This window comes from Vitis riparia, chromosome 14 (genome assembly GCF_004353265.1).
Source record: "Vitis riparia cultivar Riparia Gloire de Montpellier isolate 1030 chromosome 14, EGFV_Vit.rip_1.0, whole genome shotgun sequence".
Taxonomy (NCBI): Eukaryota; Viridiplantae; Streptophyta; class Magnoliopsida; order Vitales; family Vitaceae; genus Vitis; species Vitis riparia.
Genome location: NC_048444.1, coordinates 13868638 through 13940726, shown reverse-complemented (window position 1 = coordinate 13940726; position 72089 = coordinate 13868638). Strand labels below are relative to the sequence as shown.

The following is a 72089-nucleotide window of genomic DNA, read 5'->3' as shown; positions in this document are numbered from 1 at the left end:
TTGGCGGGATCAACCGATACACCCTGCTCCGAAATAATGTGGCCCAAGTAATCCACCTGTAAAACACCGAATCGACATTTCGACTCTTTTGCAAACAAACTGTTAGTTGATAGGATTTGGAGAACAATTTGTAGATGTGCGAGATGGTCTTCCCATGATCTTGAATATATTAGAATGTCATCAAAGAAAACCAAAATAAATTTTCGGAGATAGGAACGGAAGAGATCATTCATGAGACTTTGGAAGGTTGCTGGTGCATTAGTGAGGCCAAATGGCATTACTATAAATTCGTAATGGCCTTCGTGTGTCCGGAATGCTGTTTTAGGAATGTCATCTTCGTGCACCCGTATCTGATGATACCCAGACCGTAAATCCAATTTAGAGTAGAATTTGGCTCCATGGAGTTCATCTAATAGCTCATCGATAATAGGAATTGGATATTTATCTTTAACTGTGATGTAGTTCAGAGCTCGATAGTCCACACAGAAACGCCAAGCACCATCTGTTTTTTTTTTACTAACAGAACTGGGGAAGAGAACGGACTGTTACTTGGCCGTATCAAACCAGATTGCAAAAGCTCTTTTACCATCTTCTCTATCTCAGTTTTCTGGTAATAAGGGTATCGATATGGCCTCACACTCACTGGTCCTGCGCTCGGCTGCAATGGGATCTGGTGGTCATGTGGCCGCCTTGGAGGCAAACTGGTGGGTGATTCAAATACATGGGAGAATTTTGCTAGTAGTTGGCCTATCTCAGGTGGGTAGGACTTTGGTTGGCTGCTGGCGGTGGTGGAAGGAATTATTTGGAAAAATAATCCAGTGCCTTGTAACCCATTGGATTCCTTGTCAGACAAAGCTTCGATGCTGGTTCGTCTCAATCCTTGGAAGGTCTGGGGGGTCCCTTCTACCTTGAAGTTCATGGTGAGCTGCTTGTAGTCCATCTCGATGGGTCCGAGAGTTTCGAGCCATTGTATTCCTAAGACCAATTGGCATGCCGCGACTGGAAGAATGTAGTAGTCGGCGGTGACGGAATATCCTTGAATGGTGAGGGTGAGACCGCGACATTGTCCAGTACATTCTATCTTCTCACGGTTAGCAACCATGACTTCGAATTTCTTATCCCGGATCACTGGTAACCCAAACCTTGAGACTATGGCATGATCAATGAAGTTGTGCGTACTACCACCATCTATTAGCACCATCACATTCTTGTTTTTCAGTTTGCCCAGAACCCGTATGGTTTGTGGGTGTTCAGTTCCTGCAATTGCATGAAAAGAAATTTCTGGTATAACTTCATGATGTTCTTGTTCCGGGTGAGCGCCTTCGACATCCTCAGTGTTCATATGAGGGAAATCCTCGATCATGAATAATTGAGGTCGTTCGCAACGATGGCCAGCAACGAACTTCTCGTCACAGTAATAACATAATCCCTTCTCTCGTCGTTCGCGTGCCTCTTGATTGGTGATTCGGCGGAATGTTGCTAGTTGAGCATTCGAACTCTGGTTCATACGCTGGGTTGGTGGAGGTCCTAGCACACCAGCTGTGGGGTTGGGTGAGGCCTTTGGTGTCAATGAGGCTGGTTGGAAACGAGTTTGCGGGTTTGGCTTCCTCTGCAGTTGGTTGCGTTCTTCAATCAGCCTAGCAACTCCTATTGTATCTGCCAAGGTTCGCGGTTGTTTAATTTTTACATCTATGCGAATTTCATCTCGAAGTCCTGCAATAAAACAACCGATGAGAAAATTTTCGGGCAGGCCATCAACTCGGTGGGAAAGCTTTTCAAAAGCTTCTTGATAAGCTGCTACTGATGTGGTTTGTTTAAGACGAGTCAGAGCTTCTGACGGGTCTTCGTAGTCGGTTGGACCAAATCGAAGTTGAACAGCCTTGGTGAACTCATCCCATGTGAGTGGTCCACGGAATTTCGTCAACCATCTGTGCCATTGCAGGGCGATGCCTTCTAAATGGAAGGAGGCCAGATGAACTTGTTGTTCTGGTGCAATGTTCTTGAAATCAAAGTACTGTTCTGCCTTGTAAATCCAACCAGTTGGGTCGTCACCGTTAAATTTTGGGAAGGACAACTTGAGGTGTTGATGAGGGTGGTCACTGATAATGTTAAAACGAGAAGTATGTGGGTGTGAGGAGTCATCATGTGGGCTACTGTTTTGGTTATGGGAGGCTCTAAGAGCTTGAAGCTCAGTTAACACTTCCTGTAAGACTGCATTCACCTGGTCGAAACTGGTATCGTGTCGTGCTAAGATTTCGTTAACATCGTTGCGGAATTCTGCATTCGTTTTGCTGCGAGTGTCCATGGTCGGACCTGGCTCTGATACCAATGATATGAAGGAATTTGGGGTTAAGGACAGAAAGGAATAAGACAAAGAGGGAACTGTTGGAGATAAAAGCTACCCCTTTTATTCAATTCATTCACGCTATATGTATAGCAACACATGGAAGAGAAAATAACAACAAACCTGAAAAAAAGGAAATGCTGCAGAATAGGCAACAGAATAGCACCCACTCTACTACCAAGACGTATTCAATAACTGACTCAACAATTAATGACTGAACAAGCAAATTAGACCAAGTCTTCCATCTTGCCACTAGGCCCACTATCACTTTCCATCTTGTTGCCACTACTGGCACGTGTATGCACATATCATTTGATACCAATGATATGAAGGAATTTGGGGTTAAGGACAGAAAGGAATAAGACAGAGAGGGAACTGTTGGAGATAAAAGCTACCCCTTTTATTCAATTCATTCACGCTATATGTATAGCAACACATGGAAGAGAAAATAACAACAAAGCTGAAAAAAAGGAAATGCTGCAGAATAGGCAACAGAATAGCACCCACTCTACTACCAAGACGTATTCAATAACTGACTCAACAATTAATGACTGAACAAGCAAATTAGACCAAGTCTTCCATCTTGCCACTAGGCCCACTATCACTTTCCATCTTGTTGCCACTACTGGCACGTGTATGCACATATCAATTTACTTCGCAACACCTACGAACCGTAATTCTTGGGTTAAAGGTCGGTCCTGCAATAAATTAAACTTTATGAGATCACTAATCAGAAAAAACTTTAAAAAAAAAAAAAAAAAAGGCTAAGTGTATCATATAAACCGCGTTTATAAGACCCAAAAAACATTTTTTTTCTCCATATAAAAAGCGCATGGGCGAGGCCCACATGGCAAATTTTGATCCTTGATTTAGATGGTGTTTGTTTTTTTTACTTAATTCTAAATAGAACCTTAGTACTTAATAGTGTTAAATATTAGGTTGTTTATTTTTGTAGTATTTTATTTCTATTAAGTATTAAAAAAAAATCAATCTGTTATTTTTCTAAATAGAAAAAACTACATATTTTGGTTTTTTCTATTTAGTAAAAAATTTATAATAAGTCATAAAAGAGTAAAAAAATAAATAACCTAAATTCTGAAAATAAATTGCTTTCAGTAAAAAGTCAAAAAAATAAACACCACCTTAGAAAAAGTAGACCATGAGGTGCCCCTAATTATTTTTTTTTCAAAAATAATGTCTTGGATTTTAACCCTTCCTCAAGAATACACGAAGAATTCCATTCTTACAACTAAATTATAAATGTCATTAATTTATTTTGGGAGAATTGTGTTTTGGGCCCAGTTGGGCCTAAAAATTAACAAATGGTCCATATATGTTACAGAATTAATAGAAAGGCTATGAGATATTGAGTGACCTATATACCCTTCTAATTTCCAAGTCAGATTGCTGTAAATTAAAAGGGAGAATTGTGTTAAATGTGAAATGCCATGTCACCTTCGCTTCTGTCAGTACTCTCGATGAAACCTCTGAACTGAGTGGAGCTTATCAATGGCGTCCCAAATGGCGATCCTCTCCAGAGCCCGTAAAACCCTCCTCAAAACCCTAAACCACCACAACAATCCCTTTAAAGCTTCCATTTCCACCTTCACATTCCTCTCCCAGGAAGCCCAACTCGCCGAGCCCAGCCTTCCCCCGCCATCTCCCACTCCACTTCCTCCCAACCCCGCCTCAGGGAGCCCGCTCTACAATTATTTTTTATGGATGGATCTTTACTTTATTTATATCAGGATGTTGTAAACAGGAAAGGAATCTATGCCTGATGATGAGTCATATGAATTGGTTGTTGGTATGCTGTTTTTGACAGACCAGATTGATGCTGCCTTGAGATATGTTGATTTGACTTTGAAATCTGGTTATATGTTATCAATGAGGGTTTTTGCTGAGTGTGTGAGAAGTTGTGTTAACAAAGGCAGGCTGGATGCTTTGGTGTCTATTATAGAGAGGTGCAAGGTACATGACTAATTAGAATTTTTTTCTAGATCATCTGTGTTAGGAGGAACACTTTCTAGTTATGTTTCTGTTTTTGACCTCGCTTCTCTGGAGTGTGTACCAGACAATGGATCAGAATAAAGCTCTTTCTCCCTCCTAGAACATGTGCATCTTCATTGCAGATATTGCAATGCAAGAGGATAATAGCAAGTTAGCTTTTTATGCCCTGGAATTCATGGCCAGATGGATTGCTCGGGGTGAGAATGCAAGGGGTCCTGTTCTACTCTCTGTGGATGAGGGGCTTGTTGTATCAGCACTTGGAACTGCTGGTAGGACTTACAGTTCTACTCTTCTAGATGCATCATGGGTGATCCTACGACGATCATTGCATCAAAAGAAGGCACCTCAACCAGAATCTTATCTTGCAAAAATATATGCCGATGCAGCATTGGGGAATTTGCAGAGAGCATTTAGCACTCTGCATGAGTTTGAAACCGCTTATAGGAACTCCCCCACAGAAGCAAAAGAGGATATATTCTCACCTTTTACATCTTTACATCCTTTGGTAATGGCAAGCTCCAAGAAGGCTTTTGAAACTTTGGACACAGTTTGTCTTCTTATCTGTAAAAGTTTCTGTTCTCACAATTCATTTACTATAGTTGGTTGATTTTCCATAAAGTGATACTGAAATCTGATTAGGGTGTAGTTTATTTTTACTTTTATTGTTTTTAGTCGTTTAGGTTCAATTTAGATCGCGAAAAGTAGCAGGGAAACTCAATTGGGAGAAAAAATGGAAAAGGAAGAAAAAAAAGCTTAAACTTCTCTAGCATACTTTTCCAATATTATTCTTCTTTTCTATAGAGAATAAAGAATTTAAGAATGTATAAGTTCTTAAATAATTTTCATTATATTTCAATTTTCATCAATTTTCTATGGAAAACCAGACTATTTTTTTTCCTTTCCCATAGCACTTTCCATGATCCAAACAAAGTCTTAATGAATCTGAAACTGGAATATAAAAAATATACACTTACCTTTATTTGTCAAAAAACAAACAGGCACACATATACATGAAACCCCTTCTCGTCCTTTATCATTTTTTTTTAGATAGGCAAAGAGGAAAATATTACCAATGCTTATGGTTTGTTGAGTAATAGATTTGAAATTATGCAAATCATGCATTATTGGATTTTATTTCTTTCCGTGGTTTAATTTTCTGTCTAGTCCACCATATTATTGACTTAGTGAGGAGCTCTCAATGGTAAAGATTCATGGAAGAGCATCAATCAGGGGTGGGATGAGTTCATGAGGTTCATTTCCTTCTCTTTGGGTGATTGGCGAAGAGTTAGGTTTTGTCATGATATATGGTGTGGGGAGTTGTTGCTACATGTCAGATTTCCTGAGTTGTTTTCCATTGCTGTGGACAGAGAGGTTTTGGTTAAGTTATCAGGGCTTTTTGAGAGGTGGGGCTTTTTGAAATTTGATGTTTGTGAGTGATGTCCAGGGCGTTAGGTTTGGCAAGGGATACTTTGGAAGCTATTAACATCTTTATTTCATACAGGAAGATGAGATATTTTGAGATGTAAGGCTGTAATAAGAGGGAATTTTCAGTGAAATCTTACCATGTGCTAATGACTGGAGAGGAAGGTGTTTTCCCCCTTTTCAGTCAGCCATGACATTGGGATGTGGTTAACCCGGCCATATGTACTCTTTAAGTTGTAGGTAGGTCGAATCCCTGCAATTGTACAACGCATTTACACCAACTATACAAGGCATGTACACCAACTGTACAAGGGTGTACAAGGGTGTGTATCTTAAGGGATTTCGAGTGATTTTTAAGAACTTGCTCATTTACTTTTTCCAATCGTGGGGGACATCCCTCACACTTATTGGTTGACAACATACTCATTGCATGCATTTTATTTGATATCTACCATGTTAATTCATTGTTTTATCTCCCCTACATTACTTATGCTTATGAGGGTTCATTTTTCCTCATTTCCCCTCATCCATGAGAATGGAAACATTGTTGCCCCACCCATATGCACTTGTTCGGTCGTCCCTTTGGTGGATTGCATAACTGTACAAGCCATTTACACTAACTGTACAATCCAAATGTGTTAACTATACAAGTGTGTACAACCCTACCTATATTGAAGGATTTCAACTTTTTTTGAAAAAAATCGTTGCTCATTTCCTTCTTCTTTTTACTAGGGGGACATCCATCACAGTCATTCCTCATTTCCCTCGTACACATTCAAATGCCTTGTGGTAGCACACTTATGTTGCATAGGAACCTAAATTGGGTTTCATTTTCCTCTTTTTCACTCAGCCATTTCTTTGGAATGTGGTTAACCCGCCCATATGCACTCTTTCAGTTGTATTTAAGTGGAATTGCTCCAATTGTACAAGGTCTTTACACCAAGTGTACAATGGCAATGTACTAAATGTACAAGGGTGTACAAGGGTGTGTATCTTAAGGTATTTCAAGTGATTTTAAAGCACTTAGTCATCAACATTTTCCACTCGTCGTGCACATTCCTCACACATATCGGTTGACAACACACTCCTTCCACGTATATTATTTTATTTGTACAATGTTAGTTCATTGTTTTAGCTCCCCCACATTACTTAGGCGTAGGAACCGAAATGAGGGTTAAGTTTTTCCTCCTTTTCCCTTATCCACGATAATGGAAACATTGTTGCCCCACCCATATGCACTTGTTCGGTCGTCCCTTTGGTGGATTACATAACTGTACAAGTCATTTACACTAAGTGTACAACCCAAAAGTGATAACTGTACAAGTGTGTACAACCCTACCTACATTGAACGATTTCAACATTTTTTTTTTTAAAAATTCGTTGATGGTGGTGTTTACTTATTGTTGGTAAGTGTTATGACAAACAATTTCTGTCTCCCTCTATTCACCTTGTTATCTTGGGTAACAACACATAATTTCAATAGGCCAGTTTGTTGCCTTTATGAAAAACTCTCATTTGATGTTGATGTGAGGACAAATATCTTTGAGGTATCTAATTCAACAGCTTCATGCAAAATCAGATAGTTAATTCACATTTTATGGCTTTAGAGGTTTATTTTCTCTTAATTTTCATCCTTCCAATATTCTTAAATTATGAGTATGTTGGCTTCTTTTGTTTGTAAGACGGATTTATGACTCTGCATCAATGGAAAATTATGTGCACAGTATGGAGTGACGGATAATAGGAGAACTTAAACGAGTACATGAGGGTGTCGAATTACACCTTTTCCTTTTCGTTTTTAGATGAAGCAAATAAATGATCTTTTATCCTTGAACTAATTGTTTTTCCCTTTATGTGTGCAGGTGGGTTGATTCTTGAAGTGGGAACTTTGTCATGATTAATACAAATACTTCAAAATAAGAGGCTTAACATCAGATGAAAGCTGAGAAGAGAAAAACAGAGAAGTCTAGATGATTAAGATAGTTTATTTTATAGGAAGCCAATCTATGTTAAGAGTTGGATAATAAGATACCAACCTTCTTTTAAGTTTTTACATTGTAACTATTTTCATCAAATAGTATCATATACGTTTTGGGACATGTAATTATGCATTTCATTCCAATTAAAATTCCAATGTATTGAACTTAAATTTTGGTTAATTCGCAGTTTATCAGCACATGTTTCTTGTTTTTAAATTTTGTTTTTCCTCCGTTTATATTGGTTGTTGGACAAATAATGGTTCATTCTCATTTCATGTCGTTCTCCAAGTTTGCTGAAGAATTTCTTTACTTGCTAATTTTATTAAGTCATTAAATACATTAATCATGTTTGTTAAGATATTTTCATAGCCCATATTTTTAATTATGAATATGTAATAAAGCAATTACTAATTAAAGAGTAATAAGATAACCGGTCGACCGGTCTATGCTAACCGGTCAACCAGTTTGTCCCTTTCTGACCGGATGTCGACCGGTCTATGGTAACCGGTCGACCGGATCCATCCCCGGTCGACCATCTACAGGTAGCTCATAATTAATTTAATTCCATTGTCAATTTAATTAATTTGATTATATTTTTCCTCTTTAAGCCTTCATTTGATTTTTCCTCTGATTAGGAAATATATCAAAACTTGTTTTTTGGAAGTCAGCAACTACTTCAACCACTAGTACACATTTATGAATTTAATCCAAGTATGCCAACTCACTAATAAAAGATTTCCAAAATATGCAAATTTGTTAATTTTTTTAATAGTTATTAATTCAAAAATTTTGAGAACTCACATTTCATGAGAGAATGAAATATTTTTTCTTATATTGGATGTTCTAAGAAAAGCAACTTGTTAAACAATGCAATGAAATGACTAATATTGGTAATGTGGGATTAGAATTTTTGGTTATGAGTCATCATCCTAGTTCTAACCAAGTGATCAATTCATTCCATTTTCTCAGGCTATGTTTTGTTTTAAAAGATTTGAGTAAAAAAGTTGAGGAAAGAAAATAAAAAGAGAGGAAAAGTAGAATTATTTTCTCCGTGTGATGTGGGTTCACATAATGAATTATTGTCCTCTAAAGAAAATGATTATCCCTCAGACTATGTTTGGTTCTGGAATAATATTAAGGATAAAAAGTTTAATTTATGTCATTCATTAAATTAAGTATATTTGGTAAAATAACTTAATACATAATTTAAAATCAAAACTAACTTCAACTAATAAATTATATTTTGGTAACCCTTTACTATTATATTTACGTGTCTTAAGTATTTTGAACATTCAAGTCTACTTCACTTACATTGCACATTTGGGTGCATGATAAATTGCATAAAAGGTCTAAGTCCTTCCAAGTTGATGAGTTGTTCATTGCTAAATCATTGACTTAGGTAATTTGCCTAAGGTTAAAGTTCAGTACCTCCTAATATGGATGAGATGACTTGGCCATCTTGTAAATATTACTAAACAACATATAATAAACTAAATAGCATAATATATATATATATATATTGAATCCAAATTAAAACGAAATAAAAAACATTTGCATGCAATATGACACTACTTTGAATATACGTATGCTAATACAAAATATATATGTCCCAGTTTTGCAACACAAACAAAATAACAATGTGGTCTCAATGCAATCAAGGTGCATGGGGTGGCGGTGGGAACACGGCGCGGAGGTACGCCATCAACTTCTCATGCTGACGCTCTTGGCGATCAAGCCTCTGTAGGATATACTCATGCGTAACCTGTTGTTGATCCATGCGCTCCTCAATACGAGTCCCAAGTGAGCTAATCTGCGCAGACAAATCCATCCAAGGCGCATGCTCAAGGGCGTCAGGAGCCTGGTCAGGTGATGTATGGGTGTAATGAGGCTCAGTACATGATGGATGACCAAATGGTCCCGCTGTGTAACCCGTCTCAGTCATCATGGGCTCTGAAATAGTCGGGTCAAAGTCGCCACCCTGAGACTGGCGTGGAGGGATATCAAACTCAGGCTCTCTATGGTCAAAATCAGTCTGAGGGTGTACCCCACCCTCCATCTCCCGAATCTCCTCCTCTTCGTCTACTGCAGGATGCACATCCCCCTCTGCCTGTGGCTATGGTACTGGTCGGTCTGCCCTCCTAATCCATGACCCATCTGGGGCCTTCTCCAACTTCATCCGCGCCATCGACTGCTCATCATATGTGTCATAACTGCTGGGCGCCTCGACCTCCTGCTCCTTGCTCAAATCCACCCCCGCATCCTTGAACACTCGTGTCATGAAGTGGCCGTATGGGAGAATGCGTTTGGGCCTCTCGTAGCATGCCATCATGTGCATCATCATGACATACCCGACGTCAATACGTCTCCTCGTCATAATCGAATCAATTAGGAATGCCTCCAGATAGGAAACCTCATCTCGATGACCGCCACGTGGTAGGAGGATGTACGCTATCATGTGGTGAAGGACTCGACAAGTCACTGTTAAGCTATGTGCCGATGGTTTGCCCAACCCCGGGGCATCTGCAAGGCCGCACATCCTCTGAATCGCCTCTCTCAGATCGAAACCCAGCACCGTCGGCCAGGCCTTGGCATCATATACTCGGAGTCCACCAGGAGGAATGTCCAAAATGCGGCAGATGCTTTCCGGGTCCAGATGGATCTGAACCCCTCTAACGGTCGAAGTGACCGGTCCTCCATGTCCATATGTCACTCGTGAATAGAATGCCCTGACTAATGTTGGAAAAATGGGCTCTGAAATAGTCACTAAGGGCATCCACCCCATGCGTGCAAAGAGGCTCTCAAACCCAAAATGCTGTAGATGGGCGAAATTAATATTTCTCCCTGCAACCACCTTCCTCTGGACGAAATGCTGCTTGTACCTCTGGTATTCGTCGACCGAAGTGAAAAGGCCGGTGTCGAACCTCGCCTTTCGGCGAGCCTCTGCCTGACCGTCCTGAGAAGCCTGAGCAGGGCGCTTGCCCTGTGCCTTCGAGGCACCCCTGTCTCTCCTAGGCGCCATGAAACACTACAATAGAAGGGAGCACTGTGCTACAGGAACAAAGGGCCACACCTATGTCAAAATAAGGCCAATGAAAGAGTCGTGGTGCGCGGGAAGAGAAGACAAACCGCCTGTGACGCGCGATGACGGAGGACCACTGCCAAACCTCACGCCCTAGGTCCGAAATGTGAACCCGCACCCCTTAAAACTCACTCCGAAGGCTTGCAACGGCTAGAAGGGCGTCGAAAGTGGGTGTGTGGAAGCTCAATCGGCGGATCCCTTCGACTGGCAGAGGATAACACTGAAGAAATTAACCGCGGGAGGGTTTTTTAAACGTCACCCTGGCCGACCGGATATGAACTTGTTGACTCAGTAACATGTTCCAGGGTGTTTTGCACTTTTTAATATAATGCATTCATTTTTTTTTTTAATTTCATTTCATTCGAAAAAAAAAACAAAAAAAAAAAACTACATTTAGGAAACCTGTTTAATTCCTTTGTGTTTGGATTTTTTTTGTTTAAATTTAAATAATTCTTAGTTTTATTTAAAAAATCAAAATGTAATATAATTATAGAAAATAATATTACTTAATTTGTATATACTTTTTTATAAAACAAAACAATATTAATAAACACTATCACTCTTTTGCATGTGTTAGAATTAATAAATTTTTTTAATTTAATAATATGTTTAGGTAATTTCTGATTGGGTATAAAAAGAAAAAGTCTAATAACTTAGATGGTGCTTTGAATGGAGAGAACCAAATATTTTAATTTTTTTATTAAGTTATAATTAACTTTTTCTATTCAACTAAAAAATAAATTGACATCACCTATATAATTAAAAAACAGTTTTCTTGTTTTGAAAGTAAAAATTTATTTTTAAAATAAACTTATTTAGTTGCCCTCTAATAGTTTTGATAAACAACTAAAACTCATTTTCAACTCTTTTTAGGAATAAAATGAAATTAGCTAAATTTGTTGATAAGTTTAGTAATTTATAAAATTAAAATTGACTCAATTAGCACAAATTCTTGCACAAAAATTGGTTTCCAATGACGGTATTTTTATTTTTTTTTATTTTTACATATAACTATATTTTCATAGATTTCTTACTAAACAAACAAATTCTAAGATTTTGTTTGGCAGTTCATTAAAAGAATATTTCTAATATAAAAAAAAGCGTTTTTGGAAGAAAAAAAATCAAGTAATTAATAAAATTTTAAAAACACTTTCAAAAAATTTAAAAAACGTTTATATCGATATTTAGAGAAACATTTGATAAATGATTTTGAAACACTTTCAAATGCACTATTAATAAGTTGGATTCATTAATGACTTTTATTATTTGTCTAAAATAATCTAGACTAAAAAATTAACTCGATTAACACCAAAATTGATTGAGAATGACTCTACTAATTTCTTCTTTGAATATAATGTTTTTCTAAATATTTTTAGTATTAAAAAACTAAAAAAATTTCTTAAAATCATTGTAAAACACACTTTCAATATATTGAATATATCAATGAATCTAAACATTTTTTTTAAATAATTTAAAACTCAAAAAACTAACCTAATAAACACTAAAAATCTATATATCAAAACTAGTTTTGAATTATTATTATCTCTCCTCCAAATATAAGTAAGTTTCTTTAAAAAAAAAAATTAGTTGGAAAACAAATCCCAAATGAAACAAGTCTTATTCATTGATCAATTTTCTTTTTCACTTTTTCAATCTAAAAATACCATAACACATTTTATTTTATATAAGACTACCAATATTTCAAAATTATATTTTTTATTTTTAGTTTAATACTAAGCAAAAAAATAAATAAATTTGTCACATTTGATATCCACCCATTATTTTTCATATCCTTCCCCGTTATTGGACATTTTAAGAACTTTATTTACTTATTACCATTTGATGTTAATAAGTAAATAAAGTTTGGCTCTTGGAAATTTTGAAGGAAAATGCAAAGAAAAGAAACTAGAGAGGAAAAAAAAGTGAAAGAAAATAGAAAATAGAAAATAGATTTAAAGTTAATAAATTATTTTTACGTGTATTTTCAAATTCATTTAACTTATTTGTCCTCTTTTATATAAAGATTAAATAATTTGAAAATCTGTAAGTTTATTTTTCATAATAAACCAAATACAAAAAAACCATTTTTTTCCCCTTTCTTTATTACTGTCCTGGAACCAAACATAGCATTAACTAACCAGCGTTATTCTCATGTAATCCCAATGAATAGAGATGGGGCCGTGAGGATCATGATCCCTTGAAGGATCTACCTATAACTAATTCTTTTTCTAGATACAGCTCAAATATTTTTCTAGTCTTATGTCATTTCATTGGATTCAACTGACAAAGATGCTCACATTTAATTAAAGGACTGTCAAGCCGTAGATGCTTTGGATGACTCACACAACCTATGTAATATACTTCTATGGAGCAAGGGTTCTGTTACTTCTGTACTATGGGGTTTAAGGCTTTTCTAAGCAGTAAGCATGACTATGTGATTAACTCATTGATGACATTGAGCTAGAAGAAAGTGTATTATAATAAAAGGAAATAGATTCCTTTAGTAGTGTCAGGCATTCTCCATAAACTTGTAGCAAGAAAAATCGAGAGAAGAAATGAATATGCTAAAGGATCATTCTAGTCTAACTCCTAAATGGCAAAATAGAACTTTATCAGAGAGATATGTTTCTCTTCTTGCAGAGTGAACAAAATTGTCTCATTTCTTAGTATCATGTGGAAAAATGGTAATAAGTAATATTTCAAGCTATTGAGAATTGCAAAACCTCCAAGAGACCCAACACACATTGAAATACCTCGCATTCAATGGCAAAGTTTCAAGCTATCAACAAGGCCCTTTTTCTTTTTTCTTTTTTTTTTTCTGAAATATTTTCAAATTGATTGTGATTTATTTGAGTTTAATGAGATTGGTAGGGACTACTTATTGCTTATTTAAAAATAAAAAAAAATCACTGTTTTAGATAAATCAATTTAAAGTTTAAGATAATTTTCAAAATAACAAACTATTTGATGTTATTTTGATAAAAAAAAAAGAAAGTGAAATGTTTTTAATGATTTCAAAATCAAAATCCTCCTCAACAGTTTAGTGGAACCGGTCGACCGTATATAGTCGACCGGTCGCAAGACGGATGTAGCGCCAAAATTCACCCTCTCTCATCCAGTAGCATGTTGAATACTCCAGGAACCGGTCGACCGAATGTGGTCGACCGGTCTATCTCCGGACGAGGGTGTCATTTTGCATTCTCTCTCATCCAGTACCATGTGTTCGGTCGGCTGAAATAATGGTTCGACCGGTTGATCCACGGATGAAGCAAAGTATCGACCGGTCATGGAATGTGCAAAACCGGTTGTTTTGCATGATCTCTCATCCAAAACCTGCACTCGACCAGTTGTTTTTTATTTGTCAAATATTGGTATGTTTTGTTAGAAGGGGAATGCAATTAAATGGTTAAAGCAAGGTCATTGGACGGTTCGTGGGGTCGCCATATATACACCTTCACTGTACTGAATAAATTGTGAACGCTATGTACGAGAGAGTTGATGCATAGGTTTTTTATAGTTTGTAATGGTGGTGCCTTTTATTAGATGTTTTGAGAGAGTGAGGGAAAATGCGACTTCATCAGAACCTTCATTAAATATATAAGCCATAATATTTGCAATACAATGTCAGGAGTTGGTTTTTCCTGTATAATGTACAATCATCTTTAAAAATCCTCGTCACATCCTATTGAAAAGTGTAACTCAAACTGCCATAAATCGATGCCGATGTGCATTATGTGATGAAAGCAATAATCTGCCCAGTAGCTTCAATCTATACTTCTTAATCTTGGCCTGCACTCATTCATGTTTAAAATACATATAAGGAAAGGTTAAATAAGTTGCCGATGCTATGCAATTTTTATATAAATGATGGCATAGCGAAAGCCTATATGTACATACCACATCGATGGATTTGGAGAGTCCCCCATTGGACCAATTGGCCATGAATTTCATAATAAAAACGCCGCAGTCATTGCTAACACAAAGAGTAATGTGTAAGAACTTAATATGCGTGACATGGGAAGTATAATATTTGGAAAATGCTATGAAATCAAATTAAACTTAATTGTGGTAAACACTAACTCATTTGGTTGGCATGGTACGTCTGGCATGACAAAACTGTACATGTTCAAGTCTACAGCAACCATTTCTTTCTTGTTGGCAACAAGCAATAGAACAACCTTGGCCTTAAACAAGCAAAGTAATTGACATTCAAACTTACAATATGATGTACAATGCAACAAATATCGGGGGAGTAGAAGGTACCTTACCAAATTTTGTTGTATTCCACTCATACAACTCCTTTTTCTTCCAGGCCGAGAATCCAAGAGCTGGATTCGTTTGTTATGCAAGTCATAGACATAAAGTGTCCAATGGATTTTGAAAAGGACCGGTAAGTAGACCTGCATGATTGATTCATGCCTAATTGGTGTTTCAGCTGATTCGTGTCCAACTGGTGCTCCTTGATTGAGGGATTAATCAACAAAATTTATAACCTATTACACCATATACTAGGGTAGCAAAGAAAAAGCTACTATAGCATAGTGGCTCTAGGATCGTTCACTGGGATGGGTTTTCACTTCACAAATGATATTAATTCAAAGCTGAATTGGTGCCTTTTCATTTCAAGGTTAGCTTTAAAAGAAAACATAATCTTTGGTGGAAAAGGTTGGTTTTAAGCTAACCAAAAATAGTAACTAATTTTACTTACAAAGAAAAGTGTTTCTTGGAGTTTCAGATCACTAGGCTCAGATTCCTCATACAAAAAGGAGAGTTCCGATCACTTGTTTCTTTTTCTCGCATTAGAGAATTAACATATAGTTCCTTCTCCAACCGGTGTTGTACAGATGCTTCCCATTAATGGGTTCAAACACTAAATCCCTCTCACTGATGCACCTTGCAATGGCTCATACCTCTCACCTAGCACTTGCCATTCAAGGTGATCTTTAACCTTGGATTACCCGTCAAAAGCTCGCAAGAGATAACTAATGGATGTCTCCTTGGAGTCCAAAAGCTTACCAAGTGTTGGCAATTCTAGAAAATCCTACCTTCAAGTCACCTCCCAGAGGCTCGCAAGGGGTAAACTAGTGCATCTCCATGGATGGAGATCACTTGCCTTACCAAGTGTTGGCCCAGGTGATTTAAAGGCGTTTTAAGTTAACTAAAAAGAAAAAAACCATTAACGGGTCACACTTTCTCTTCATTAAAAATTAAAACAACAAAACTTCCAATTTATGCATGAGGGAACTTACCCGGCTTTCTTCACTCCAAGAGACAAAGAGCCTAGCCTCTCATCCTCTGAGAAAAATCCTCAGAGTTTGATTGGCTAGCAAGAAAATGAAAATGAGAAAACAAGAATATATAAGAAAAACAGAGCAAGTGCTCTGTATTTTACTTCCTTGCAAATTTGTACAAAAGATGCGTCATAACCACCGTTCCCTTCAAGAACAAGCTCTCGAGAGATATATATAAAGAAAATTACAAAACAAAATATCTGAGGTTATTCACCCCTTTTCCAAACTTAATAACTAAGGAATCCTATAATTGGTGGGTTACAAGGAGAAAATGGGGATTTAGACAACAAAAATCTGAATAAAAATATCTCCAAGTGTCGGTTACAAATATCGGGAAGCACTAAGGACCATTTCGCAGGTGAAAACGAGGTCTGCGAGATTTCGCAGACGCACAAAAAGGGCTGCGAAATTTCTTCGCAGCAAACGGTTAATTTCGCACCGCTGCGAAGTGGTCTTCCAGCTTGTGGCTATCGGCTTCCAACTTGACGTGAAACTTCAGGGGAAATCCATAGCACTGTGCAAAAAGGCTGCGAAATCATTTCGCAACAAAAGGGTGATTTCGCAGCACTTTGCTGAATCCTTCCTTCAACTTGGAGCAGTTGTCTTCCAAAGGCTGTAACTTCCTCATTTCAGCTCCAAATCGTACACGATTTGAAGCATTGGATTGTTGACTTCCTATGCTTTCAAATGACATATAGCATGCATAAATTGGACTTTAGAAAGTGCTCCAAAAGTGGCTGACATGACTGTCATCAAGAATACTTCATGACATATTTCTCTTTGCTTCCCCTCCTTGCATTCCGGATTTGTTTATGGCAAAGGACTTCAAAGCTTTGGTTCTTCATGTTTCTGAGCTTCCCATTGCTTTGCCAAGGATTTCAAATAACTTTCCTCAATCTCGGATTGCTTTGGTGATCAAAAAGCTATGAAGGGTCCTTAACATGTTAATTGGGTTTAAAGACAATAACTACTACTCAAAAGTGTTGAAAAGGGTTAATTACAAGCTATAAAATAGCACTTTTTGAGTAGTAATCACTCCCCCCCAACCGACATATTGCTAGTCCCTTAGCAATGAAGGAGAGAAAAATAAAATAAAAGTACCATAATTTACAACATCATGCTGATCACTTCAAAAAATGTTTAAGTGGCATGACTGATCTAACTTTCACATGGAACAGTAAAGAAATAAAACTCAAACTTCAATAGAAGCTATCAAATAATTTGCCTAGTCACAATTCATAAAGAGTAGGCATTATGTAAATTTAAGCTTTAAAATCATTTCCACTTCCAAAGGACCAAACCTTACTCTTCCACAAAAATCTGTGTTATTTATTAGTTTCCGGATATAGTATGTCAAACTAATCTCTCCCCTCAACCTAGTTCTTTTCAAAGCTTAGCAAACTAATCAACCTCCAATAGGCTAAGAACGCATCTCTTTTCTTTCACAATTTTTTTTTTCTTGTAGGAGTGCAAAGCTTAAAGGCATTCTTTTCTAAATTGTCCATGTAACGAGGGTCCATCGATGACTCCCAACTAATTAAGGTTTAGGGCATCAAGCTTTAAGGATTTTTCAACCACTAACTCCTCGGATTTCATCCCGGACTTTTGAGAATGAATTTTAATACCCAAGCACCTACAGTATGTTAAACTCCACCTATCCACCCTTATAACGAGCATTGAGGTCGGTGACTCCCAACCAATTAAGGCTTAGGGCACCAGGCTTCAAAGATTTTCACCATATACCCCTCAGACCTTGCTCGGGTTTCAAGGCAAGTAAACATTTTTTCTTTTTTTCTTTTTTTTTTTTCAAAGGCTCATTGGCCTTTCATAAGGTGTCCCAACACTATTAAATGAGGTCAAAGGTACCAAGTCTAAAATTTTCCTAAGTCAAGAGGGAAATAGTTTTTCATCTTATAATCGGAACCTAGTGTGCACGGTGTGTGGATAGCTTAAAGTGGAAGAACTGAGGTTGAATTCAATAGATGTTTCAACAATTCATCAACTTTAGTAAGCATAATACAAACTCTAAGTCAAGTAAAAAGACAAAAATTCAATTTCTCCCTTTTCATTTTGAAAATTTTTCCTTAATAACCATGGAGAGTAGAATAAAAACTTAAAAAAAAATTAAACAAAAAGCAACTAAATTACCAAAATAACTTAGCATTAATAGCAATACTTACTTCCTCAACTCTCCCCCCAACCAAGTTGAACATTGTCCTCAATGTGACAAAAACAATTGAAAAAAAATAGGGAGGAAGTGGTACCTCCTTAGTGACATGAAGTCTGAGTCGTATAGGAGAAACCACATGTTTCAAAAAAAAACATAAGAGTTAGTGAGTAGAGGAAATAGAAAAATGCCACGTTTAAACAAAAATGATGTCTATGTATGATGTATCATCAGTAATACATCCAATATAAAACATCAAAACATGGAATTATCTATACTAATATGTAAATACAAAAAATGAAAAGATGATCAAGTAATGGTAGGGTCATATAGAGCTAATGCATCTGTGGTGGCCTTTTGAGTGGGTTGGATCAGGACTTCAACCTCTGCTTTGGTAGTCTCCTTAGGTGGCATAGTCTCCTCAGTTGGAGCTCTCAGCTGGAGCTATGGGCTCTGATGGTTTAAGAAGGTCAGATATGGAGTGAGAGGCTTCATGTGTGTGATCTCAGGGTGCGCGGGGCTTTCCTCTAGTCTTGGCCATGGCTGAAATGGAGAAAGGTGGTTGTTCATGAGTTCCAAAGGGTACTCAGCTGGTGTGTGGGGCTTTGTTGGCATTTTAGCAACTTCCCTTGGCTTTGCAAGGTGTTTTTGCAAACTTCCATCCATTTTGCAAGTCAATTTCACAATTTGAAGGCCATTTCGACGCTTGGAAGTGATTTCGCAGCCATTTTGAAGCTTGGAGGTGATTTCGCAGCCATTTCGCAGCTTGGAGATCATTTTATAACCATTTCGAAGCTCAAAAGTGATTTCGCAGCCCAAAAGTGCCCTGCGAAATGGAGCTTTGGCTGCGAAATTGGAAGTTTTTACGTTCGCAGCCATTTCGCAGCTTTGAAATATCCTGCGAAATTGGGAGTTTTTATGCTTCGCGGCCGTTTTGCAGCTGCGAAATAAGGGTCACTGTGCTGCAAAAATGGCACTCGTGTGCCAAAAGTTGGTTTTGCAGCTTCGAAATCCTCTGCGAAATGGAGCTTTCTCTGCGGAAATGGGATCTTTCATGCTTTGGTGGTTCGCAGCCGTTTTGCAGCTGCGAAATTGGGGTCACTGTACCGCGGAATGGCACTCGTGTGCCAAAAGTTGGCTTCGCAGCTGCGAAACACCCTTCCAAATGGCGTCTCGACTGTAAAATTCCTGCTCAGCTTTGCGCGCTCGTCTTCAAACGGCCATAACTTCTTGATTTCACCTCCAAATCACATACTATTTGAAGCGCTGGACTTCTGACTTCCCAAGCTTTGAAACGAGATATGGTATGCATAATTTGAGCTCCAAGAAGTGCTTCAAAAATGTGTCCAACAGTAGCGAAATGGAGGTGCGACATTTCCGCTCATGGTTTGCACAGTCATCTTCAAACAACCATAAATTTTCCGTTTCAAATCCAAATCGAGCACTATTTGAAGCTATGGACTCCTGACTTCCCAAGATTTCAAAAGATATATGGTATGCATGAAATGAACTTCAGAAAGTGATCAAAATGTGTCCAATAGTTTCCGAAATGGGGGTGCGGCTGTGACATGTCTGTTCATGGTGTGCGCGCTGAAGGATTTTAAGGTGTGGAGGTTTCGCAGCCATTTCGCAGCTGCGAAATGAGTATACAGGGCTTCCAAATGGCACTCGTGTGCCAAAAATCGGTTTCGCAGCTGCGAAACACCCCGCGAAATGGAGTTATTGCTGCGGAATTGGGATTTTTCACTCTTTAGAACTTCGCAGCCCACTTCGCAGCGGCGAAATGGGGGCTCCTGTGCTGCGAAGTGGCACTCGTGTGCCATTCTTGGATTCGCAGTTGCAAAAACTTTCGCAGAGGATTCAAAAGTGTTGCGAACTGATTTCGCAACAAATGGTCGTTTTCGCAGAGAATTCCTCTTTGGCTGCAAAATCTCGCAGAGCTTTTTTTCTCCCCTGTTTTTGCTCTGTTTTTGCTCCGATTTCTTCCCAATTTCTTCCTTTGCATTTTCTCCCACTTGAGATCATTCAAAAACCTATATTACATCACAACAAAGTAGAATTAAAGCATTAAAATCAAAATTAAAGCATTTAAATCTAAATTAAAACATTGAAATCAAAATTAAAACAAGTAAAAAATAAAACAAAAAGCTATGGACTAGCTAGTCTTTAAAAAGACTAAGTCCATCAAAAAATTTTGATCTTGACTCAGCTTACCCGGATCCCATATGAAGTTAGCATCCTTCACTTGAGACTTGGTTTGTATGATTTTTCCATACAAAGCTTGGAGAAAAGGTGGAGGCATGTGTTTCATCATTTCTTCCTTGATGACTATCCTCTGTGATTTTTCATCTATACTTAGATCATAGTCATCTTTCTCTATGCTTTTCCCTTTTCTCTTTCCTTTGATTTCCTCCCTCTTTTCTTTCTCTGTTTCACTCTTTACCTTATGCTCTAACTTGCATGTGGGCAGATCAACCTCTTTACCACTCAAAGTGATAACCGTTTTAACTTCCTTCACCATTGAAGATTCTCCCTTTTGAGCCTCCATTTCATGGATGCCCTTGGAATTTTGATAAGGTTCAGAAGGAAAGTTTTCTTTCTCTTGCACTGTGTTGAGGTTGGCAAACCTTGAGATTGAATCTTGGAGATTATCTATCTTTTGAGATAGATCATGTTGCACTTCATCCATCTTTTTGTTCAATGAACTCTCTACATTGTCAATTCTTTGACTGAGCTGAGCATTGATGGATTTTTGAGCTCCAACAAAGTCTCCAATGACCTTGCTAAGATTTACCATAGCTTGTTCAAGGTTCGAGGCTTGTTGTGGTGCTTGAGCAGGTTGCTGATACTGAGGTGGATGTGGTTTCCAAGAGAAATTTGGATGGTCCCTCCAATTGGAATTGTAGGTGTTGCAATCACCAAACATTTCCCTCTCCACTGGAATGGTAGGACACTCCTTCACCAAGTGCTCATAAGATAGACAAATGGCACAAGGCATAGCTTGCAATGGTGTCTGAGAGATGGCTTGCACTTCTTGCATGTTCCTCATTTCTAGCTCATCCAATCTCCTTTCCATAGCTGCAATCTCTGCCTTCATGTCCATGCCGTCATTCAAAATATACATCTCACCCTTAGCTTTAGGTTGAGACGTCATTCTTCCCATATCTCTAGCATTTGGTTCACCCCATTCTCTTGAAAATTCAGCCACATAACTCATGAAGTTCATGGCTTCCTCTGCTATGGTATTCAATATGGCATGCACAACTAGCAATTTGTGAATTAAAAACAGAGAAAACAAAAGAAAAACAATTCAAAGAAAAAAAAAATTAAGGTAAACTAAAAACTAAATAAAAGGTATACTAAAATATGAACAATAAGAAATAAAAAGAGTTAGTAAAAGGAAAAGAAAAGTCACCAAACTTGTGATGAAGATCACAAGTGTTCTCAAAAGATCATATCACTGCAAAGTGGCACCATCCCCGGCAACGGCGCCATTTGATTCATGCCTAATTGGTGTCTCAGCTGATTCGTGTCCAGCTGGTGCTCCTTAATTGAGGGAGTAATCAACAAAATTTATAACTTATTACACCATATACTAGGGTAGCAAAGACAAAGATACTATAGCATAGTGGCTCTAGGATCTTTCACTGGGATGGGTTTTCACTTCACAACTGATATTTCAAAGCTGAATTGGTGCCTTTTCAATTCAAGGTTAACTATAAAAGAAAACATAAACTTTGGTGGAAAAAGGATTGGTTTTAAGCTAACAAAAAATAGTAACTGATTTTACTTAGAAAAGAAAAGTGTTTCTTGGAGTTTCAGATCACTAGGCTCGGATTCCTCATAAAAAAAGGGAGTTCCGGTCACTTGTTTCTTTTCCTCGCATTAGAGAATTAACATATAGTTCCTTCTCCAACCGGTGTTGTACAGATGTTTCCCATTAATGGGTTCAAACACTAAATCTCTCTCACTGATGCACCTTGCAATGGCTCATACCTCTCACCTATCACTTGTCATTCAAGGTGATCTTTAACCTTGGATTACCCGTCAAAAGCTCGCAAGAGATAACTAATGGATGTCTCCTTGGAGTCCAAAAGCTTACCAAGTGTTGGCTATTCTAGAAAATCCTACTTTCAAGTCACCTCCCAGAGGCTCGCAATAGGTAAACTAGTGCATCTCCATGGACGGAGATCACTTGCCTTACCAAGTGTTGGCCCAGGTGATTTAAAGACGTTTTAAGTTAACTAAAAAGATAAAAACCATTAACGGGTCACACTTTCTCTTCATTAAAAACTAAAACAACAAAACTTCCAATTTATGCATGAGAAAACTTACCCGGATTTCTTCACTCCAAGAGACAAAGAGCCTAGCCTCTCATCCTCTGAGGAAAAATCCTTAGAGTTTGATTGGCTAGAAAGAAAAAGAACAAGAAAACAAAAATATGAAGAAGAAACAGAGCAAGTGCCCTGTTCGTCGATTACATATATGATATATCTATAATGGATCTCCTGGAAGAAGCTCCGTGAGAGTCTCTTTTTGTGTTTACAAGAGAGTTTATATAGGAAGGTAATTTACCCTTCCTTGGATACTTCCTAGCTAAAGAATTACATGAGTGGTTGAATACAAGGAGAAAATGGAAATTTAGACACAAAAATCTGAAGAAAAATATCTCAAAGTGTCGGTCACAAATATCGGGAAGCACTAAGGACCATTTCGCAGGTGAAAACGAGGTCTGCGAGATTTCGCAGACGCACAAAAAGGGCTACGAAATCACTTCGCAGCAAAAGGCTGGTTCCGCAGCGCTGCGAAGTTGGCTTTCATCTTGTGGTGTTTGGCTTCCATCGCGTCGTGAAACTTCAGGGGAAATCCATAGCACTGTGCAAAAAGGCTGCGAAATCATTTCGCAACAAAAGGGTGATTTCGCAGCACTTTGCTGAATCCTTCCTTCAGCTTGGAGCAGTTGTCTTCCAAAGGTTGTAACTTCCTCATTTCAGCTCCAAATCGTACACGGTTTGAAGCATTGGATTGTTGACTTCCTAAGCTTTCAAATGACATATAGTATGCATAAATTAGACTTCAGAAGGTGCTCCAAAAGTGGCTGACATGACTGTCATCAAGAATACTTCATGACAGATTTCTCTTTGCTTCCCCTCCTTGCATTCCGGATTTGTTTATGGCAAAGGACTTCAAAGCTTTGGTTCTTCATGTTTCTGAGCTTCCCATTGCTTTGCCAAGGATTTCAAATAACTCTCCTCAATCTCGGATTGCTTTGGTGATCAAAAAGCTATCAAAACACCAAAACTTAACACAATTTGATTAGAATTGATTGCAAGGGTCCTTAACATGTTAATTGGGTTAAAAGACAATAAATACTACTCAAAAGTGTTGAAAAGGGTTAATTACAAGCTATAAAATAGCACTTTTTGAGTAGTAATCAATGATGCCACATATAATGGATTAGAACATATAATGGGTCAAGGAGATCAGAAGTGAAAAACATAAAACATTGGAATGCAACTCTGACCTGAGTAACATTTTGATACGAACCATCAAAGGCATACATATATGGATCAAAACGCGCAAGAATTGCATCGTGCGTTAAATGTTTTGCGTTGGAACGCATCACCATTTCCTGTATATCAGATGAAAGTACTTAATGCATGGAAACATGTGCAAACGTGTGGACATGTTATCAGAACAAGGGAAATTCAGATGTAGTGGCCATTAAAAGCATTCATTACAGCTATGTAGGGGGAGAGAAATAGTTTTGTCCTTGATTCATCGTCGAATTGCAACATTCGGCAAAATGCATCCACGACCTAAAAGAAGAAATGATTAAAATGTAATCAATATTCAGATTGACTAATGAGAAGATGTTACATCACATTAAAATTAAAAATAATGCAAACTAGTGGACAAATTGAAATATTAACATCATTGCTAATCCAACAGTCTCCTTGGAAAGACGCGAGGTTGCCTCTGGTTAAACTTGTGTCATGCATTGAAACAAGCTCCTCGCTGCCAACAAAACCATATATGTTAGGGTAATACCATTTGTTGCATGTGGAAACACTTGAAATTGGAGTAGTATATGATATAACATGCCTTGAGTCCAAGTCCCCATCAAATACAGTTGCAACTGCCTCTTTTAGGTCCATCTTGATGGCAAAATGTCGGGTTTGTGCCTACGTTATGAATGGTGACAATAGATTGGGAGCCATCCGACGCACTCTCCGTTGCCTCCCAATGCTATGGGATCGGGCCACAGTCATAGAACACAAAGGTAAGGGGTCACAGACGACTACTTCGTCATCGGCTATTTGTTTGGAGTATCAACAGATTAGTTAACTGAACCCAGTACAATTTGACATATTTTGTATTTACTAATGCAGTAATGAATGTGCCCCAAAATGTTACCAATAATAGGTGGATGCCGAATAGGAGTGTCTGGTACTTCTTCGGTGCAATGGAATGGCATGTCATATCGGGCAGAGGGTGAATCATGCGCGGCCTTGGGAAAGTCATCCGCTGCATAGCCCGAGTGACCAGCAGTAGGGGAATGTACACTTATTTCTCTTCAAGCATCCAATCTATGGATCAGACCACGCATGATGCCAAGCTGCTGCTAAATGCCCTTTTGATAAGAATTTATTGCGCGTTCGGCTGCATAGTACTTTTCCAAGATTTCCTGTCACATGTTAACGAATTGGCATAGGCAAATTTAATTTCAAACTAGTTAAAAGAAAATTGATTAGCAGTTATTAACAATATAGCAATGATAACCAAATTGTAATGTGATTCAGATGGATTGAATGCGTAAAGTAACAAGTAGTTTTAGCGTACATGACTACTTGTCGGTCCACTGTCATCCTCCACAAGCTGGTCAACAACAAATTGGCCCCAATTAACATCATTTCTGAAACCATCTTCATGGATGGTATGCCACAAGTTTCGGCATCCATCAATCCTTGAGGTGGGGGCTAATAGCGTCGCACAAGTGTAGTAAATGAAGCATCTACGAAACTCCTCCCCAATAGGTAAGTTGAGGAGTCTCTCCTCACATGTGTTGAGGGTACCGAACGGATGACTAGACGGGGTAGTAGCAATATGTAGAATCCGTCCAATCATCGGGAGGCCAAAGACAAGGCCGACATCAGCAGCTGTTAGATCATACCTTTTATGGGATGTAATGTCAATGCGTCTGAAGCCAACGTTAAAATGGGCAATCAGCCATATACAGATATTATGCCGTATCTCCTTGCAATTTAAGTGAAGAAGACCTCCAAACTGAAGGTCTCGAACCACGTCCAATTTCTGAGCTGGGAGCCTGTTGCATAGTTTTGAAACCTTGAAGATGAACAACGTGTGTACAATCTGGTGGACTGCATTGAAATGGTTGGAGGTCAGTAGTAGTTTACACATGAATTTTATATATGAAAAAATTAACATCAATAGGAATACGTAAACGTAGTGAATAAAGCAATAAAATTGAATGAACAAACAAACATATTCATGTGGATTCATAATTTACGATTGGATGTTTATGTAATCCAATCTTTAACATCAAAAACAACTATAGGTCGTAAGTTGATCAAAATATGAAGTATCCGAAATAAGTTATCAATATTTAAAAACAAGAAAGAATGCATCACCTCCGTAGTGGCCATAGAAGAATGAAATGATTGTTGTAAGCTTCAACCTTGGAAGAACGAGCACCTAGAAATGGGTGTTATAGCAGTTATTGATGACCTGGAGAAACTAATAATAAAGGGAAAGGTCAATTGACTATTTCGACAATTAATCTGTTTGATTAATTTGGTAATGGTGTTCCATAATCATAGTTGTAAGGAAAAAATAAATGAAATACATAACAATATGACATTTTAGGAAAACGCTTACAGTTTGGAAGCAAACACGTGTATGATCGATTATCCAACCAGCAACCAGATAAATTACTAGATAATAACCATATGGACAACGTGTGTAACAAGTATATCTAATTGAGGACAAATTGAAAGACAATTTTTATGACGTCTTAGAAATTGATGGCACATTGAAATAGGTGCAACAAGAACATAATGCGATAAGAGGACTAATTCACAACTTGGAAATAAATATAGGGGAAGTCTCGCTTTATTGAAGAAAAAAAATTTGTCACCCCAATATGTAAAATAATGTAACAGAAATTGTCATCCTTAATGAGGCTCCAAATAAGAAATGCTCGATAATGTAGACACAGAGATGGAATTAAATAACAACTAAAACGAAACCACATTCAAAGTGCACTTTCAATTAAGTTGGTTACTGAAAGCAAACTCTAAATAAGAAAATTTCCAAAATAGTGCATCGTGCCTATAAATAGGGCAATACATAAAAACGAGAATCAACAACCCCATACCATATACCATACAACATAATATATGGAATGATACAAAATGAGGAAATTGTACAACCAAATAAAATGCAAATGTCACGGCAACGGATTATTACATTTAGAGCGGTTGTGACCTATTTCATTGCATCGAGAGCAATGAATTGGTCTCTTATGACAAAACTGTGATTCAATGTGCCTTTGTCGGGGTATTCCTGGAGAACGTCTCACATGAGGGGGTTGGAAAGCAGGAAAGGAGTTGCCCACGCAATCTTGCAAACTCCCATCATCACAAAGTTTCGGCATGTTGTGTGTTGGTAATGGTTGAAACTGACTCGAGTAAATCAAATCTTGCATGGAGACATGAAAACATGGGTCAATATAGTCATACACGTCGTGTCTCAGTGTGCGGATGACAACACATACGTGTGCACATGGAAAACCGGACATTTTCCATGTCATGCAAGTACACGTACGTTGATTCATATCGACAACCAAATAAACCTCTCCAGTAAACACCTTAAACGTCCCTCCCAAATAGGGTAGCACATTAATCGGACCAGACCTCATGATATTTGACATTAACTTCTCTTCAGTTTTCAGTCCGACCACGCTCTTCCACTTTTGTGTACCACGCATATGGGTGTCCAACATGGCTACAAGTTTATCCATGTGCATTAACAATAAAGTATAAATTGTTTGGTGACACTCTTCTCTTAACCATGCATTGAACGCCTCTGCAATGTTAGTTGTCATTTTATCCCATCGCTTTTTAAGAAACTTTGACATTGCCCAATGTTCGGGATTGTTTTCTGCAACCCATTTTGCTAGGTTCTCATTGAAGCGCACAAGTTTTTCAAATGCCTCATTGTAGTCTATTTCCAACCTAGCATACACAATGCTGTCCAAAAGTAGCAAAGCATCTTCTTTCCCTTTCTTTCCTCAAATGTTTTGCTTATTGAAAAAGCTAGAGAAGTTTTCCTTCACATGTCGATAACAATATGCATGATTTCCTGTCCCAAACAACTCGGAAACACTACGCAAGATTCCCTAATGTCTATCTGATATAATAACAACTTCTTTACCATCTAATACCCCCTTTAATTTATCCAAAAACCAATACCAGTCCTCATAATTTTCTGAACTTACCACACCAAGGGCTAGAGGGAACATTCCATCATCTGCATCATATGCAATGGGAGACAAAAGAGCTCCCTTATATGGACCGCTTAGGTGGCAAGAATCAATAGCCAATACAAGTCGACACCCCATGATGAACCCTTGAATTGAAAATGCATGGGCAATGAACAATTGCATGAAGTGACCTTCTTGGGAAGTGTACTCCGCAATTGTGTCCGGGTTTATTTCTCTTAGCCTATGGCATAACCAAGGGAGAAACGTGTAAGAGTCGCGTGGTACTCCATATATGCGCTCTTTTGCCTTCTCTTTAAGGTGCCATGCTTGGTTATATGTCAATTGAACCCCATGATCGCGTTCAAAATCCTTACAGATTTGACAGGGAAGATAGTCTAGAGTGGTTCTAAACACATCTTCAACAACAACCGCACCTCTCTTTGAAGAAACCTTCACCTTAGATGAACACTCATCCTGAGCTATATGATTATGATTCACTTGGTAAGTATGAACTCGCAAGATGACATTTCCCTCGACAGCATGAGCTGTTATCTTCCAAGGACAACCATCAACCGAACACTTGACAGACATATGCGTAAGGGAATTTTCTTGTACTTGTATTCATACCTTTCACCTAATGACATCTGGTAAATTGCATTGCGAAACTCCTCGGCATTTTTAAATGTATGTCCCGACCCTAATATTGCCTCACGAAAACGAATCGATTCCAAAGGGATGTACTCAGTATCTGCAGAACGCGACGCAAAACCTCTTGATAGCATCATAGTTTTAGGAATTGGATCGCATGATGCATTAGAGGACGGGAACGTGATAGGTGGATCTCTGCATTGACATATATTAACATAATTAGACTACGTGATGCGTAAAATTGATATTCACAATATTTTAAATAAACATTGATGTTAAAGTCCATTACCGAAATGCCAACTGTGAATTCAGGATATTTGCTTCAATGGCTTCCACAGAGGGTAAGTCTACTAGGTATACATTTGCAAAGTCATCACTGTGGGAAACCACGTTATCCAAATCATCCTCATCTTCTAAATCTTGGATGACTCTGGGATTGAACTTCAGCGTGTAGTGCATCTTCATCACGTCAAGGGAAATGTCGAATTTCTTTATGATTTTTTGGTGAATTCAAATGCCATTCCTTTATATATGTGAATACCTTTGCTTCTTCCACCCAAGTATTCCCATTGCCCATCATTTTTTTGGACAAGTTTGCCACCCACGAAAATGTAACAATATATCCTATTACTTGCGTCCATTAACCTATACAAACATAGCACAAATATCATATTATAGACCAAACAATTATGCATATTACAGAAAATGGCCTTCATATTTTCTCTCATCTGGCCTTTTGCTTTGAAGTTCACACTATTACTAGTCGCCATGTCCAGATTATCACGCATCATTTATGCATATACTTTTCCAAATGTTACTTCACTTATTCTATTTTTAACTGGTTGGTTGACTCTTTCTCTATTTTTTGCAGATTGCTATGACCCTCTAGATCCCAATAGGAACATCACAATTACTTTTCAGACTTATAAATGGACAGATCATGCCAATGTCATTAGTGTTTGGCTCATACTCAATAGACAACTTCAAATTTAACTTAATTTCAATTTGGTTCAATTGTATGCTGAAAATAATATTGAGTTGCATGCGTTTGATATTTAGCAATTGTGAATAGTAAACATGGAAAGAGGTATTTGGCCACTACAATGATTGTTGGAAACCATTCTGGATTTCAACGAGAAATCCCTTAATTGGTTTCTTATGTATTGACTCCCTTAATTTTGGATTTCAAAAATAGAATTAAGGCTCGTTAAACTGTCTTTGAACTGATCTGTTTCTTTATTTCACATTTATATTCATGTTAGCTACAGATTTCATGAAGTTCGAAATGATAATCTATCTACACATACTAGGTATCCCACAATATCTCATACTATAGGGTTCAAAGAACTTGGGTTTTTTTCGAAAATAGGTAACAGGCGAACTAGCGTACTAAACTAGACTGCCACACGAGGAAGTAAATATAATGCTCAATGATATAATTTGAACGAAAGGAGGAAAAATATGTTGCAACAAGAAAATCTATTTGCATTTACTTATCATATATTAGAATAAAATTGCACCTATAAAACTAACTTTTCAATTCAATATGCAATGCTAAACCAAACAAACATAAGTGAACCAAGTAAAATGCAAGGAAAATCAAAATATATTTTTATGTCGTCTTCATCATCACAATTATCATGAATGGCAATCGAGGGTTCTCATATTGATGGAGAAACAAGTGAATCATGGTGACATCACAGTTTAATAAAAAGAAGTGATTTTTCCATGTCAAGGCTATCAATCATGTAAATCGAACACAAACATAATTATCTAAACAAAAACTTTTTTGATACCACGACATGCAGATGCAATTAGCCCATGAGGATCCTCACTATTTCAAACTGTGAGTCATGTCTTAAAAACACCATAACCCACGCCATGTCTTAGAGCCAGTTACGGGGTTTAAGCTTTAAGCTTAAAAAAATACTACTTTACCTTATGGTCAGAGAAGCTCCCTCCTCAATGCTCAGCACAGGACGACACCAATGGTGGGGATTAATGGCACACTGAAATCACCAGATAAATTAGGGCAATGTATTTGGGCTGAAATGAAATGGTCGGGATAGCCGAAATGAAGCATAAACTGAAATTCCTGAACCTACTAACCTCAACTATCAACTACTTCGCCACGGAACCCAAATCCGGTGGTGATCGTCGACACCAATGGGTTGATAGAGATGAAAAACTTCACCGTCTACACCTAAAATCGAATGGCCGGGAAACTCCAAATGAAGATAGGATTAGGGCATTCTTTGGGCGGAAACGAGGGAACACTCAGGAATGTGAAAACGCCTCTCAATTTTGGGGAAAACGAAATGGAAATCCAACGTCGATTTTGTTTTTAATCGGATGGTCAGCAAACTCCAGATGAAGAGAGGATTAGGGCATTCTTTGGGCGGGAACGAGGGAAACACTCAGGAATGTGAAAACGCCTCTCAATTTTGGGGAAAACGAATTGCAAATCCAACGTGGATTTTGTTTTTTTTTTACATTGGCCAACCAAAGGGCATTTTCGGCATATTATAAATTGTATAGCCTTCTTATCAATTTTGAGACTTTGTCTGGGTGTTGGGCTTAATTCTGTAATATATATGGACCATTTGTTAATTTTTGGGCCCAGCTGAGCCCAAAACACAATTCTCCCATTTATTTTTATCTCTTGAGATATTGTCATATCACATCGTTGACTAGCTTTATCACCAATGACTGTGAAAAGAAAGGAAGTGATTTCTTGAATTATGTGGGATCGATATTGTTTGATTTCTTTGTTTACGTGGTAACTTTTATGTTTGTTTAGATCTACAAAGACTTAGAAAAGGTGATGTTAGCTATTTCATTCAAATTTTTTAATAATTTCTAACTTTTTGTTTTTCTATAAATAATAATATTTACATCCTTAACTCAGAGAAAGTGGACGATGCATGCCCAGGACGAATGAACAAAGAATTCCATTCTTACAACTACATTATAAATGCCTTTAATTTATTTTCTGTCTCTTGAGATGTTGTCCCCTCACGTCATTAGCTGGCTCTGCTACTAGTGACTCTGAAAGGAAAGGAGGTGGTCGGGTGAATGGTTCTCACTCCTCGCAAACTATTAAAATTTCTTGAATTATGTGAGACCGAGCAGGGGGCTGAACTCCTTCATGGCAACTCAAATTCATGAAAAAACTGGTCCAATCACACATAGATCCCACCTTTTCCTTCACGACAATCATAAAAGCAGATATATACCAAAAAGCTCTCTTACTTGTAACCCTACAAAAGTATTAGCTCCAATGGAAAAGCGTATGCCCTATACATACATATATGTATTGGTTCCACAAAGACGGAGTATCGATGGAATATGTATAGAGGCATGCAGAAGCTGAGCACATGTTGCTGGCCTAAAGCAACTCAACACAACGACAGAGAAAAGAAGAAGAAGAAGAAGGCACTTGTTGAAGAAGAACCTGAGGATGTTTAGATTAAGCATCCGCATCCTTCAATAATCAGTCAAGCTTAAGCTCCTGACGCTGGCTCTGGCTCTTCACCATTGGTTGTTTTAAGTTGAAGGGGTAGCTGGTAAGTCAAGTTTGAAGGGGAAATTCATGGATTCTATTTTACCCATACTTTTTTTCTGAGCGTCAGCTGCAAGAGGGATGTATGGATAATGAAAACGACAACTGTGAGGCACATGGTGCCCCACAATTTGCAGCTTCTTTATTGAGTACATCAAATGAGGAACCATGTTTTTCAGGGTCCAACTATGAAAGGGCCAAACGGGAAAGATCCATCATGTGACTACGCAAGCTGCTTTGATCCGTTTCTCTCACATGGAACCCATACCTATGACTTGACTTTTTCTCATAAACTTTTCCTGGGATTAATCAAACATATGCATCCCACGGCTCCCATGTGTTAGAATACAAAAATGCTTCCATTTTAAAGCAGGCCTTTCGAAGTTTTTCCATGAATTCCAGCTGCCACAAAAATAAACAGTGTGGATAGGTGCTTGATTAACATACATTTTATTTTTCGTTTTTAAAATAAAAAATAGTTATAAATTTTATACAAGATATAAAAGCTATGATCAACTAATATTTTTTTTAAAAAATTAATTTTATTTAAAAATTTGAAGTATTAAAATATTTTTAATATCTCAAATTTCAAAACTTTTGAAAATATAAAATAAATTTATATTTTTTTTATATGCGATATTCTATTTTTAGATAAAAAAAATTATTTTAAAAGTAAAAAATATCTTTTATTTTGAAAAGGCAATATGCTTTCAAAATTATGGTTGCTTTCAAAATCAATTTGCTTTTAGGCCTATTTAGTGAACGTCCACCAAAAGTGAAAAAGACTATTCAAAGCCCTACAGCAACCCTGAGTTATGTTTTTTTTTTGTCTTTTTTTTTTGTTTTTGGTCAATTTTTAGTCATACAACTGTACTAGTCCACTTGGCTTGTGTTAAGAAAAGGATTTGTGATGTGAATGGTGGGTGACCCATTGACCAGCTTTATTGATCCATCAATTTGGGTTTATTTCAACATTCCATTCAATTCCCTTTTCCCAAAGCTCCAATGGACCCACAAATTATTGCCCACCAACCAGTGGGCCAAATCATTATCCAGCATAGCCTCCATTTTGAAGAGCAAAGAGAGCCTCTCCTTCTCCTAATTAAAATCATTTCCTTGAATATTATTTCATATACTGTTGTCAAATTCACCTAAATATTATTCGATATATATGGTGATGGTTGAAACAAGAGAGAAAAATAATTATATTCCACATCAAATACGGAGAGAAAGTTTATGATATTTTAAAAATATAGACTTTTCTTAATTATATAAACATGTTTTTAAGTCATAAAAACTCAAAATAGATTATATCTATACAATTCGATGTGAGTTGTTATAAATAATATCAAAATCGATTCCAACACGTTTGAGAGCAAATCGTTACAAAAAATGGACAAAATATACATATATTTTAGTCATATATGAATTTTTATATATTACTTTATTAATTTATATGATAAATTCATTTATTGTTCAAATTATACTTGACCTTCTTTAATTTGTTTTGAAAACAAGAGTTATTCAAGATTTTTAAAAATAAACTTGGGTTTATTTTATTTTATACAACAAAATAAAACCAAGTTAAAAATTTTCATTTTTTTTATTTTAAGAAAGTGATAAGTTCAAACAAATAAGTCTGAAAATATTTTTTAAGCCTTAAAGCAACTTACTAAAAAACCCAAGTCTTATCCCATCACTCTTAAAAAAATTGAGGGAAAATATGAAGAGGAAAAAAAATGAGGAAAGAGAAAATAAAAAAATAAAAGTGTAATTCAAATTAATTAATTAATTTTATACACTCATTTCACTTTTTCCTTTTTTAATGCAACATTAAATGCTCCAAAAATCCATAAAATTCTAATTAGTTTAAATTAATTAAGCACTTGAAAAGTACCCACAACACGAGTTTAAAAGCTCTACAATCAAAACAATACAAAGAAAAAGATTAATTTACCCTATTCCTAACAAATCATCCTTGTAGATGCCAGGCTCTGGAAGCAAAGCAAAAGTTTATCAGAATGGAGTTCCAAAAACCGAATGCTGCATGACGATAGCAGGATTACTTTTTATTTCCAGAATGAAGCTATAGTTTTCAACAGATCAACAAGAAAATTTTCTCACCATGACTAAATCAATGTGATATAGATCCTGAGAGATGTGAGAAAGATCCATTCATTGTTGAGTGGCTCACTGGTACTATAGCTCTCAAGTTGCATCTGATCATACTGGCCTCTGAGAGCATTGAACTTCATGTCATCACTATAAATACCTGGATCCATGGTCAGTTCTGGTGCAACGGTTTGTCTTTTCAGCATACTCACTACGGCGGACATGGTGGGCCCAAGTGCCGGGGATGGATTGGTGCAGAGTAAAGCTACTTTAATCATCCTTATTGCCTCTTCCTTGTTGAACTCAGTTCCCAACTTTGGATCCACAAGCTCCATTAAATTTCCTTTTTGTGGTAAAACAAATGCCTTAAAGAGCATACATAAAGAGGATAGTAGAAACGTAGAGAAGCAGGTCAGCAAAAGAATATGAACCTCAGACAAAACCATATCAAACTCCATTCAGACACTCAGATCAAAATTTAAAAGTTCATAAACCAGGACATGCTCAAGACAAACAAGACCAGAAAGAAAAATGGAAGTGATCTACATGGAACCAGTCACTGCACCATGCACCATGTCTTCCATAGAGTATTGGGTCTAACAGTGAGTACCTTCTAAACAATGGTTTGCAATTTGACAATTTTCTGTTAAATGTTTTTCTTTCTGTGCCATGGCTAAATTTCAAAAACCTCACCAGTTTGAATCTTTCCACATACACCACACACGGACAAATACACAAACACGCAGAAATAACTAACTGATGATAATTTTAATGCACATAGATAATAATTTGATCTTTTTTATTTTCACACGCATAAAAATAAGATTAGAGCAGCAGCAGACAGTGAGACCTCAGGTTATTTAGCATCTCATGGATTGCCAAATTACATCAGCCTTTTCTTATGTGACTTCATATCTTTTGGGGGGTTTTCTTTCAACAAATATTGAAGGCAAAAGGGGGATCGAGCTCCAAAGGATTGGGAACCAGTTCTCTTTTCATACATTGGTGTAGACTACTCTCTCAACAAATTTTAGCAACTTTGAAATTCTAGATGATCTTATTCTAATGACTGCTATGCCGTGTCCAGCTAAAAATTTAGAACCTTGCAAACAAAGTTTGGTAAATGATCATTGGACTTGCCTAACACAAACCATGTCAGATGCTTGTTTTAGAGTTCAGTTTACTTGCCACTTCAGTCTCTCTTGGGTCACAGCTCGTTGAGCATGTTAAATGGACAAGTTCCAAAGCAAGTAACCTAGTTTTGCACTGTTGTTTTCATATGATGCATGCAAAAGACATTTAGCGTCTTACCCAGTCTAGAAGACAAATACATTCTTCATTTGGCCTAAGCTTCATGTTGTTCTTCCCAGCAACAATTTCCAATGCAACAACTCCGAAACTATAGACATCTGCTTTATAGGTGAAATAACCCTGTAATGCATACTCTGGTGCCATGTATCCTCAGCACAATAAACTTTGTCTTATGGCTCCACCTTGCTAATAAACTTTATGTACAAAAAGTCCAACAAAAATCTTATATATTTAGTAAATAGTAAGATTTAAGTCCAAAAGGCCCAGCATCAATCATATTTTAACTACAAATTTCCAATCAAGCCTATTCTATTGAAAATTTGGATTGCATATATGCAATTAATATAGCTAAAATTCTTTATACTTTATAAAAATGAAACTAGTTTGTAAAATATAAGCGACCTTCTTGTTGCAAGGCAGATAAAAATGATTAAAAGCGAAAAGATTGCATTTTACAATGTTAAGAGTTAATTCTCTACCACAATTGTAACATCACCAATTATAACTTTATGAGTTGACTATTGCAGTAAAACACCCTTCAAGGATCCTAAATTACACTATCATTCTATTTAACTAGCAGACAAAGCATGAACATTGTTCACATAGACTTGCTAATAACTTCAAATCAAGTAAGGTTTGCATTTGAATTACATAATGTACACAGGTTTCTACCAGATAATGATGCCAACAATTTTACACATGAAACTTGTTTGGTTGCAGAGGTTTTAATCATTTACCTCTCCTGGCCTAAATTGGAGCAGCAGTCTAATTTCAGAGTTGATTAACTACTCGCTATTATCTCATGCCATTGATTTGAAGATAGGAAAAATCCAATGTAATATATTTATCAACCCTTCTCTGTACAATAGTTAAATAGGCATTATTAATAAAGGACTGAAAGAAAAAAAGACGAGATCAGTTGCTCACATAGTTCCAGCAATTCTAGTGCTAATGTGGGTGTTCCCTTCTTCATCAAGCTTGGCCAGGCCAAAGTCAGAGATCTTGGGGTGAAGGTCCCTATCTAGAAGCACATTTGTTGCCTTGATGTCTCTATGAATGATTTTCAGTGTTGATTCCTCATGCAGGAAAGCCAAAGCTCTTGCTATGCCAACACAAATCCTTTGCCTGGTAGGCCAATCTAATTTCAATTGGATTTCTTCATGACCTATAATCAACAGAATAGCCCAATCAATAGAATTCATCAAAGCTATTAATGAATAAGAGTTAAGTGTTCTGTCAATATTGATCTATCTATATGAAATAGCAATTATGATGCATTTCAAAGAACAAACCCACCAAATAAAGCACAGGCAAGGCAATTGTTCTTCATGTATTCATATACCAACAGCAGTTGATTCCCTTCAATGCAACATCCATATAATCTTACTAGATTTGGATGTTGTAAACCGGATATCATTCCTATTTCATTTACAAATTCACGATTTCCTTGATTTGATTTTGAAGAAAGTTGCTCCACCGCAATTATGGTTCCATCTAACAGCGTACCCAGAATTGGCATGGTGCAAGTGATCCTCCAATCATAGGTCTACGTCCATATGTCATGGACCAAACTGAAAATTAAGAATTAACCAAACAACTAATGGACCTGTAGAATACCTTGTAGACTGATCCAAAACCTCCTTCACCAATCTTGTTTGCAGAATTAAAGTTGTCGGTGGCGGCTTTAATTTGTCTGAAGGTAAATAAACCAATTTGCAGATCCAATCCCCCCAATTCTGTCCAATGGAAAAAGATAAGATGTTAAATTGTGTCTCACAAAGTACTAACATTGTTTTTTTTTTTGTACTTTGAGTGCCTCGTTATTAGTTAGAATACATTTGAAAGAATGAGATAAAGGAAATGCAAATGTAATACTTCATTTTATTGAAGACAAATTACAAGAAATAAAAAGAGAAGTCCTTGAAATTCTTAAAATCCACTCCAGCTAAAGTCTCTTATACAATTCTGACTTCTCCTTACTTGGCAATTTAATTGGGCTTAAAGTGAAAGTAGGGAACACCATACAATGAAATTTTCAATTATCTTCTATCTTGAATTTGATATGCATTCCTTATAACTTAATCAAAACAAGATTATTTGGGGATTTAAAATTTCTGGTGATCTAAAACTTCTTTTGAGCTAAAAAACTGTCAGAACTGGATTGTTTTGAGATCAGTTGTCTATTTGTCCCCTTTTCTCTATTTTCACATCTAAGATATCTATAGGAACACAATAACAAGCATGCTTTATCTGTTACCATAATTGAAATTACACTATTGAAAATTCTATATGGCTTCTAACATGCCTGTAAGAAATATACTCAAGTTTTAGTTTGTGCGGTAGTTTTACACCACCTTGTTTTTGAGAGATTCTGCCTCCAAAACAAACTTTCCACCAATGAATACCTAAAATGAGGAATAATACCAAAGCTACAGCCCCAACCGCAATGACTATCTTCTTTTTTCCATCAGAAGGAGGCTCAAAATCTACACAAAGATATACATGTCAGATTGTGCAGAGCATACGATGAATTACGAAAATTTCATCCAATCCAAAAGTTATTATGAACATAACAAGATCAATTGGATAATACATGTTCCAGAGAAGGAAATTAGCTGGTTTGAAAATAAGACAGCAAATTGACCCAGTCTCCTGGAAAATTTCAAGGTAAGCTTGCCTTAGGTACTGATTTTTGTTTCCCATAATTTAAGGGAGTGTCTGCTAATTTATTACTACATTTACATATTTATTTATCAAAACTAAGTGCAGAACCAGTTCCTACAACTGCCCTTATATGGAGTGAGAAGGAGAATAGAAATACTTCATCATATATGAGGTGTGAAGAAAGCCCTTAAATGGAGCATACAACTCACCAGCTTCTACAGAAATGGCTGATATGAGAGGACCATAAGTTCCTCTCACTGGGTCAGCTGTAGTCCCTTTCCCAGCCCAATGAAATCGGATCTCCAAAGTTCTATTCCTTACCACTGCTTTAAATTCCCTTACAACAACCTTATTAACTCCTTGTGCTGCTTCTACAATATTAAAATCTTACAACTCCAGCTTTTCCTGCAATAAACTAATTGAATTATATCATCTTCTTTGACATTCCAGGTGCAGGAATAATAAGATTAACAACCTGGATGTAAACATAAAAAATACGCCTTCCAAGACTGAAAGGATTTATTGTCACTGACCACTATCTCTGCAAAATGAAGTTTCACGGTATAGGCCCCATCTGCCAAGCAGAATCCATAGTAAGTGAAAGATAAGAGGAGAAAACTGTGCCCTTCTGTACAACTGGGAGTCGTTCATTCTGAGCATGGACACATTTTGTGCTATATAATCGTTTGCGGTTCTGTTACGATCCCAAAAGTCTCCTGTGCTACTAAAACCCCAATTATCGCTCAAGGGGACAAACTTGGCTGGACCTGCTAAGTCTTCATCTGCTTCATATGCAATGTCTCCAATACTGGTTCTTTCTCCACCACAATTTATATGCAGTGAATACCAATCTTCAAAAAACAACAATGTAAATGATGACCAGATAATTTTAAACATAGAAGTAAAATAACTAAAATACATTCATGGACATAAGTCCATAAACCATAATTGAGGCGTTTACCTCGTGATTTGGTTTTAAAAAAGATAAGATTACCTTTTGACCATATAGGACTTAGGCACTCACCAAGTTCTCTACATTGAAGCATAGATTTGACAAAGCATCAGTATTGTACAAGGAAAATAACAAACATGCATATAAAATTCAGGCACTCTTCAAAGTTTAATTAGAAAAAATTTGCAAGCTTACAATATTCTCTCTTCAGAAAAGCTTCGGAACAAGTTCCAGATGAAACAACAAAAAGGTCATTTTCAACCAAATAGACAGTGAATGAAGAAAAAGATGTGTGTAGAGCTCAACCAGGTTTAAATCAGGAAAAAAAAAAAAAAGAGTTCTTACAAGGTTTCTCAACAAGTAGATGCCACAGATTTCTCAGAGAAGTTATTGTAAGAAATATCTGTTTGGCTGCATACAAACATGTTATTCTTTTACAATTCCATTTATGGCAGTCAGATGTAAAACATTTTAAGAATTCTTGTAAGAATGATCAGTGCTATATTAATTAGAAGTTTGTAGATGAAACTGTGAAGGGAATTTCACCTAATTTTGAAACTCAGAGCTAATGTGTTAGGCTCTTTTAGAACGAGGAACTTTTGGAGCACCCGTACAAGTAACTTCTCTGTTATTTCTTCCCTTACATAATTATGGTATGAACAGTTTTGGATAATATGCAGCAATAATGGCAAAACTTTTATGAATTGAGAACTTCTACCACACTGTCTAAATTAGCATTACAATATGTCTACCATGTCCCTGTTGCACTTTTTGGATGCTGGACACTGAACTTGTGACCGTTCAGGGGAAGGCCCAGCCATTGTTGTGAAATCTTGCCACAACAATCCAAAAGCACACAATGGAGAGAATAAAAAAATGCATTTTTTTTTTTTTTGAATTTCTACAGTGCCATGCTGCACCTAGGTATACACAGGGATGATTTCAGTTGTTGCACATGGTGGGATGAAAATGGCTAAAACAAGTCCGCCACATACTGATCTCCAAAGGGGGGTTAGAAATGAATTGCTTCCAAGAGGAGGAATTCATACACACACACACACACACACAGATTAAACATGTTAAAACAGGGGATTGAAACACAAAAATAAGAATCTCATGTAAAACTAATTCAAAATGTAGGATTAAAAGCATACTAGTAACTATCTCTGCTCTTGATCCAGTCCGGAATAGGCCCAGTAAATGGCTAAATTGCAGTGAAGGAACCTACAGACCAGCCAAGAAGATCATATACCCAGTAAAGTGATTGTATGATAGATCCTTGGGACAATAGATCCAAATATGGTGCAATTTCCAAGGCATATAAGTTTTGTTGATAGAACAGACCAATAGAAGAGGCAAAATTATACGTAAACATTATGATTTCTTAATGAGTAATAAAATTATACAAGGAACTGCCAAATAATTTCAACTTCATTCACAACAGAATATTAACACACAAGACATCCATATAAAGAAGGCTTATTATTGTGTCATAATCTTCAAGCAAACCCACTACCACCACATAACACCCAATAATATAACTGTCTTGCTTCCTTTTAGATTCTATAGGCCAGTAAATATATAATTGTCATTTATGAGTCATTAGTGTAAACCAACTATAGTAACTAATAAAATAGACAGTACTAGGACAAACAATTAACAGATGTCAAAGATTTTCAGTAAAACGAGGGAATGAGGAATATTTTGACTAAATTTTTTGCATGTCAAATTTTTGCATTCATGGAAAATGAAATCACAAATAAATTAAATAAATCATTAGGAATTGAAATAGAAACTTAGAATCAAGAATTTGATATATCAATGACAGTAAGGAGTAACCCTGTATGGAATTTTACCCTGAATGTTATTGAAGCCAACATCCAAATAGAAAGCACAAATTGAAAAAACAATTAGTGAATAAAACCCACATAATTTTACATAAACCTAAATTTAAATCAGCATAATCTCTTACAATTGCTTCAAATTATGGAGATAATGGAGCTGGCCTCCAATACCTATCAAAAAAAAAAAAAAATTATGGAGTTGGGCTCCAATAATATGTCCACCAAGGTTTAGTCCTGCACAAAGCATACTAGTAGAGGAGGCACATGAGCTTCAAACACACCCATGAGGAAAATAAGAAAAGACACATGACAACTTTCCTACTTTAAAGTTAGAAATGTATAAAAAAAGCTCCCAACGACACCAAGCTCCTAAAACCTACACAAATCATCCCTATCAAAGCACCATAAAATACCTCTCAAATATTAAATCAGAGAAAATGAATGAAGAAAATAGATAAAAAGACAATTAAAAGTGCTAACAATGATAAAGATAAAGATTATGATAATTACATCAATAATAAAGATAATGATTAAGATAATTATGTTGATGATAATAATTATATATAATGATAATAATAATGGTGATAATTATGAAGATAAGAAAGAAGTATGAGAAAAAAAAGTAAGATTGGATATGTATACCAAACATAGATCTTTAAGTACTCTCTTCAAATCATACTTCATAAGATCGTAAAAAATTGAACAAGACTCACTAGTAGAGGTATTAATGTGAGTTTTTTTATTATTAATTTAGCAAAAAATGAACGAAAAAGAAAATAACTAAGAATAAAAGCCTTGGATATGTAAACCAAACTTGTTCCGCAATGACGTAGTACCATTTTCTATTCACCATTGAGATTGAAACTAGAGTGAATGATATGATTCACCATTTAAGGGTTTCCAAACCTGTCATTCGAATGATATAATTCAGAAAATGAATGAAGAAAATGAAAAAAAATAACTCCAATGTCAACAATGACAAAAAGGATGATGGCAATGATTATGGAGATGATGATCATTGCTTATATGAGAAAAAATATATATAAGAATAACATTGAATATGTAAATCGAACTCACCTTTTGGGGATTTTTTGTCTACCACACTTCTTCAGATAGTTGAACAGTTGCATAAAACACACTGGCAGAGGCATTAGTGCAATCTATTAAGTGATTGACTTAGAAAACAAATGAAGAAAAAGCAATAGAGAAATAAATAATAAAAGATTCCTAGATATGGAAATAAAACCTACTCAACAAGGACTTCTCTACCAACTGCATCATTTAAAATCAAATGGTTCAATAAGAGGTCTTGTGTCAACATCATTTGTTAATGTATCACACCTACATCAAGGAAGTCAATTAATGCATTATCAATAGGCTTTTGAATTATAAAGCAAAAAATTCATACCTTGGAACCAAAACTTTTTACCCATAGTGTTTGTGTCAATAGTACCATTAGAGGGTTTTGAAAACCCATGTAAACCATTGAGATGTTTGCACCAAAAGCAAGCTGTCTAATAGTTAAGTTTGAAAGAGAATGAAGACAAAAAAGAGAAAATAAGAATAATAATAACCATAATAATAGGAATAAGAAGATAACACACATCCTATTTATCCATTAACTTTGTGATAACTATTCCACCGAAAAGCTTTGAACACCTCCACGAGATGAACAAGAAAAGACAAACAACCTAATTTTTCATGACAATGTCAAAAATAAAAGAAAGATAAATTAGAAATAAAATTCATAAATATGAGAACTTAACCTATTTGTAGAAGGTTTTTCTGTTGCATCTACCATTAGAGAAATCCAAAATCCTGCACAAAGTATGTTAAAGGAACCAGAGCATGCTCCTTAAAGGTTAAGTTATGAAATGATAGTGAGGATGAGGGAGTATAATAAGAATAAACTTGAATATAGATGGATAAACTTGTCTGTTTAGGGACTTTATGCCTACTATGTTGCTTGAGATTGTTGACTAGCTATAGAAAAAAAGGGAGAGGATTAATAATGCACTCATTTTTATGGTAAATTTTGAAAATGAAAAAAGAAAAAAACAAGTGAAGAATAATTTGAGAGTATAAATCATCATAATAATTCACAGTTAATATATAACAATACTATAGATCATCATAAGCATATACATAAGCGAACTAAATTTCACCTTCGATTATAGTAGTTGGAAGATAGTACCATGGACTTTCATAGCTCTCTAGGCTTTTGTGATTGTGTGCATGAGCTTAATTAATGCGGACAAGTAGGAGCACTGCACAGCTTACCAACAGAATTCCTCCACCAACTAGAAGAGCTATTGCTCCATAACCCAGCCTTTTCTTCTTGTGTCCATGTAATTTCCTAAAGAGGTAGTTCTGAACAGCACTTGATTCAACTGTTGGTGGGCTATTAACATTTTACTCAGTTTCCAAAGGGAAATCCCCAAGTGAATAAGTTGCCTCCAGTCAATAACAAATTTATGGTTAGTGATAATAGCCTTAGTAAAGTTGTTGCTTTTAATCTTTGTACACTGCCATATTGAATTGTGCTTTGATATTTTTTTATCTTTATCTCTTGTATATTAGGATTTGGGGAAATAGGTTCCATCTTGGAGGCAATTTATTCACCTTGGGATTTCCCTTTGGAAACTGAGTAGAATGTTAATAGCCCACCAACAGTTGAATCAAGTGTTGTTCAGAACTACCTCTTTAGGAAAGTACATGGACACAAGAAGAAAAGGAGTGCTCCTACTTGTTGTCCGCATTAATTAAGCTCATGCACACAATCACAAAAGCCTGGAGAGCTATGAAAGTCCATGGTACTATCTTCCAACTATCACAATCGAAGGTGAAATTTAGTTAGCTTATGTATATACTTATGATGATCTATAGTACTGTTCTATATCAGCTGTGAATTATTATGATGATTTATACTTATGCTTGCTCTCAAATTATTCTTCACTTGTTTTTTTCTTTTTTCATTTTCAAAATTTACCATAAAAATGAGTGCATTATTAATTCTCTCCCTTGTTTTCTACAGCTAGTCAACAATCTCAAGCAACATAGTAGACATAAGTCCCTAACTTAACCTTTAAGGAGCATGCTCTGGTTCCTTTAACATACTTTGTGCAGGATTTTGGATTTTTCTAATGATAGATGCAACACAAAAACCTTCCACAAATAGGTTAAGTTCTCATATTTATGAATTTTATTTCTTATTTATCTTTCTTCTATTTTTGACTTTAACATACTTTGTGCAGGATTTTGGATTTTTCTAATGATAGATGCAACACAAAAACCTTCCACAAATAGGTTAAGTTCTCATATTTATGAATTTTATTTCTTATTTATCTTTCTTCTATTTTTGACATTGTCATGGAAAATTAGGTTGTTTGTCTTTTCTTGTTCATCTTGTGGAGGTGTTCAAAGCTTTTCAGTGGTATAGTTATCACAAAATTAATGGATGAATAGGATGTGTGTTATCTTCTTATTCTATTATTATGGTTATCATTATTCTTATTTTCTCTTTTTTGTCTTCATTATCTTTCAAACTTAACTATTAGACAACTTGCTTTTGGTGCAAACATCTCAATGCTTTACATGGGTTTTCAAAACCCTCTAATGGTACTGTTGACACAAACACTATGGGTAAAAAGTTTTGGTTCCAAGGTATGACTTTTTTGCTTTATAATTCAAGAGCCTATTGATAATGCATTAATTGACTTCCTTGATGTAGGTGTGATACATTAACAAATGATGTTGACACATGAACCCTTATTGAACCATATTATTTTAAATGATGCAGTTGGTAGAGAAGTCCTTGTTGAGCACATTTTATTTCCATATCTAGGAATCTTTTATTATTTATTTCTCTTTTTCTTTTTCTTCATTTGTTTTCTAAATTAACCACTTAATAGAAGCACAATTCAACTTTACTGAGGCTATTATCACTAACCATAAATTTGCTATTGACTGAATGCCAATAAAATGTTTACCATGGATGTTCCTAGTAAGAAAGAAACAAGTCTTTTGATAAGAGAAATATATAACACTAGTTGATAGAAAGATTGCTATGAAGGGACCAACAAACGGGCCAAGAAGATCACAAACCCAAAGAAGTGATTATATGATAAATCATTAGGACAATAGATCCAAATATGGTATGATTTCCAAGGCATAGAAATTTTGCTTATATAACAGACCAATAGAAGAAGTTAAATAATGTGTAAACATTATGATTTCTGAATGAGTAATAAAACTATACAAGCAACTATCAATTAGTTTTGACTCCATCCACAACAAAATATTAACACATAAGACATCCATATAATGAAGGCTTATCATTGTGCCATAATCTTCAACAAAACCTATTACCACTAGGTAACACCTAATAATATAACTGCCTTGCTTCCTTTTAAATTTTACAGGCCAATAAATATACATTTCTTTTAGATTATGTTGGCCAGTAAACACATTGCCAATGGGCTCAGATGATGAATTGTGGTTCAGATTCCTGTAAGAATATAATTGTTATTTATGAGTCATTAATATAAACCAACCATAGTAACCAGTAAAATAGGCAATACTAGGATAAACAATTAACAGTTGTTGAAGATTTTTCATTAAAGTGAGGGAGTGGGGAACATTTTGACTAAATTTGTTGCATGCCAAATTTCTGCATTTGTAGAAAATGAAATCACAAATAAAATTCCACATGTTCGGTAACACAAGCATTAGAGATAAGAAAAGATTCCATTTATTCCTGATTATACTTGGCAAACCACTTGCTTCAACAAGATGCACCATTTTGGTCTATATGATGTGATATACAATAGTTTCTTTCTAGTAGCAACAAAAAAGGCAAAACACATAACGGAGCTTAGGGAGTTCAGTTGATAGAACCTGTCCATTTGCCAAGCCAACAGAAAGATCATCTATGAAGTTATCCTCTGATTCACCACTCCAATGGCTGACTATCATACACAATCTTGCAGCTTTAGAGTCTAGTGCAACACAAATGGATTCAGTCACCATAACAATCTGATTAACCTGCAATTATATAGGTAAAATATTAGATAAGATCAGAATCATCATGCAATATTTCATTAAGAGATATGATGATGATCAAACATAGAATGATTACCAGAAACTATACTACTCATCTCCTGTTTAGATACAAAATGACACACTGATTTCTTGGTGAAATTTAACTCATAAGAAGTTATTTGTAGAACAGGACCCAAATCATAACCAAGGAGCCTATTGTGATGGACTTAGTCATCTCATAAGCTCGTGCGGCACTTAGGCAAGTCAAGACACTTGATCTTGCTAAGTTAATCTTACTTCCAACGCTTAGCTTGCTAGACTAAGATGTTCACGATTCGAAAGCTTGAGAAGGCGTAGTACGCAACTCTTAAAGAATGGAAGCTTTTATTACTCAAGGAAGCCTTTACAAGTGCTTTAAGAACTCACTTACTTGGTGTCTTGGCCAAATGAGGCCCTCACCTATTTATAGGCACCAATGGAACTCTCTGGAACCTTGGAGGGTTCCTTACTGTGAAAAGAGAGAAAATGGAGAATCCCTAATTATTGTTATTGAAAAACTGTAAAGAATACACATTAGACTTGGGTATATTTATACATGTTAGTGGGACCCACAATACAATAAGGAAAGAAAAGGAAAAAGGAAAGTAAATAACCTAAATAACTGTACACTATCTAACACTCCCCCTCAAGCTGGAGCATATATGTTATATGCACCAAGCTTGTTATAAATGTATTTAATTCTAGGACCTTTGAGAGATTTAGTAAAAATATCTACTAGTTGATCATTTGAATTGACAAAACTAGTCGCCACACATCTTGATGCGATCTTCTCTCTAATGAAGTGATAGTCAACTTCAATGTGTTTGGTCCTTTCATGGAAGACTGGATTAGATGCAATATGCAAAGCGGCTTGGTTGTCACAGATGAGCTTCATCTGTTCATCCTTTCCAAATCTCAACTCCCGAAGAAGATGTTTCAGCCATATGAGTTCACATGTTGCCAGAGCCATAGCTCGATACTCGACTTCGGCACTAGATCTGGCCACTACATCTTGTTTCTTACTCTTCCAGGATATTAGGTTACCTCCAATAAAAACACAATACCCGGAAGTGGAACGTCTATCTATGGGTGAGCCAGCCTAATCTACATCTGTGTAACCAACAACCTGGGTATGACCTCTGTTCTCGTACAACACACCTTGGCCTGGTGTGCTTTTGATATATCAAAGAATGCGGATTACAACATCCCAATGGCTATCACATGGTGACTGTAGGAATTGACTAACAACACTTACAGGAAAAGAAATGTCTGGACGAGTAATGGTGAGGTAGTTCAGTTTACCTACAAGTTGCTGATATCTCCCAAGATCTCCTAAAAGCTCCTCTTGTCCTGGTATAAGTTTGACATTTGGATCCATAGGAGTGTCTACCGGTTTACAGTCTAACATACCGGTTTCTTCCAAGATGTCTAAAGCATACTTCCTTTGGGAAAAAATCACACTGGAACTGGATTGAGCTATCTCAATCCCTAAGAAATACTTGAGTTTCCCCAAGTCTTTAGTCTGAAAGTGGGTGAAAATGTGTTACTTTAGTTTTTGAATACCATTCTGATCACTGCCTGTAATGACGATGTCGTCCACATAAACTACCAGATAAATACACTGCCTCGAAGAGTTATGATGATAGAAAACGGAATGGTCTGATGTACTGCGAAACATGCCAAACTCCTGAATAACAGAACTAAAACGGCTAAACCATGCTCGAGGAGATTGTTTCAAGTCATATAGAGAACGGCATAACCTGCACACTAAACCAAACTCCCCCTGAGCAACAAAACCAAGTGGTTGCTCCATATAAACTTCCTCAACAAGATCCCCATGAAGGAAAGCATTTTTAATATCTAAATGATAAAGAGGTCAAGAACGCATAGCAGCCATGGAGAGCAATAGACGAACATAAGCTATCTTGGCAATAGGAGAGAAAGTGTCACTATAATCAGAACCATAAACCTGAGTATAACCTTTAGCAACTAAGCGGGCCTTAAGGCGATCAACCTGACCATCAGGGCCAACCTTAATAGTGTAGACCCAACGACAACCAACTGTAGATTTACCAGAGGGTAAAACAACAAGATCCCAAGTGCCATTGAAGTGTAAAGCAACCATTTCATCTACCATTGCCTGTCGCCAGCCTGGATGGGAAAGAGCCTCAAGGGTGCTCTTGGGAAGAGAAACAGAAGATATAGCATAAACAAATGCAGAATAGGGTGAAGATAATCGATGGTAACTCAAAAAATTGTAAATGGGATGAGAATTACGAGTAAATCGATTACCTTTCCAAAGAGCAATGGGTAAGTCAGTATAAGGAGGCAAAGCCGGGGCAGGAGAAGCCGAAGGGATAGGAAGTGAGTCAGTAGGTACCTCGACCAAAAAAGAAGGAACAACGACACGATGATGGCGATGATAAACCTGAAATGGGTGAGAAGGCACTGCATCAGGTGGGGAGATAATGGGAAGGGGTAAGACTTCAGAAACAGGAAAAGACTTAGAGGTAGAGAAGAACGGTGAGTCCTCAAAGAAAGTGACATCAGTAGAGAGAAAGTAGCGATGAGTCTCAGAGGAATAACAATGATAACCCTTTTGAAGTCTGGAATATCCCAAGAAGATGCATTTTGTGGCTCTGGCAGAAAGTTTGTCCTATCCAGGAGTGAGAATATGAACAAAGCAAGTATAACCAAAAACACGAGGAGGAAGGAAATAAAGTGGTTGGTCAGGGAAAAGAAGGGAATGAGGAATCTGATCGTGTAATACAGATGAGGGCATACGATTAATCAAATAACATGCTATAAGAACAGCGTCCCCCAAAAACGAAAAGGAACATGACTATGGAAAAGGAGAGTACGAGCTGTCTTAACAAGATGTCGATTCTTACGTTCAGCTACCCCATTTTGTTGAGGAGTATGAGCATAAGAAGACTGATGAATGATCCCATGTTGGGACATAAATGAAGTAAATGGTGCAGAAAAATATTCCCTGACATTGTCACTGCGCAACATACGAATAGAAATATTGAACTGGGTTTGGATTTCAGCATAAAATTTCTAGAAAATAAAGAATAACTCAGCTCGATTTTTCATTAAAAATAACCAAGTACATCGAGAATAGTCATCAATGAAAGTGACAAAATACTGAAATCCTAAAGTAGACGTGGTCCGACAAGGACCCCAAACATCAGTGTGGACAAGTTCAAAAGGAGACTTTGCCCGATTATTCAAACGCTTTGGGAACGAGACACGAGTATATTTCCCAAGCTGACAGGACTCACACGCAAGCGACGACAAAGATGAAAAACTAGGGACCATTTTCTGGAACTTGGATAGATTAGGGTGGCCTAGGCGACTGTGGATGAGGAGGGGAGCATCAGTGGAAATGCAAAATGCAAGAGTTGAAGGCGAGGTGAGGTGATAGAGGCCTTGAGACTCACGTCCTATGCCAATCGTCTTCCCCGTACTCCGGTCCTGCAAGGTCACAAATTTATCAAAGAAAGTGATAGAACAGTTAAGAGTGCGAGTTATTTTGCTGATGGAAATAAGATTAAAAGGACGCTCAGGGGCATAAAGGACAGAATGGAGAGGTAGGGAAGGAAGAGGATGAGTGAAACCAAAACCTTTAGCCATAGTTTGGGAACCATTAGCTAAAGTAATAGTAGGTAAGGCAGAGGTAGTAGAAATAGAAGAGAAAAGATCTTTATTACCAAATATGTGATTAGAAGTGCCAGAATCTAGAATCCAAGGTCCAAGAGAAGATGTGTGGGTAAGACAAGCAGAAGTATTACCAGTCTGGGCAATAGAAGCAACAGAAGCTGACTTGGTGGCCTGATAACAGAGATAGTCATCATACTCACTGTCAGTGAGGAAAATACCCTGAGATGTGGAGGAACTGGGAGGCTGAGGCGATTGAGGATCAGATGACTGGGCCACGTGGGCAGTGCGGGGAGGCCGCCCATGTAACTGATAACACTGATCACGAGTGTGGCCAAGCTTATTGCAATAGGTGCAATGAGGATGTTGGCCTCTACCTCGGTTACCATGCGTCCTCCTCGAGAGTTAGTTTGAGAAACTAACACAGAAGAATCTGAAGTGTTATCAGATGGCAAAGTCTGAGTGGAGGAGATATGGAGGAGGCGAGCAAACACATCATCCAAGAATGGAACGGAGGAACTGCCAAGAATCTTATCGTAGACGGTCTCGAGATCTGGACGGAGGCCAATAAGCGTAAGAACCATGAAGAACTTGTCAATCTGTGTTCGTTGATCCCCAACATCAGTAGTAAGAGGCATCATGGTCAAGAATTCCTCCTTAAGAGAGGCAATCTGGCCAATATAAGTAGATAAATCCATGTCTTGTTGTCTGACATTGACAATAGAAGAAGACACCTTATAAAGACGTTGGATATCATTCGTGTATAGCCCTTTCGCCTGATTCCAAAATTTAAAGCATGTTTTGTAGGCCCGAAGATGAAGCAGAATTTTAGGATCAACTGATTGTCATAACACACTACATAACTATGTATCTATCTTCCTCCATTGTACTTTGTCAACCTTAGGGATATCCGCCTCCTGCGTAACAAGGTGATCCTCATAACCTTGACCCATAAACCAAAGCTCCACAAAGGCATACCAGGACAAATAATTTTCATTACCAACCAATTTCTCCGAAGTAATCATCGAAGATCTAGATATGATAGAGGAAAAAGTGGAACTTTTAGTAGCCATATCTACTTATCTGGAGAACGAAATATGTTTGGATCGAAGAAAGCCCTAATATGGCTTCAGATCGCGGCTGAAAGAAGAAAAACTGAGGATCTGTGGCTGTGAGAGACCAAATAGTAAAAAAAAACAAATGTGGCACTACTGGAAGAGTAGAAGAACACTTCCTAAGACACGTGCAGGGCTCGGGGTGGAGAGGAAGTCACTGGAGGTCGTCGGAAAGGCTGTTTAGAGGGCCGACGGAGACAAAAAACCCCAAAAAATGCACTTTCAGGGCTCGGATGACACAAGCACAGATGGAGGGTGGCTAGACGATGTCAGGTGAGGCTGGAGGTGGAAGCGCGTGGCCGAAAAGTGCTCCACACGCCCTCACGTGCCGGCGCATGAGATTTAGGCCGCCGGAGAAGAAACGTGTGTGGCCAACGCGTGGCTGATATTCTCCCTTCGATGCATTGAGAAAACTTGAAGATCTCCTCCTTGCGCACCTAATGGTATGGTTGGTGTCAAAAAAGGACTTCGCCGGAAAAAGGTCGCCGAAAAAGTTGTCGGCGGTGAGGGTTTTCTGACGGCGATACGGTTGATCGGAAAGCTTTAGGAGATGAGAAGGATGACCGGAATGAAACACGGTCACTGAAAGATTTTCCAGAGTGGATTCACGGATAAACCGAAAATAATTAGGGTTTTTTTTTTCTCCCTAGACTCTGATACCATGTGAAAAGAGAGAAAAGGGAGAATCCCTAATTATTGTTATTGAAAAACTGTAAAGAATACACATTGGACTTGGGTATATATATACATGCTAGTGGGACCCACAATACAATAAGGAAAGAAAAGGAAAAAGGAAAGTAAATAACCTAAATAACTGTACACTATCTAACACTTACAATTCAAGAATATTCTAGAACACCCTACACCATTTTATGTACATACCTATGTACAAGAATATACAAGAGACCTCTGGAATTCTCTAGAAAGCTTTAAACTCCTCTCATGCCTTCCACCATAGTGTAGAGTTGTGTGGACTTCTCTAGGCATCTCTAGAACCTTCCACATTCTTCCCACTAATGGCTAAGTGTAGGAGTCTCCAGAAGCTTCCTGGGTTCTATATAAACCCATGGGTAGACTCATTTGAAACATCCTATGACACTATGCTTGCTCCAATTTTTTCCATCTGAATGTGTTCTTTAGTTTTTTTTTACTACTTTGATTAAATAAATATAACAACTGTCTTTTTGAAAGAAAAAAAAAAGTATCTAACCACAAAGTTTTCAACTCTAAAACATATAATTCTAGAACCATTATGTAATTGTATGGATTTGGCTAAATGAAGCTTTTTTGAGATTCATAATTTGTCACTCATAAACTTTGAAGATCAAGATAGACCATATAATAAGGAACCCCAAAGAACTAAAGTCACATGGATGAAGCTGGCATGGTTAGGTATTAGTGTTTCCAATCATGCTTGCAACAACAATCGAAGTTGTAAACTAAGGAGTTTCTACATAATAGCCTGATACTTTTGAGGGGAACTCCAAAGAATTGTAGTTTCTAATTGATTGAACCTTTGCTATAGTGTGTTTTGCATTTGCTGGGATTCTGGAAGAAACTTCTCTTGGAAGAAATTTTCTCAAATCTGGCATGGCAAGCAGTGGGAATCTACCTTGACATAAACATCAGTGGAGGACTGAGAGCAAGGAATTGTGGGCTTTCGTCTGCTGCAATCAAAGACCATTGAAGAACCAGGAAGGAAGGCAATCAGGAAGGTAACAATCCATAGCTGATATATAAGAGTACTATAGATCATCAATAAGCATATACATAGGCTAATAAAATTTTACCTTCAATTGTAGTAGTTGGAATATAATACCATGGACTTTCCCAGCTCACCAAGATTTTATGATTTTATGCACAAGCTCAATTAAATGCGGACAAGAAGTAGGAGCACCGTGCAATTTACCATCAGAATTCTTCCATCAACTATGAGGGCTATTCCTCTTAGACCCAGTTTTTTTTTTTTCTCGTGCTTATGAACTTTCCTAAAAGGGTAGTTCTTCGGGTGATGGGTCGGATTCAGTTGACCCGGGTGTTGGCCCCGTGGGCTTAAAGCAAGATCTTGGGCCATCATTGCAAGGCCCATTTCTTTCTAAGGGGGCTGAGCAGATTACAACTGGGCCAAAGTGTGGGCCGACTGAGGGACGGGCCTCTGATGGTTTAGAACTCTTGTCTCATGGGCCTGCTTTTATGTTAGGGGGCTGTTTGGGGCATTCTCAGGCCCAACCCCTTGACACAGGTAATGCAGCATGCCTGGGCCTCAAGCTGGAGATGGAATTTCTAAAGTGCAGAGAGAAGGAGATAAGCGGGAAGCAACAGTCGACATCTCAGCGTTCAATGGCAGAAAGCGTGATGGTGGAAGAAGCCTTAAGGTATGGGACTGACTCAAACTTGTGGGATTTAAGGGTTGCGGGATCCTCCTCTTCTTCTTCTATTCTTTTTGGTCGGACTCCGGAGAGGGAGTTTTGCGACCATGCTGGGGAGCTAAGGGCGAATTTTCAAGAAGGAGACAAGGAGGAGTTGGCAGCTGCAGGGGGGTCTACAGTGAATGGAGAGGGCTGCTGGGACTTGGTCGAGGTCAATTGCGAGGCAATAGAGGTTCAAAATCCGGATTGGAATCCAGTCCAGGATGGGTCTCAGGATCTCAGGGGCGAGAAGGAGATGAATTGGGAGGAGAGTAGCCTGGCCAAATTTAGCAAGCTGTTGGGGTTTTCAATAGAAGGCCTGGAAAAGGAAATATTGGATTTCTTGTCCAAGATTAGAAAAAGGTAGGAAAGGATACATAGCAAAGGGATGTTAGAGAAATCAAAATTTGAAAGGGAACTCAAGAGGTTGGAATGTTCAGTTAAATATAAGGGGAGTGTCAAGAAGAACAGTCACCTGAAGAGTAGAGGGGGCCAGTTAATGATCGTTTAATGAATCTCAAACTATTGAGTTGGAATGTGAGGGGTGCTAACGACATTAATAAAAGAAGGATAATTAAATCTGTGGTTAAAAACCAGAAGGTGGACTTGTTTTGTATCCAGGAGACAAAAATTCAATTAATGATTGAAGGGGTGGTGAAAAGCTTAAGGGTGGGGAGACTTTTAGACTGGAGAGCTCTCGAAGCTATTGGAGCAGCTAGAGGTGTGCTGATTTGTTGGGACAAAAGATCCTTGGAAATATTGGAGTGGGAGGAGGGACAATTTTCAATTTCTTGTAAATTCAGAAATGTGGAAAATGGGGCAGTCTGGGTGTTTACGGGCGTTTATGGACCTTTTTCCAAAAAGGATAGAGAGTGTCTTTGGGACGAAGTGGGGGTTATCAGGGGTATTTGGGGAGAACCCTGGTGCGTAGGGGGAGACTTTAATGTTATTCTATCCCAAGGGGAAAGAAGCAGGGAAAGGAGGGTTATCTCAGTTATGAGGAGGTTTGCTCAGGTTATGGATGACCTTGAGCTTGTGGACCTTCCCCTACAAGGAGGATCCTTTACTTGGAGTGGGGGGCTTCATAATCAAGCCTGGGCTAGGTTGGACAGATTTATGGTTTCCCCCAGCTGGCTTGATCAGTTCAGCAATGTGTCCCAGAAGAGATTACCTCGGCCTATTTCGGACCATTTTCCAATTTTAATCGAAGGGGGTGGTAGAAAAAGAGGCCCTTTTAGGTTCGAGAATATGTGGCTGAAAGTGGAAGGGTTTAAAGACCTCATGCGGAGTTGGTGGCAGGGGATGTCGGTTAGTGGAAGGGCTAGCTATAAGCTAGCTACGAAATTGAAGGTGATTAAACAGAACCTAAAATTATGGAATAGGGAGGTGTTTGGAAATTTGGAGAGTAACAAATTGGCTGCCTTGCAACAAGTGGAGTATTGGGACCAAGTGGAAAGTGAGAGGAGACTGACAGAGGAGGAAATCTCCATTAAAAAAGAAGCAAAGGAAGGATATGCTAAGTGGGTTAATTTGGAGGAGATACACTGGAGACAGTTATCAAGGGAGCTTTGGCTAAGAGAAGGGGATAGAAATACGAGTTACTTTCATCAAATGGCAAATGCACACCGTAGGAGGCGTACCATGGATAGAATAAAAGTCAGTGGGGTTTGGCTTTCAGAGGAACAAGAAGTAAGGACGGGAATTGTAGATGCTTTTCAAAGGCTTCTAATGGAAGACTCGGAGTGGAAGGCGGATATAGGGGGGTTAAACTTGAACCAGATCAGCCAGCAAGAAGCGGACACTTTGGAGCGTCCCTTCATGGAGGAGGAGATCCATTCGGCCCTTATGGACATGAGGGGGGACAAGGCTCCAGGCCCGGATGGCTTCACAGTGGCCTTTTGGCAATTTTGCTAGGAGTTTGTGAAGGAGGTGTTAGAGATGTTCAAGGAGTTCCATGAGCAGAACGCCTTTCTCAAGAGCCTCAATAACACGTTTCTGGTCCTTATTCCAAAAAGAGGAAGGGCGGAGGAGCTGGGGGATTTCAGGCCTATCAGTCTCCTGGGCGGGCTGTATAAACTCTTGGCCAAGGTGCTGGCCAATAGGATTAAAAACATGATTGGTAGAGTGGTCTCCTCAGATCAGAATGCTTTCGTCATGGGAAGGCAGATTTTGGATGCATCTCTAATAGCAAACAAGGTGATCGACTCATGGCAAAAAAGAGGAGAGAAGGGCCTGATTTGCAAATTAGATATTGAAAAGACGTATGACAGTGTTAATTGGCAGTTCTTGATGAGGGTTATGCAAAAAATGGGGTTTGGGTCTAAGTGGAGGGAGTGGATATGGAGCTGCATCTCAACTGCTAAATTCTCAGTATTGGTCAATGGAGAGCCAGTTGGGTTTTTTCCTAGCTCAAAGGGGCTATGGCAAGGTGACCCGTTATCCCCTTATCTGTTTGTCATGGGAATGGAGGTGCTGAGTGCCCTTATTCGGAAGGCTGTGCAAGGGGGCTGCATATCCGGGTGCAAAATTTGGAGAGGTAGGGGGCAGGCTGTTAACATTTCTCATCTCCTCTTTGCGGATGACGCAATAGTTTTCTGTGAGGCTAGGAAAGATAACATGACGTACTTGAGTTGGATCCTATGTTGGTTTGAAGCCGTCTTAGGGCTGAGAATAAATCTGGCTAAAAGCGAAATTATTCTAGTAGGGGAGGTGGAAGAGATCCTTGAGATGGCTGTGGGGTTGGGTTGCAAGATAGGTCAGCTACCATCAACTTACCTGGGGCTGCCCTTGGGTGCGCCCAATAAAGCCTCTTGTGTGTAGGATGGGGTGGAGGAAAGGATGAGGTGGAAATTGGCCCTTTGGAAACGACAATACATCTCCAAGGGCGGTAGAATCACCCTCATAAAGAGCACTTTGGCTAGCATGCCGCTTTATCAATTGTCCCTTTTCCATATGCCTAGGACAATGGCAAGAAGGCTAGAAAAGTTACAAAGAGATTTCTTGTGGGGAGGGGGAAGTTCGGAAAGAAAAGCCCACCTAGTCAATTGGGAGAGGGTGTGTGTGGGTAAGGAGGAAGGGGGGCTTGGTTTGAGGAGGTTAGCCCCCTTGAATAAAGCTTTGCTTGGAAAATGGGTGTGGAGATTTGCTTGGGCCAAGGACGAGATGTGGAAACGAGTTCTTGGGGCAAAATATGGGCAAGAGGATTTTGGATGGAGGACTAAAAAGGCAAATGGGGCGTTTGGTGTTGGGGTTTGGAAGGAGATCTTGAAAGAAGCTGATTGGTGTTGGGATAATATGACTTTTAAGGTGGGAAAAGGCACCAGAATTAGGTTTTGGGAGGACCCTTGGTGTGGGGATGTGGAGCTGTCTCGAAGGTTCCCTCAACTCTTCACTGCAGTTGCCCAAAGGAACGCCACGGTGGAGGACATGTGGGACCAGAATTCTGGTCAAGGAGGGTGGAATCTGAGGTTCATTAAAGGCTTCAATGATTGGGAGCTGAACATGGTAGGTGAATTACTCCAAATCTTAAGGAGTCAAAGAATTACATTGGAGGAAGACTCGGCATTGTGGAAGGGAGGAAAAAAGGGGAAGTTTGGCCTTAAGGAAGCGTATGGTTTGCTGATCAGCCCTAGTGTTTCCACGTTTCCTAAAAAGGGCATTTGGGTGGAGAACGTTCCTTCTAAGCTAGCGTTCTTTGCGTGGGAAGCTACTTGGGGGAGGGTTCTTACCCTTGATAGGCTTCAAAAGAGAGGATGGCAGCTTCCTAATCGTTGTTTTTTATGTGGTAGTGATGAGGAAAATGTAAATCATCTTCTTATTCATTGTACAGTAGCTAGAGTGTTGTGGGGGATTGTTCTGAGTTTGTTTGGTGCCCAGTGGGTCTTTCCAGAATCTGTAAAGGAGGTGGTTTTTAGCTAGAAGGGTTCGTTTGTGGGTAAAAAGAGGGAGAAAATATGGAGATCCATTCCATTATTTATTTTTTGGACGGTTTAGAAGGAGAGGAATAGATTAGCTTTCAAGGGGAGGGGGGGGTGTGGTTAGCTATCCAGAAAGTTATGAATTCTTTTGTTTGTAATGTGTGGGGATGGGCTAAATTGTATAGCGGTGTGGAGCCTCGCTCCCTTATAGGCTTCCTAGAGTGGTTAGCCTCCAGTTAAGGGTCAGTGGGTTTTTTGTTTCTTTTGTTTTTTGTTGAGAGGCCCTCGTCGCCCTATATACTCCCTGTATGCTTTGCGGCGTTTTGCCTTTTGATAATATATGTGTATATTTATTGAAAAAAAAAAAAACAACATTTGATTCAATTGTTGGTGGGCTATTAATATTCGACTCAGTTTCCAAAGGGAAATCCTAAGGTGAATAAGTTGCCTCTTGGATGGAACCTATTCCCCCAAAACCTAATAAGAGATAAAAGATAAAAAATTATCAAAGCACAATCTGATATGGTAGTGTATGCAGATTAAAAGCAACAACGTTACTCAGGCTATGATCATTAACCATAAATTTGGTGTTGACTGAAATTGTCTTGGGATGATGCCACTAGAATGGTTACCATGGATGTTCCTGGTAAGAAAGAAACAAGTCTTTTGATAAAAAAAATATATAACACCAAGTGATGAGAAAGATTCCAATGAAGGACCCTACAGACCAGCAAGAAGATCAAAGACCCAGTAAAGTGATTGTATGATAGATCCTTGGGACAACAAATCCAAATATGGTGCAATTTCCAAAGCATATAAATTTTGTTGATAGAATAGACCAACATAAGAGGCTAAATTATATGTAAACATTCTGATTTCTTTTTTTTTTGATAAGTATAAACATTATGATTTATTAATGAGTAATAAAATTATACAAGCAACTGCCAATTAGTTTCAACTCCATCCACAACAGAATATTAACATACAAGACATCCATATAAAGAAGGCTTATCACATTGTGTCATAATCTCTGAGAACTAGGACAAACAATTAACAGATGACGAAGATTTTTCAATAAAATGAGGGAGTGGGGAATATTTTGACTAAATTTGTTGCATGCCAATTTTTGCATTCATAGAAAGAAATCACAAATAAATTACATAAATCATTAGGAAATCTAATGGAAACTTATAATCAAGCATCTCATATATTAGTGGCATTAGGGAGTAACCCATATGGAATTTCACCCTGAATGTTATTGAAGCCAACATCCTAATAGAAAGCACAGATTGAAAAAATAATTAGTGAATAAAACCCACATAAGTAAAACATAAACCTAAATTGAAATCAACATAATCTCTTACAGTTGCTTCAAATTATGGAGATTATGGAGCTGCCCTTCAATACCTATCAAAAAAAGAAGAAAAAAAAGATTATGGAGCAGGCCTCCAACAATATGTCCACCAAGGTTTAGTCCTGGTGCAGAGATGAGAGAACATGTGGTTTCCACATATCATCTAAATTGGGCACATAGTTAAAAAGGACCTATGTTACATTACATGAAAATAATAATGGACTTAGAACATGGGACTCCCTTCCATGATTCATCACATGGACCCCAGCATGTGATCTCCACTTCTCCAACTATAGTGGGTAGTACAGTAACTTCAGTTCCTTGTACAGTCTTGAAGAGTTGCCACTGCAGAAAGTGAAAAGAAGGGAATAACTTGAAGTTTTTTCGAATTATTAGCCTATTGATTAGTCATTTTTATTTTTGATCCAATGTAGCACTTGATCACTTTTGGGCATTCATCCATTTTGGTGGAACCCACTATGATTGCCAACAATATTATGCAAGCCCCATTCGCAGCTACATAGAAGATCTCGGCATTACCTCATTTGGAGAGAAAACCATTCTGTTATTTTCACTCAAGAAAAGAACATGGAGATCTTTGCTGGCATAGAAAATTAAGGAAAAGAAAAAGCGAAAAAAATTTCTATTAAGAACCATATTATCTATGTTACTCTTGGAGTGGAAAAAAAATTCAATTCAGAACCATGTTATCTATGCTACTCTTGTTTTGGAGAAATCAAAAACTAAACTCAACCAAACGTTGGGTCCAATTAGGTGGAGGTTTCGCTTTCTAAGATTCCAGAAATTTTCTTGGAGACCAAAAAATTGGAATGAAGCATTACAATAACTAGTAATCACCATGAAGTGCAAATTATCTCAATTTTCTTGAGAAATTTAAAAAAAAAAATGACAAGGAAAAAATCAAGAGTACAAGAACTAGTACCCTTTTGTGTGATCCGTAAAAGCTGAAACTGGTTAAATTATTTTTTTAACAGTCAATAATCAATCTCCCAACAATAAAAATAAAAAGAAAAAAAAAATCAAAAGATGACAAAAAAAATCAAGAACCAAAAAGTGGAGATGCAATCTAGTGGATATGCGAAAGCCGAAGCTTGCAAAGTGATGAATGTCGAGAACATAATTACAATGAGAAATAACCATAGATGTCGTTTCATCATTTCAAGAAGCAGAGTAACATAAGCATGTCTTTTCCCTAGGAGAATCTAAAGAAAATAGAGATATCACAAAGGAAACATAAAACAACATCTGTTTGGATGCCGAGAAAACTCATGAAAAGAAAGAGAATGGAAAATCTCGAAAAAAAATAACAACGTATATGAAAAAGCAATCAAATCTAAACAACATTTGTTTTGATGCCCAGAAAACTCGTGAAAATAAAAGCAAGGAAAATCTTGCAAAAAAAAGAACAACGTATACGAAAAAATCTTTTATTCAGGAAAAAAAACAATAAAAAAAAAAGGTTTTCAAGAATCAACAATCAGTTTTTCAGAGAGATTTCGTTTCGTTGAAAAAACAGAGTAAGGAAAGTAATTGAAACTCTAGAGAACAAGAGTTTTGAACTTACCTCTGAGGAAGCTTTGAGAGAGTAAAGCTTATAGAGAGAGAGAGGGGTTGAGAACGAGAGCTCTGAGTGGAGTGTTGTGTCCTTGAACAGGCAGCTCAGCATTCTCTCACTTGTGAAGAGAGCTGTGTTCTTGAATTGCTGTTTTGCCCGCACCTCACACGTATCGTGTGAGCTGGGAGAAAAATATCGTGAATTTCACCTGTTTCTCGGGATTTATTAGCATTTTATCTCCAATATATCGCGATATGTTGGGCGGTCAAACGATGGTCAATGCGGTCAAACTTAAAGTTTGACCTGTAGTGAGCCAACCGCTGGGGCAAGTTTGCCTCATGCTGTATAACCTGCACCAAATATATATAAAGTAAAATTCATGCATAAACATAATTTAAAAAAAAAAATTTAAGAATAAATTAATTATAATTATTTTATAATTAAATATAAAAAATTTCATCTATTTGAATACCAAAAATATAAAAACTATCATGATAATTTTATTATAGTCTTTTTAACATCATTAATATATTAATTAAGTATTAAAAATTACACATATATCATCATTTTATTTTATATTATTTAATACAATTAAATGAATTATAATTTTAATATTAAATATATTTTAAAATTAAAAATATTATAATCAAATATCATAATATTATTATGAATAATATTTGATATAATTTAATAATAAATATATACTTATGAAATTTATAGTTTTTTTATTAGTACATATAATATTATTATAAAATATGATAAATTATATTATATATATATATATATATATATTAATTTATTGAACAAGATAATTTTAAAATATCTATTATATTTCTAAGTTTATTTTTAAGTATTTTTTTTATATTTTTATAATTTTTTTATTAATTTTAAAATAAAAATACCGATATAAACGGGAGGTAAGAGAGATATGTTCTTAAATTGGTTTCACCCGTCAATATTGCCAACTCAGGATACCTCACTTTTGAAGTCATTGAGCTCACACATGAGAGCTGAGAATCATATTCTTGAACTGGTTTCAGCCGTAGATACTGCCAGCTCTAACATATTCTCACTTTGAAGCCAACTATGTTCTTGAACTGGTTTTATACTTTAATATTGTCAGTTCAACCGTTAAGCCAAGATGTGTCGTGAATTTTATTGAATTATTTGCATATGTACAACAGCCTTACAAACAACCTTTAGAAAAAATGAAAACACTTATTATTTAGAAAAACATTTTAATAATTCAAACATGTAATAATTATAAAAATATTTTTCTTTTCAGCTATCTATTTTACCCTCCACAATAAAATAAAAAACAAAAGTTTGAATAAAATACTTTCTCAAAAACAACTTTTTTATTTTCTAAAATAGAAATCTATCTTTTAACCTTCAAAAACTTTTTTTTTTTTAAATGTTTTTAAGTTAAAAGACAAAAAACAATTTATCATATTTTATTAATAAAAAAAAAAAAGAATGTTTGACAAATTGTTTTTAAAAATAGTTTTTAAAAATAAAAAATAAAAAAACTTCTTTGAATAAGTTGTTTTTAAAAATAACTTTTTATTTTGGTTTTGTAAAAACATTGCAAATTCAATTTATATAATATAAATTAAATTTAATTCAAGTTTTATTTAAAATGAAAATAGTTTGTAATTACACATAAATTAAAAATCAATATTTTTTGGTAAAACATAAATAATAATATTATAATAAATTACATTTTTTATAAAAAAAAAAATTATTTTGGTATATGTTAGAAAGATAAAGATATTAACCACTTCCTAATTTATTTGGTTAAAAATGAATAATAATGATTTAAAATAATAAATCTTACCAATATTTTATTTAAAATAAATAATGAATGAAGTTTAATTTTTTTAATATATAACTACATGTACACAAACATAATATTCTAAAATGTTTTGATTTAATATGTAATTAATTAAATCGATTTTTTGAATTCAAATTTATTCTTAAAAATTAAAAAAAAAAAAAAGCATTAAATAATTTAAATTATTAATAATGTCTTAATTTATAATTTATTTACATAAATTCAAAAAATATATTTATATGTATAGGAGAAACAATAAAATCATGACACATAATATATCAAAATTACAATAGTTCATGCACGCAATAATTAATTTTGTCTAATGAACTCCAAACATAAAAACAGAAATAATTACTGTCTAATTCTATCTAATTTATTACAGAAATTTAATTATATAAACACAAATATTTGAATCTGAAAATATTATTTATTGAAATTATACCTTGATTACGTAGAGTTGTTGAATACAAGCTTGTTGACAGTAGAGGAATGACTCAAATAGATGATTACCAAGGACTAGAATTTTTTTAAAAGGAAAATTACAAAGGCAAGAGAGAGAATTTTTTAGAATACTCTTGAGCTCTCAGGATTTTTATTTTTTTTTATTTTTTGAATTTTTGGATATATTTTTTATTTTTTGTTTTTAAAAATAGAAAGCTTTAATAGGAATTCTTAAAACGCTTTTTAAGATTTAAAGAAGTAAAAATTTTCATGGTAATAAATTTTTAAAATTTTGAAAAGATTTTTTAAAGGTTGAAGGTAAATTTCTTTATATATATATATATATTTTATGAGAGTTCTTTATTTTGTATAGAAGTTTCTATTTTAGAAATAAAGAATAAGAAGTACATCCAAATGCCACCACAGCCGAATTATGAACCTTAATCAAATGAATTATTTATGCAACATATTAAATCTGAGTTGTGAGATTTTTGTGCAATGGAAGCTACATGTACTACAAGAACGAATACATGAGGTTGAGGTTGAGGGTGCTCTTCTTGAAGAGTTCAGGCCCAAGCCCAACCTAATAGTTGCTCAGAGGCTTTAGATCACAGCCCCATATCCACTGGCCCCAAGGGCCCAAGACCCCAAGACAAAGCGCATGCCCTTAGGATTGGCCCAAATGATATCCATATCCTAGGAGCTTAAAAACACCAACAATCACCGAAGATAAGAAGGCTAAGTGCCCACTAGACCCAAAGACCTAGAGGAAGCCATTTTTCACATTTCGTACATAAAGCGAATTAGAGGCATAATAATTTATAGTTATTAAAAATCAAATAAATTTGATATGTTTTTGGGATGTACGTATATATACGACCCACTTCTACTGTACATTGATGTGTGCAGTGAAGGCACTCCATGAGATAGCAGCACAGGTGGGGAAAAAGGATTGGAACTTCAGCCTAAACCCTTGTGATGGCAACTCCAGCTGGTCAACACCTAACACGAAGGAAATGTCATTATACGTACAACAATTCTCTCACCTGCAATTGCTCCTATCCCAACGGTCAATGCCACGTCGTTGAGATGTATGCTTCCTTCCCTGATTTTATAAATATACCTCTATCTACATATTTGAAGTTACAGTTACCATTCTGATTTCTTGCTAGTATATTCAATGGTGCCATGTTTCTAACTATGTGTATATCATTTTATTTTTGTGGGGTGCGGGTGGGGATGGGGATGAGGATGGTTGGTAATGAGAACATACCAAAAATACAGAATTTAAATCAAGCATGATGAAACCCCATTTTACCTTGGTGGGTATATATATATATATATATGCTTGTTGTTTAGATATACATGTATAGAAGCATGTATACAGTGGGTGAGAAATAAAGAATTTGAGGTCATCAACTACCAAAATACAATCCTCCTCATTATATAAACACTTGTGATTTGGTTTACATATATACATGCATCTATAATGTACATGTATAGTACTTTCATAGTGCCATGGACCATAAAGGATAATGAAGTTGTCAATTTAGCTTTGGACTACATTCTTGTGGTTTATGTACTTCTAGGGCTTGTGATTTTGATGTTCCTCTTGTTTTATGATTTTGATGTTCCTCTTGAGATACTTCTGCGCTTCATCCTTAAGGTTAGCCTGTAGATGATCTTTATAGGATTGACATAGTGAACTATTCCTTGCAGGGCACTTACCATGAACAAGTTATTAGGATCAATACCAAACTTCTTAGGAAACATTACCACTCTGAGATATATGTATATTAATTTTAAGGCAAGTTATGTTAGGTACTTCAGGATATGAGGAGTACATTGCAAACCTCTTTTTTTGTTTTTCCTTCTTCAATTGTTTAAATACATTGTCAACTTGTAAATTGGAAATCCTCGCATAAGTCTTTCTAAGAGCTACATTATATATGTTCTAAGAAGGCTAGGAAATGCAGCAACATGGAACAGTGAAGTAGAGAAATCATGCGGAACAATGCTTTAGCAAGATTCATATATGCTATTCCACCCTCTCCAATATGGAGAACAAATAACAAATAAAAACAAAGAAAAGTATTTAGAAAAAACTAATCACCTTCAATACAACACTGGTAAGTATAAGGAAACAACATTTAAGGGTAAAAAATGAGGGCACTATTTAGAAAAACTTAAAGTACTTTAAATTTAATTGAATGAGAATTTGTAAAATTTAAGATAATCTTAAGTTAAATTATGCTTAAGATGTTGAGTTAAAACTTATTACCTAATTCTTACCTTAAGTATTAAGATTGTTTGCTAAAACCGACTTAGATTTTTTTCTAAACTATCAAATTGGCATATTTACCCTCATTGATATTTAGTAATGAGATTATGAGAGAGAAATAAGGGGAGAATGAGACATGGGTTATTAACCAAATATAGCTTCTTTAAGAAGAGCAAGGTTAAGATGTGGGCTAATCATATCAACATCTGAAAGTGTCATATCAGATTTAGTGCAGACTCACATTTCCTGTGACCCCCACAGGCAAGGTCATCAACAAAATACTCTTGTACTATTGACTGAATGAAATGAAAGAAATTGACTTACAACTTTTAATTCAAAACCACCACTATCACGCCCTAAGGCCCACTCCAAGGGCATGACGATCATTTCACATCTCAAACCTAAAGGCTTAAGTTGTAACCTGACCTAAACAATTATCTTGTAATTGGAAGTTACCAATTACCAAATACTTGTTCAGAGTAGTGGAACAAAATTCTAAAATCTTCAAAACTTAACTTTAAAACTAAGCATCCATCAACCAAAATCCATTATCCAAATAGATTGCAAACTTAAACAATTCAAGTGCTAACAAAATTTTCATAATCTCCAAATCTCAACTTCATACTATCATAAAAAAAATATTAAAAGTTCAATATCTAAATAGCTTCCAAAAACCAAATAATCCAAATAAACATAAACTTATAAGCTAACAAAGTCCAAAAATAACATCCTAAGCAAAATCCTAATGATGACCATTCCCAGACCTAGCCATCATTCGTCGCCCGAGCTAAGGGTACCTGAAAAGTAATTAATAAATAGGAATGAGCTCAAAACCCAATAAGGAACATTAATGCAGTCCATGGATCAAATATTTCAAGTTCACTTGCAAAATAACAGATATTATAACTAATTATTTTCATAAACCTTTGAGGTAGTTTTGCCAATACATTCAAAACTTTTAACTGTACACTTTCATTTCTAATTCAAATATTTTCATATCAAATTCAGTCAAAACATTCAAATCATTTATTTACTTTGGTCATCAAACATTAAATGGTGCCTAGTAGGTGGGACTTTTTAAATAGGTGGCTAGCCTCAAATTGTTCCTTTAAGGTGGACGGAACCAAACACTACTAGTACTAGTAACCTCTAACCAAACCCTTAGAGGTTGGGGTCCAAATCAATTACATTCCTCACCAAGAAATGTAAAGGTCAACTACTATATCCCGTTGACAAGGGCCAAACAAACCAGAGTTAAACACTTATTTCAAGTATTCAAATTTGCAAAACATAATATCTCTACATTTATCTGTTGCAAACAAAATATAAGGTTCTAACATACTTTTCATGCAAAACATATTTGATTCATGCATAAAACGAATAATAACTCAAAACGTTTCCAAATGATGTATATAAAAATTTGTTTATAAAAAAAATTACAATTGCATTAATTTTCCTTACTTTAAAAGCACTTAGAAACCTTGAAGAGTTTAACCCCAAGAATCTAACTCCCACCTAGCATAACAAAAAGATACCATCATCACAAAATTATTTTCCAACTTCTTAACCAATAACAACTTAAGTAATTAGTTTCCCTTTATTTATTTTCTTATATTTTATTATTTATTTATTAATTTTTCTTTTTTATTTTTTATTTCAAAATTTCATCCTCAATAATTTGTTTCTAATTCCTAAACTAAATTGAATTTCTTAGAAATATTTATATGAAATAATTTCTCTCATCACTTCATACAAGAATTTATTTATTTATTTAATCCAAACCCATCATTATGTAGGTTTCTTAGACCTAATTCTTCTTTTAATAATATCAACTTATATATATATATATATATATATATATATATATATTATATATATATATATATATATATATATAGATTCTACATGCCATTTAACTTTTCAAAGTACACACACCAATTCTACATGTCATTTGACTTTCCAAATCACACACACCAAACGACATCATCTTCATAATTTCTTCATTTTTTTTTCTTTGATATACCCAATCACGTCTCAAGTCCTCCCTCAAAGACTTCTTCCACATTATTTTTTTTATTTATTTATTTTAAAAAACAAACCTTAATCTAGATTGGGGTTTCTTCAAAAATTACCTAAAGTTTTCACAAAAAGTGACAGATCTAAGAAAATAAAATTGAAGAATTACAAGAAAAAAAAAAAAATCTTACCTATAGAGATCTGTTCTTCAAACCCTGAATTCCGACTCCAACCTTACGTTCTCTAGAATTCTGTGGACATGAACACTATTCATAAAAGAATAGGAAGAAAAATAATTTCTAATTTATACCTAAGGTATTTATTCGAAAAATTACATTTTTACACCTATTTCATTTTATTAAATTAATTAATTAATTAATTAAATTATTATTATTATTTTCCTAACTTATTCCTAAAAACTTTTGGGCGTTACATCCTCTCCTCCTTAACAAAAGTTTAGTCCTCTAAACTTGACATACTTGAGTCTTAAAATAATTGAGGATGCTTTTCTCTCATCTCTTCTTCTAACTCCCAAGTGGCCTCTCGGATGCTATGATTGCTCCATTGGACCTTTACCAACTTGACAATAGCATGTCGTAGTACCTTATCCATCACATCCACAATTTGAACGTGCACCTCTTTATAGGTCAAGTCCTAAAAAATTTGAATAGGCTCCAACTCCACAACATGAGAGGGATCATAAATATATTTCCTTAAAGTCGAAACATGGAATACATTATGAATCTTAGATAATATATGAAAAACAGAGCAAGTGCTCTGTAATATATTTTTCTTCCTCCCGCCGATTACATCTTAATTATCTTGTGTAAAGGAAATTACAAACTATATATAAGAGGTTATTCACCCTTTGTTCTTACTTAAAGACTAAGGAATCCTATGATAGGTGGGTTACAAGGAGAGTTTGGGGATTTAGACATCAAATATCTAAAGCAAAAAATCTCAAAATGTCAGTCGCAAATATCGGGAAGCTTCAGGAGAAATTTCGCAGCAAAAGGACACCATTTTCGCAGCCCAAGACTGATTTCGCAGCCGTGCAAAAATCTTCCTTCGGCTTGGAGTGTTCGGCTTCCAATGGATGTAACTCCTTCATTTCAACTCCGAATCGCACACCATTTGAAGCATTGGATTGTTGACTTCCCGAGCTTCGAAACGAAATATAGCATGTATAAATTGAACTCCAGGAAGTGCTCCAAAAGTGGCTGACATGACTGTCATCAAGAATGCTTCATGTTAGATTTCTCTTTGCTTCCCCTCCTTGCATTCCGGATTTGCTTATGGCAAAGGACTTCAAAGCTTCGGGTCTTCATGTTTTTGAGCTTTCCATTGCTTTGCCATGGATTCCAAAGAACTCTCTTCAATCTCAAATTGCTTTGGTGACCAAAAAGCTATCAAAACACCAAAACTTAACACAATTTGATTAGAAATGATTGCAAAGGTCCTTAATATGTTAATTGGGTTAAAAGGTAATAACTACTTCTCAAAAGTGTTTAAAAGAGTTATTTACAAGCTATCAAATAACACTTTTTGAGTAGTAATCAAATGCCTAATTGAGAATGTGGCTTTCAACGCCTAACCAAGAAGTGACTTCGAATGCCTAATTGAGAAAGTGACTCTGAACACCTCGCTTAAGTGAGAAAGTGGCTCTAAACACTTAGTGAGAAATTGGCTCTAAACGCCTTATTAAGAAATTGGCTCTAAACACTTAACAGAGAAAGTCACTCTAAATGCCTAATTGAGAAAGTGTCTCTAAACACCTAAGTGAGAAAATGGCCATAATTGCCTAATTGAGAATGTGGCTCTAAACTTCTAAGTGAGAAAGTGGCTCTAAACACCTCGCCTAAGTGAGAAAATGGCTTTAAACACCTAACTACAAAATTGACTCTGAATGCCTAAGTGGAAAAGTGGTTCTAAACGCCTATGTGAGAAAGTGGCTCTGAACGCCTAAGTGAGAAAGTGGTTCTAATTGCCTAACTAAGAAAGTGGCTCTAAAATCCTATGTGAGAAAGTGGATTTGAACACCTAATTGAGAAATTACTCTAAAGGCTTGGTAGAGAAAGTCTCTTTGAACGCCTAACTAAGGAAATAGCTATGTACACCTGAGTTAGAAAATGGGTCTAAACGCCTAATAGAGAAAGTGACTTTGAACATCTAATTGAGCAAGTGTCCTCAAATGCCTAAGTGAGATAGTCGCTCTCAACGCCTAATTGATAAAGTGGCTTTAGACACCTAACAAAGAAAGTTGTTTCGAACACTTAACTAAGAAAGTTGACTTGAATGCCTAACTCAAAAAGTGGTTCTGGACGACCAAAAGCTTGTCTATGTAGATAGCTTAAGATAGTGCTAGGTTCCTATTCTTACGACCCCTAAGGACCTTAATCCCAAGAATATATTGTGCTTCTCCTATATCTTTCATCTGGAACTGAGTAGGCAACCAGACCTTGGCTGAGGACAATAACCTTATATCATTACCAATGAGTAGAATGTCATCAACATACAAGATATAAAGACCACCATGCTTTCTTGCACCTTCTTGTACACACAAGATTCATCCTCGTTTTGATCAAATTCAAAGGTCTTGACTACCTAATCAAAACATTTATTCCATGAGTGGGATGCTTGCTTAAATCCATAAATGGATTTATGCAACTTGCATACCATATGCTCTTAACCCTTTACTACAAAACCATCTGGATGCATTATATAGATTTTCTCATCAAGATTGACATTTCAGAATGCAATATTAATATCCATTTGTCATATCTCATAGTCAAGATGTGTTGCAATTGATAGGAGTATTCTAATGAACTTGAGCATGGCTACCGGTGAGAAGGTCAAATCGTAGTCGAAACCAGGTTTCTGACAATAACCCTTTGCTACAATCCTAGCCTTAAAAGTCTCAACATTTCCATCTACTCCCCTCTTCCTCTTGTAGACCCTCTTATACCCTATATGGGTTTTATCCCTTCAAGTGCTTCTACAAGGTCCCAAACTTAGGCACTCTAAGCATTCCTTTTTTAAGTGTCCTAAAAGGACATGAAGGAATCATTGCCCATTAGTTTGTTCTCTTATTTATTTTCTTGACCTTCCCTTATTTAGTGTTGTTCTTCTTTTTCTTGGTAGAAAAGCCTAAAGAACCTTAACTTCCATATGTACACTCTTTTACTCTTTCAGAATCTTCTTACCCATCTTAGAGGAATCTAGTAAAATCTTTAAGATAACTTGAATCTTGGTGTTCATAATAGTCTTAAGGGCAACTTGTCTAGTTGACTTACCCTTATCACCAAATAACCCTTGCAACTTTAAAGAGAATATTATAGACTATGTGATGCGACTCTTGGTAGCTTAGCTTTAAAGGCGTATCAACAAAATTTGTACCTTAAATACTATTACTAAAGTAGCCAAGCTACTATAGCATAGTGGTTCTAGGATCGTTCACTGGGAAGGGTTTTCGCAAACACAAGTGATATTCAAATTAGGAAAATAGGTGATTTTCTTATGGATGTTAGCTTTAAAAGAAGATGTAAATGTTTTAGAAAGATTTAAACTAATTTAAGCTAACATTAAAAACTAAAATGAAAGAGTGTAAAAACAAGTTTCTCAAAGATAGGATAGTTATGCTCTGGCTCTTATGCAAATTGGAAATCTCAGGATAGGTTCCTCGCGTTGGGGTTGCAACTATGGTGATGCTTGCTTCCCGAATTGGTATGGATTTAGCAAATCAAGTTTTAATCCTTTAAAATGGCAAAACAGATGGTAGTGAATTTCATCAATGGTTATTCACCTTAGACTTCCTTTGAATGGCTCGTAAGAGATAACTAATGGTCTAAATCCAAAAGCTTACCAAATATTGGCAACTCAAAGTCATTCCAAGTGATAAACTCACCTTTCAATGGCCATTGAAATTGGTTCTAACGGATTAATGCAAAACTTGGAATTGAAAACCTTACCTTCCAATAGCTCATAGGAGATAACTAATGGATAGAAATCCAAAATCTTATCAAGTATTGGCCGTTGGAAGTTTTCCAAAGGAAATAAAAACCAAACTTTGCATTAATAAACCATTAATAAAAAACGACTACCTTACCTTCCAGGTGCGAGAAATTTCCATGGGATTGCATCCAAGCCATCACATAACATCCATACTTTGAGAAACTTAAAAGTTTTAGCCAACCATCCTCTGAGGAAAAGTCCTCAGAGGCTGTTTGGCTACTAAGAAAATAGAAATGGGGAAGAACAGGAGAAGAGAGAAAAACAGAGCTTTATATATTTCTAAGTTAACGTATAAAGGATCGATCCCCCAATAATTCTCTCCTAAAATATATCTTTTCTGGAGGTGTTGTGCACCTCTATATATAGCAAAATTACAAGATAAAGCCTTATGTTGACTGAATACAAGATTACAAAAGGAATTTACACGAGAAAATATCAAGCTAAAAATATCTGGGAAGTCGGTTGTGCATGCGTGGAGAAACAGAGGATTTCAAAGGCATTTTCGCAAGGGGAAAGATGAAGGGTCCAAATTTCGCAAGGTGAAAAGCCACCTTGCGAAAATTTGGCATTTCGCAAGGTGCCTAAATCCACCTTGAAAAATTTCGCAAGGTGGTTTCTTCATGGTGCGAAATTTGGCCATTTCGCACCATGAGGAAAATCCCCTTGCGAAATTTTCGCAAGGTTTGATGCAGTTTTCTTCCGAAGGCCATATCTTCCTCATTTCAGCTCCAAATCGTACACAGTTTGAAGCGTTGGATTCTTGACTTCCTGAGCTTTGAAATGGTATATAGAATGTAGAAAATGGACTTCAGGAAGTCCCCCAAAAGTGCGAAAGAAGACTATAGCTGCTGTCCTCTGTTTTCTTCACTCTGTTTTCCTCTTCGCTTCTCTTTGCTTGTGCTCGTGTTTCCACTTGAAATTCAAGCCTGTAAACTTCCAAAATCCTTTCTTTAACTTGTCCAAGTAGCTTCTCCATCATTTGGCATGCTTGAATTGATTCATAAGTTGATAAAAACATGTAAACTTGCCACAAAATGGTTAAAACCAATTACTAAGGACCTTAATGAATTGATTGGGTTAAATGAATATGATTACTACGCAAAGGTGCTTAAAACCATTATAATTAGGTCTACAAAATAACACTTTTTGGTAGTAATCACTATGGCAATAGACAAGTGTTGCTATTGAAACTCCAGGAAACTAAGACTCTATCGATGACAATTAACATAGTCAGAATTTTAGGGGTAGGAAGATTTTTAAGGTGGGGTGCAGTAAATGCCAGAGAGACAACAAGAAGGGTTTTGGTATTTTAAGATAATAGGGTGGTAGAGTTGCTAGACATGGAACAGAGCGAATTTTCCATTTCATGTAGGTTTAAGAATTGTGAAGATGATTTGGTGTGGGCATCCACAGGGGTATATGGGTCTTGTTTTGGAAAAGGAAGAAAGGGTCTTTACGCGGAATTAAGGGCTATCAAGGGGTTGTGAGGAAATTCTTGGTGTGTAGG

The 72089-nt window shown here is 36.5% G+C and overlaps 1 protein-coding gene, 2 long non-coding RNA genes and 1 pseudogene across 3 annotated transcripts; 1 reads left to right on the top strand and 3 right to left on the bottom strand.

Annotated features, from left to right (window-relative positions):
- The first annotated feature begins 4109 nt into the window (after nt 1-4109).
- Nucleotides 4110-5087, top strand: LOC117931234 (pentatricopeptide repeat-containing protein At1g26460, mitochondrial-like). The gene is made up of 2 exons (XM_034852157.1): nt 4110-4315; nt 4419-5087. The coding sequence occupies exon 2, from the start codon at nt 4458-4460 to the stop codon at nt 4959-4961; it is 504 nt and encodes a 167-aa protein (XP_034708048.1). The 5' UTR covers nt 4110-4315; nt 4419-4457; the 3' UTR covers nt 4962-5087.
- A 9306-nt stretch (nt 5088-14393) lies between these two features.
- Nucleotides 14394-14764, bottom strand: LOC117929604. Its single transcript, XR_004653780.1, has 2 exons — nt 14732-14764; nt 14394-14623 (listed from the first exon to the last, which is right to left on the bottom strand). It is a non-coding gene; the product is annotated as an uncharacterized LOC117929604 (long non-coding RNA).
- Nucleotides 14765-33845: 19081 nt separating this feature from the next.
- On the bottom strand, nt 33846-57147 carry LOC117930797 (annotated as a pseudogene).
- A 311-nt stretch (nt 57148-57458) lies between these two features.
- On the bottom strand, nt 57459-60101 carry LOC117930798. Its single transcript, XR_004653943.1, has 5 exons — nt 60009-60101; nt 58629-58768; nt 58434-58476; nt 57647-57712; nt 57459-57546 (listed from the first exon to the last, which is right to left on the bottom strand). It is a non-coding gene; the product is annotated as an uncharacterized LOC117930798 (long non-coding RNA).
- Nucleotides 60102-72089: the final 11988 nt, after the last annotated feature.

Bases quoted from the DNA above. Each gene is read 5' to 3' on its own strand.
- LOC117931234 (XM_034852157.1), top strand. From the start codon at position 4,458: ATGTGCATCTTCATTGCAGATATTGCAATGCAAGAGGATAATAGCAAG.